Below are 66,311 nucleotides of genomic sequence, written 5' to 3'. Positions count from 1 at the left end.
CTGTAACAAGAGAAGGAAATTTAAAACCCCCAAGCTGAAGTTGTCATGACATGCCTCTTAAAGTCAAAGCTCCAACTTGATAGTTTCGTTTATATATCTGGCTTAGTTCAGCTGCCTGCCACAGAAGTTGGGTTTGTTCCATGTTGATTGCTTAAAGCCCAAATTTGATATGATGAAGACACTCAGCAGTGTCACGGTGAATACAAACTGGTCCAGGCATGATGGTTGAATATATTTAGCAACATAACAGATGCCTAACTGTCTTTCAGTAAGTTAGGTGGTTTAGGTGAGACTTCTGACAACCAGTCAATGTGAAGATTTTATCCTCAAAGGAATTATGGTACCTGAGGGTAAACAGATAAGACACATCAGCATATTGGAAATGATGTTTCAGGGGTGCAAGGTTGAGTACAGCCTGGACAGGTTGCCAGTCCATCACAAGGCTGCTTTTGAGTCTTCTTGCTGTGGGGAAACAGATCTAACCACAGACTCACTGCCTCGCCTTAAATCATTTGATTAAATGAATAATATTTATTTTTTGAATGCACTGATCACCATGATCCAAAACATAGATGTTGAAAATGGCAAAAGGAAATCACTTTTTAATATCTAGCGGGGGCAACAATACATCCACCTCAAGAGAACAGACAACACTGGGTTTGTGAGAAAGAGGTGAGAAGCTAAGACATGAGAAAATGCCTAATGGTTTGTCTGGCATTTTTCATATAAACAATAATATGTGACTGAGTTATGTTCTGATCCTCATGCAGGCTTTTCAAAGGCAATCAGTAGTTCAAATACAAGCAGCAATGCACTCACTAAGTACAGAATAGTCTTGTGTTGCTGCTGCGACTTGTGATTACCTACAGACGTGGATCACAGGAATAACAGCAGTATTATAAGATTGATGTCCTGCTGGAAGTTGAACCTCCACCCCAATCTCAAGTCATTTGCAGCCTCTAACAGGATTCCTACAGGATTCTCCTTTATTTAGCTTAATTCATCATCCCATCAACTCTGACCAACTTGCTTGTCTGTGCTGAAGAAAAGCCTCCCCACAGCATGATGCTTCCACCACTATGTTTTACCATATGGATGATGTGTTCAATGTGATGAGCAGTGTTTGTTTTCCACCACACATAGCAGTTTACATTTTGGCCAGAAAGTTCAGTTTTGGAGTTTGCACTTTCTTCTACACATCCTATAGATTTCTTTCCTCACTGGCTTTCTTCCTGTAAGTCTTCCATAAGGGTCAAAGGTGTGTTTTCCACCTCCCAGTGTTTTTCATGCAGCCCAAAAAATTACAATTTTGGTCTCATCACAGAGTGCCTTTTTATTTTTCTTACATGTTTGCCTAAATACCTTGAGGAAAACAGGTCTACTTTTGTCTGTATAACAAAAGCTTTCTTTTTTACTACTCTCCAAACAATAGCCCCCTTGAACCGCCACCTTAACGTGGTGGAGGGGTTTGGGTGCCCGAATGATCCTAGAGGCTATGTTGTCTGGGGCTTACAGTGCCTTGCGAAAGTATCCCTATCCCCAAATGCTTAGGCTAGGTCAAGGGACGTGGAATGTCATCTCACTGGGGGGGAAGGAGCCTGAGCTTGTGCGGGTGGTCGAGAGATATCAACTAGAACTAGTCGGGCTCACATCCACGCACAGCGTGAGCTCTGGAACCCATCTCCTCGAGAGGGACTGGACCCTCTTCTACTCTGGAGTGGCCCATGGGGAGAGGTGGCGGACTCGGGTGGGTTTGCTCTTTGCCCCCCAGCTCAGCCGTCTCGTGTTGGGGTTTACCCCCGTGGATGAGAGGGTCACATCCCTGCCCCTTCGGGTTGGGGACAGGTCTCTGAATGTCGTTTCGGCTTACGGGCCGGGCGGTAGTACTTGGCCTTCTTGGTGTCCCTGTTGGGGGTGCTGGATAGTGCCCCTCCTGGGAACTCCATTATTCTGTTGGGGACTTCAACGCCCACGTGGGAAACGACAGTGACATCTAGAGAGGCGTGATTGGGAGGTATGGCCTCCCCGATCTGAATACAAGTGGTGTTTTGTTATTGGACTTCTCTGCTAGTCATGGACTGTCCATAATGAACACCATGTTCAAGCATAAGGGTGTCCATCAGTGCACATGGCACCAGGACACCCTAGGCAGGAGATTGATGATCGACTTTGTTGTCGTATCATCAGACCTTCAGCCCCATGTTTTGGACACTCGGGTGAAGAGAGGGGCTGAGCTGTCCACTGATCACCACCTGGTGATGAGTTGGATCTGCTGGAAAAGGAGAAAGCCGGACAGACTTGGCAGGCCCAAGCGCATAGTGAGGATCTGCTGGGAACATCTGGCAGAGCCCTTGGCCTGGAATGTATTCAACTCCCACCTCCGGGAGAGCTTTGACAAGATTTCGGGGGATGTTGGAGAGATAGAGTCCGAGTGGACCATGTTCTCTGCATCTATTGTCGATGCTGCTGCCTGTAGCTGCGGCCGTAAGGTCTGCTGTGTCTGTCGCGGCGGCAATCCCCGAACTCAGTGGTGGACACTGGCAGTAAGGGACGCTGTCAGGCTGAAGAAGAAGTCCTGTTGGCTGTGGTTGGCTTGTGGGACTCCTGAGGCGGTCCTGGGAGGAGTTCAGTGAGGCCATGGAGAAGGACTACCGGTTGGCCTCCAAGCGATTCTGGCAACCTGTCCGCCGCCTCAGGAGGGGGAAGCAGTGCTTCGTCAACACTGTTTACAGTGGTGTGTGGGAGGCTGCTGACCTCGACTGGGGACATTATCAGGCGGTGGAAGAATTACTTCAAGGATCTCCTCAATCCTGCCATCACGCATTCCCTGGTGGAAACAGAGGCTGGGGACTCGGGGTTAAACTTTTTCATCACCCAGGCTGAAGTCACCGAGGTGGTTAAATTAAAAAACTCCGCAGTGGCAGGGCTTCGGGGGTGGATGAGATCCACTCTGAGTACCTCAAGTCTGTGGATGTTGTAGGCTGTCATGGTTGACACACCTCTTCAACATTGCGTGGCGGTCAGGGAAAGTGCCTCTGGACTGGCAGACTGGGGTGGTGTTCCCCCTGCATAAGAAGGGCGACCGGAGAGTGTGTTCCAACTACAGGGGGATCACACTCCTCAGTCTCCCTGATAAGGCCTACGCCAGGGTACTGGAGAGGAGAGTCCGTGCCGATAGTTGAACCTCAGCTTCAGGAGGAGCAGTATGGTTTTCGTCCCGGCTTTGGAACACTGGACCAGCTCTATACCCTCTACAGGGAACTCGAGAGTGCATGGGAGTTTGCCCAACCGGTCCACATGTGTTTTGTTCATAACTTTTATGGACAGGATTTCTAGGCACCGCCAAGGACCGGAGGGGGTCTGGTTTGGGAGCCAGTGGATTTCATCTCTTCTTTTTGCTGATGACTTGGTCCTGCTGGCCCCCTCTAGCCAAGACCTATAGCATGTGCTGAGGCGGTTTGCAGCCGAGTGTGAAGCGGCTGGGATGAAGATCAGCTCCTCCAAGTCCGAGGCCATGGTTCTCAACTGGAAAAGGGTGGCTTGTCCTCTTCAGGTTGGAGGGGAGTTCCTGCCTCAAGTGGAGGAGTTCAAGTATCTCAGGGTCTTGTTCACTAGTGAGGGAAGAATGGAGCGGGAGATCAACAGACGGATCGGTGCGGCTGCCACAGTAATGGAAGGTGTCTGGGGAGTGCGTCTCTGCTGAGTCTGCTGCCCCCACAACCCGGTCTCGGATAAAGTGGAAGGCGACGAGTACGAGTAAAAACAATAGCTATGTAAAATTCTCAAAAGCTTTGGATATTGTTTTATAACATAACCTCTTTAAACTTCTCTTTAGCCTTATCTCTGACCTGTCTGCTGTGTTCCTTGGTTTTAATAATGCTGTTTGTTCACTAACGGTCTCTCACAAACCTCTGAGGCTACCACATAACAGTTGGAGTTGTCCTGAGATTAAATTATACCCAGATTGACTGTATTTACTAATTAGGTGAAATCTAAGGGTATTCAAGCTAGATGGCATGAATATCAATACATGCAACACTTTTCAGATTTGGATTAGAAAAACATATATATATTTTTTCCACTTTACAACTCTGTCTTGGTCTTTTACATAAATGCAAATGAAAGACATTGACGACTTAGGTTGTGGCATGACATACAACATGTAAGATTTTATTTTATTTATATATGTATTTTTACATGTCCTGTGGCACCATTTCAGACATACCATACAGAGAAGTGCCAGGGCAGATTTGCTCTAATTGTGTAATTGACTTAATAAAGTCAAGACTGGATCCGGCATCAAAATAGGCAGACAATTTTGATGTAATAGTAACCTGTGTTTGTGTGACCTTGAAGCATCTGGATTACGTTTGTGTCGGCGCATGTTTGTTTATGTGTGTATAAAAAAGTCTGTGTTGAGTGGATGTATGTAAGCGGGTTTGTAGAAATCGGTAGAAATCATGCAACACACAGCATACAAGAGCAGCAAAGGACAGGTGGACCCAACTTCGGAAGGCCACAGCAGCCCCAGGCAAGACAGACACAAGGCATCACTCCAGGGCAGCCCTAGGTAGATTGTCAGTGAAGCAAAGGGACAGCAGCCCCCAAGCCCCAAGACCTCCCAGCACCAAGCCAGGGAAAGCCCCCCGGAGCCCCCAACATGCAAACTAAATACATCCTATGATTCATTAGCTTACAAAACCATCTTCAGCGATGACTTAAAGATGCTTTCTTTATGACTTTTATCAGATGTGGAGTAATGTTGGCCCTCTCTGCTTTACATTTTACATTAGTTCAGTTAATTGAGGTTTGTGGGAATTTGTTTATGCCCAGCTTGCCTAGGGTTGACCATAGTATTTAAACCAAGTAGACATCTGGACTTTGGGCTATGGCATCACCTTGATTGTGGTCTTGTTTACTCATTCTGTTGTAGATCTTCTGCTGCGTACCTGAATATTGTCCAATTTGATTTGAGTTTAGAATACATGACAATGCTGAGGAGGTTGTCTTTGAATGAATGATCAAAATGTGCCCAGGTCCAGTGGCTGGCAAAACAAACCCATGTCATCACCCCTCCACTACCATGCTTGTTAATATTGTTTTTCTCCAAAAATTGTGGATTTTTATCACAAACGTCTACCTTAGTCTCATCTGTCCAAAGGACATTATTCCAGAAGTCTAGTTGTTCATTCAGATGCCTTGTTGATTGACTGACATCAACAAGAAAAAAGTCAGAGATCAGAATACAAACAATTCTGACAGTGTTTCAGCAGACAAAAAAAATGTATTCAAACTTTAGTAATGCCAAAGGAGATCACCCACTTTCGCTCCATCAGTTGTAAAGATTATTGTCGTCAGTATTGTCTATTCATCATTTTAATCTTGCTAACTATGTTGCTATGTTTCAAACTTTTTAAATAAAGAACGTTAAGGGAAAAACCTATTTTTGACATGTGTTCAGACTAAAAACTGATTGCTGCCTGTAAGTTGCACTTCAGTTAGTTTGGTGTGTTTGCACCTTGAACAAGTTGGAGAAATGAAGCTAAATTGAAATTTCTGCACCATCTTAGCCAGTTTTTCAACATCTCAGAACACACATTTTTGAAAACGTTTTATTTTATTGAAGAATGTAGTGTGAGAAAACAATTATGGAGCATTTTGTATAACTGGGAATACACGATTGTTTTTAAAGTAACTAAATGTTTAACTGAGATTAATCTATACCAAAAATACATGATTGATTACATGACATTCTTTCATATTAATAAAAAAATATTTTTAACCAGTGCATAACAGAACCATAATTACCATAGGGATGAGGCAGTGATTACACTCCATCATTCCTGTCTTTTCGTGTTGCATGTCATTCTGTTATCTAGGTGAATCAGACATACATAAAGAGTTATGATACCATTCAAGCAGAAAAGAGGGAATCTGAATTATTCTGGTGCCTCACCCGTCATCCTCTGTGTGCTTTGCTTAAAATTGGAAATGCCACAAACACAAAGACAAGTGTCAGGAGAATTCCCCTGAAGCATGAAAGGTAAAAAAAAATAACTGCAGAAGATACAAATGAAAAAGAGAAGAGTGGTTAAAATGAGTGGACAGAGCTGTAAATGCTCGGTGTTCTGACAGGATGCTGGATTTGAGTGAACAGGGGCTTTCATTGGTGAGTAGGGGGGCTGCTGGAATGACGCAGGGAGCACAGAATAAAATGATGTTCTATTTATAGCAACGCAGCGACATACAGTATGATATTCTTGCTGAATCTTCTCCTACACCACCTCTGTGCTTACATAGACTCAAATTATGGCGCACAGCTTGTAATTTATTCAGATTAATTAGTGTGCTTTGATAGCTGAGGATGAACTAATCCTCTCAGAGCTGCGGGCAGTCCCACCCAGTTAAGAAAAGGAGAAGGCTGAGGTTATGACTAATCTAAAACACCATAAATTAGCTCTAAAAATCATAAAAATTGGAAATGCCACTGAAAGTAAGCGGTTTTAACACTAATTATTTTGTCCTGTTAAGTAAGTCTATCTAGAAAATGTGACTGGGGAATGTATTCTAGAAAAATGTAAATTTTAGATTGCCCAAATGAAAGGTTACATTCACCACTTCCTAAATGGACATGGTTTAGATGAAGCAAAATGCAAAACAACCACAGAACCAGTTCAATATGAGGATGTGCATAATTTCTTCATTATTGTCTCACCAGGGTGAAACTTGGCAGCTGAAAAAGTGCACACCATCTCCCCCTGGTGTTAAAACCTTTACTGACCACTGGCATGATGGTTAGAAAGCAGTTATTGTTTATTAAGCAGGCAAGGCAATGCAATTTTATTTGTTTAGCTCTATTTACACATACAGAGTGCCTTACAGGAAAGCAATAGAACAGAGATGAGACACACCATCAAATGCATCAGAAACATGAAGGGTCACATAAAAAAGAGAAATACAACTTTATAAATGTAACTTTAAGAAAATTAGATAATAAAGCAATGTTTGACTTTTTATGATTAAGCTGCAGAAAAAATAACGTTTTCAGTCCTGATTTAAATGATCCAACAGTTTTTGCACACCTTAGGTTTTCAGGGAGTTTGTTCCAAAGCTGAGGAGCAATGAAATCTCCAAAGTCATTGCAGATTCAGGATAAGAGTTTGGGTGTGACAAGTGGTAGGGAATGAGTCAGCTTGTCAGCAATATTAAATGTATTGTCACTGATTTAATTGATGATTTCATTAAAATATGACAGCCTTAATCTTTTAACTGCAGATTGTAGCTGTGAAAAATCTATAAATTTCATAATGAGCCTGCAGTTAGTCACAGTTCTCCTCTACCATACAGTAATAAAATGCTGTGTAATATGTGTGTGGCTTATATTCAAATTTATACAGCAATAAAGCTTTCAGGTAAAGTAAATTAGGTGTCTAAAAATCAGTAGCATTTGGACCTTAAATATTGCATAAACGGGCTGTAATACAGAATCTCCATCCAATGGTTTTTGTTTGGTTGATAATCTGCCCCTCAGACAAGCCGTGACAGCCGTTGCCTGCTTTGAACATTTAGGACCTTGACCAGGGGTCTTGCATCTGTCCACCACATGTTGAGAGCCTGAGATGTTCCTGGGACTCTGCAAGCTGGAGTCTTACTCTCAGCATCTTTTTTGTTTTCCATTATATAAGATCCAATTGAGAAAAAGAAAGACATCATGGATATATCTAAACTAAAGCTTACCCTCCTGTGCTGTTGCTTCCTCACATTATTCTTCTTATTATTAAATTTTTATACATGTGTTTTACTTGTACTTGTGTGATTATTTTAAACATATATATTTTTTTCCCAAATTAATTTGGCTGATTACCTTCTGTTTATGCTAGCTCAGTCATGACTTTGGATCAGTAATTCCCAACCCAATCCTCGAGACATCCGGTCCTGCAAGCTTTAGACGCGTCCCTGCTGCTACACAGCCTGGCCTTTTTAGACCTTTGTCACACACTGCTTGCTTTATTTTTTTATTCCTTTGGTTCGTGTGTTGGAGAAAGTAAACATCTTACACACAGAACAGATACTGTCACAGTGTGTTTTTGGTTCTGTGTTTGTTTATGTTTAATCAGATGTTTTGACGTCTTTGAGTTCCCGTTTCTGGTGTTTTATTTCCTAAGTTCTGTTCTGTTGACTGTGTTGTTTTATTGCATTTTTTTTTAGATCTGTTGTTCTCCCCGTGTTCTAGTTCCCTGGGTGTGTTTTACAGTTTGTTTCTTCGTCTAGCTCCTCCATGTCCTCATTTATCTCTGTCTGCTTCACCTGCTCCCTCTGCCTCCACGTCTCACCTGTTCCCTGTTTTCCTGATCACCTGCCCTATTGTTTCATGTTCACCTTCGTCCCTATTTAGGTCCGTCCTCGCGGTGTCGTTATGTCTTTTTGTCATGTCCTTTGGATACTCGCCCTGCTCCAGATCTTGTTGGGTTCTGTTTTGGAGGATATCTGTACCCCCCGCTCCTCGCCTGTAAGTCAGTGAACTCTATAAATAAAGACGAGTTTTTTGATCCCACTCTGCTTCCTCCGTACTTGTCTGCCTCTGGTCCACCACAAAGAAACCATTATGACAGATACAGGAAATTGCTGCAGTATTCAAATTTCAAGCTGAAATTAAGTGTTACACTGGCGTATCTAGAAAAGAGATTAAGTCGTACCCTTTCTTTACAGAGGCTAATGGAAATATTTTGTGCTAATTTCTCAAAAGCTCACACATTTTCTTGAGGTATTTTTTTATATTTATCTCACATGATTTGCTTATATAATGTGAAGATTATAGTATAGTACAGTTTTCTTAAATTGCCTTTCTTCTGAGCTCTTTTGTTAGAGGGTAGCTTTATATTGTGAGCTGAGAGAACTTCATGTTTCTCCTCCCTTTCTTGTGGTTGATTTCTGAGATGGTCGAGAACAATATTCAACTAGTTTAAAACATCACACAAACTGAGTTAAGTGCAGAAAGAACTTTTGTAAATAATTTATATAATACGGTATTTAATATAATATAATTTTCTAACATTCCTCTTATCTGCAGCAAAATAGGCACCTGTTTCACTCAATCCCTTACTTATCCAATAAAGTTTAGTTTTAAAAACAATATAATGTTTACTTCATTCCTCTGTGGTTTCTTATGTTTTCACAAATTGAACATTGAACATTAAAAAAGTATACATTTTAATTATGTTGCATTCATTGACAATAATTCTGACACTAAGCCACAACAAAAAATAGGCAAGTTGGTAAAAAGTGCAACATTTTAAAATTGTGATCACTGTCAAAAATAAATACTTCAAAGATCCAAATAAATGTATACTACAAAGCAAATATCACTTTATGCTGGACATTACAAATAATAGATATAGGAACAATAGGAATATACACTTATAAACATTTGGCTCATCTTCAAGCACTGAAAAACAAAAAACATTTTAATAGCAAGATGTTTTATTATTTTGTAGATGGAAAAACATGAGAGATTACAATGCATCACATCCAACCTTTCATTATTATATCCATCAGCTGTTTTGTTTAAGTTTCAGTTTAACTGCTTATGATTCAACTCATACAAGATCATACATGACAAACTACGACTGTGCACCAATTGATTCAGAATGACAGGAGACAGATTCTGGGAATATGACATGAAGGGATAAATTGTTCAATAAGTTATTCATAATGAGTCTAAAATAACCGTACAGGGTTTGACGTAGCAGTAGAACAGGCACCCGATTTAAAGAGGATGTTCTTCTCGACATAAATGCTGGGGGTTTATCCTCCAACCTCAGAACTTTGCTGAACGTCTTTTGCCCTTCTTTCTTCTTCTGTCAGATAACTGTGAATACAGAGAACTAGTGCTACAAGATCTTTAAAAACAAAATAAAAACATAAAACATAAATAAGCACAGATATACTAAAAGGGAAACTAAAATAAAGAATCCAGGGAGACAAAGAACTCTAATAATAATAACAATAATACCCTAACAAGAAATAGGAAAGCAACCCCGAAAGGAACAAGAAGCAAGGGGACAGAAAACAACAAACACTAGGAGGCAGTAGAAGGAAATAAACAAAACAACCATGACAACAAAACCAAACTAAAGTCAAAACACAAACCACAACAAAGTCCAAAAAGTTGCACCACCACAGAAATAAAAATCCTAGAGAGGATCATTGAAATAAGACTTGTCCATTATTTTTAAATACATTATTTTAGATAATATTATTGTAGTAAAATGTATTTACTACTCTAGAAAATTTTAAGTAGACTTCAAAACTAACACTGTCCACATGTAACAATGTAGTCTACGGGAGGTTTGGAAATTTCTCACTATATATTGTCGTTGAGAAGAGAATGACCTGTTACTGAGCGAAGTAGGTGCGTAAATAAATCCTAGAAGGAATGACTATATACTTTGAATTATGATGGACTTTGGATCATGTCATATCTTTTGTGTCAGAAACATATTGATGAATGAGTTGTTCATGCACTCTTGGAGTAATGTTGGTAGGCCAGCCACTCCTGGGAAAGTTCACCACTGTTTCATGTTTTCCCTATTTCTGGAAAATGCTTTCAATGTAGTTTGCTCCAGTCTCAAAGCCTTACAATGGCTTTGTGATGCTTGCCAGACTTATAGATGTCAAATTTGTTTTATATCTGTTCTTGAATTTCTTTCAATCAGGGTATGATCTTTTGCTTTGTGAAGTGCTTTAGCCTACTTCATGTCGTCAGACAGGTTCTGTTTAAGTTATGTCTTTATTGTGCAGGTCAATTGTAGACTGAATTTTGGATTTTTATTATCTCTAAGCCATAATCATCAAGATTACAAGAAAAAAAGCCTTGAAACATTCACTCTGTCATGTTTTCTAGGTTCTTAGCAGGACCAAAGTGAAGACAGGGTCTAGAGCAGCATGTTGAGTAGAGTGATTTAATGATTAATGAACAGCAAACTTACAGCCAAAACCCAATGAAAAGGCATAGATGCAAATAGATGTGGAGCAGTGAAAAGAACTTGGCAAGGAGAGAACCAGACAGCTTAAGTATAGAGGAGAAAAGAGAAAGCCTGACAAGCAGGTGTGAGTAATCATGAGAGAATAACAACTTTCTGAACTGACAAAAAATATTGAACTTGATGTACCTGCAGGTCTGGATCGGTGATCTGAAACATCAAGATGCGTGAAATGAATTGATCACCGAGATAATAGACACTATTCTTTTCTTTCGGGGTAAAAAACATGACATCATGGTTTTTTCCCAGGATAACACACGATTGCTAAGAAAGACCTTGTCCTGGATCCAACAAATCACTGCTTTCGCTTCTGGAATATGTGGGAGATAGAGGAGAAGGAGGGGTGAGGTTAGTGCATGCTTTGGATTAGACGGATTTTATTGTGCGTCTGTGCTCACTGAGGCGAGCGCAGGAGAACCGTCTGCAAAAGTTTTCCCCACTCAGACATAAAGCACAATGGCCAAATATAAGCCCTGGCTGACGGGATGTTGCATTCTTCTTGCTGTAATTTGCGCCGTCGCTCTTGTGAGTCTTTGCATCGCCACGCTTCTTGATGCGGGCTGCTCCAGCGGCAGCTTCAGACATGCGGCAGTGGCTGCAGACTCGCAACTTTGCTCCGAGATTGGCAAGTAAGTCCCCTTCATTCAAAACAAGTCTGTTTTCTTTTAAGACACAAGCTCATACTAAAAAAAAAAAAATCCTTCAGGATCAGTTCTCTTTTCTTGTTAGTTTAGTTAATTCAGATGTAATTTTTACCTGAATGCAGTTTATACACGTGTTTTTATTCACAGTGACTTGCAGCCGAGTCGTATCAGGCTTTGCCTCCTGTGGTTTAGTTTTAAAGCTAAATTAGGCAGGGGAATAAGCAGTTTAAGAGATTTGATCAGCTCTGTTTGTGGAATAGAGATTATAGCAGCAGAACTATGAGCACACAGGTCCTCTGATTGCTCAGAGCTGTTTCTGAATTATTTAATTCTGTCTCCTAAAGGAAATATACATTGGCTGATGCTGTCCATTGTGTTGAGGAGTGAAAGGTTTTGGCTCTGCTTATTACGTTTTTCTTACTTGTGTTAATGTTGCGCAGCTGTGAGTCAATTAATCAGTGATCAGTTACTTCAGAGGTGGCCAAAAGGTGATATCACTTCAATATATGTGCTGCTCTTCCGGCTTTTGTGCAAAGCGGCAATAACCTTCTCCCCTTCTGACACCATTTTGTGGAAGATTCATTTTCAATTTCAAAGCAGAGACAATAAAAGGTGAAGAGTTCAGTGACAAAAAGATAGACTGAGCGGAAACATCTGTGGAACATTGGCTTAGCCGACTTTCTAAAAAAAAAAATAAACTACCAACTTATTATGAACTAATATTTTATTAGCAATAAGAACAGTGTGTTTGTAGTATAAACATTGTTTTTTGTTATTTTCTAAGTTTCCTAAGGGTACGGGCTCATATCACCATAAGTTTTTATTATTCTATCTCAATTATGTTTTTTTATTTTTTTATTTATGTCAATATAACCAATACACAGCTGGTTGGAAATTGTCATAGCTCCCCCACTAAACTAACCCTCGACCACATGTCAGATTAACTGTGCAGCTTTGTTTGTCTATCTGTAAAACACGTTTATTAGTTACAAACAACTCCAACGTTTTTGAGCTGGCGAGGTGTAAACATTCAGTGCCTTCTCTTTGTCGCTTAGCAGGCAAATCATAATTAGTGCAATTTTCAGTGCCAGGCCAGTTTTCAACTCAGTCTGCCGAGTTGTGCCTATTTTTTTTTCTTACTTGTCTGATGTCAGGTTGTCTAAAGTGGGGAAATCCAACCAAGACAAATGAAATGTAGCTATGTCACATGGTTTTTTATCCCGTCATTCTGGTTTCAAGAAAGGGACAGGCAGGAGGGGTTTTAACTTTGGAAGGTTTGTTGTAAAATAATTGGGACCCCCCCCCCCCAGGGAATTGTTTGTCTGTGAGTGTGCAAATTTGTGCAGATTCTCCGTAACAGACCTCCTACAAGCTTCCCGTAAATCCACGAAATTTACGTATCTTCCAGGAACATGCTTCAGCAGGGCGGCTCAGCAGTAGATGGCGCCATTGCAGCTCTCCTGTGCACATCTGTGGTCAATCCTCAGAGCATGGGAATTGGAGGAGGCTCTATTGTGGTTGTTAGAAATAAAACAGGTGGGTTCTCTTCTGTGGGTCATAAATTTGCTTTCTGTTTGGAGACCTTTTTTTTAGTTACGAGCAGTTATGAACTTTCAAATTACCAGCATCTTTCTCTCTTCCAATATCATGTGACTGGAGGTTATATGGTATCTAAAAACAATCAGTGGCATGTCGTTATGCAATTATGCTATGAGGCTAACGATATTTTGCTTTGTATGTCACAACAGATTTAATTATTTTTCTCTTACAGCTAATAAAAAAGAGACATTTAAGATTAGAATATAACATAAGACCAATAAAAAAACGTTTTTTATGAGAAATGTGGGCTTAGTAAAAATACGTTTCATACCGGCCTAAACTTTTTAATGCCGGAAAGGTAATGTCAGAATTCATATTCTAATTTATTGTATATGACTGTATATATATTGTTTAGGCTACTAGCAATCTTTGTTTACTTTTACTGACATTTAAACATGCTGATCTCTGCCACTTTCATTTTTTTTCTGAAACTAAAAAGTTTGGAAACTATTAGCATAAAAATAAAGAAAAACAGTTATTAACTTGGTGAGTTGTTTCATTTGCTCATTTGTTCTCAGGTAATGTTAAGGTCTACAACTTCAGAGAGACGGTCCCACTGGAAGTCAAAGCCAACCTGTTAAATGACTGTCCCACAGAATTAAGCCTGTCCACAGGTAAGCGTCTGGAAAATAGATCAAATGTCATTATTGACCTTTCTTTAGTCACCTAATTTATTTAATATAGAATAAGTAGAAAATTCTAAGGTTGTTCAGTGAATGCAGCTAAACCCAGAAATGTACATACATATTTACCCAAAGTTCTTAAAAAACCTCACATTTACATATTTTTTGTCATTGTGGCCAAATAGCTCAATCTTTGTCCAGTCTAGAAGTCACGACTTATCCATGCGTGTATGGGCAAATTTTAATCAAGCTTAGACATGTCCATTAGACAGCAGTAGTGTTGTGTTACTTGAGACTACATTTTCAAATTATTGGTCTTGTCTTGGGTCTCAAAATTTTTACTCTGTCTTCTCTCTGTCATAGACATGCTGTACACAAGATTTTCTCTCAAGACAACACATGGCCAAAGCTCCCTTTTTAATCGAATTAGTGTCAAACTCCTGGCTGCATTCAAAAACAACCCAAAAAGTTTTGTACGTTGAACATTTTAATGCCACCTGTGCCCCTACATGCAGAGAATGAGAAAATAAGAGGGAGAAAAAATTTTCTGTGTAAAAATATGAATATTTTCTTGTCTGTTCAAAATGCAGAAATAAAGAGCGCCAAGTGAGCCAAATCCTCCACCTGTCACCTCCAACTTGTCTGCTGCTGGTGCTAAGTCAGTTATTGTGGCTTTTTAACGTGTTACCAGCTAAACAAATGTATTTGACAAGTTTGGGTTCACCCCAAATGTTGTGGCAGTGCAACTAACTGAAAGGTTTTTCAATTAGTTGTAAAAGCAAATTTTTTATGTTTTCAGCAAGAACCTCGTTCTTATAACAGCTTTGGTCTTGCCATGGTTTAATCTTAGACTTGGTCTTATCTCCCTCTACGCTTTGATCTTGTCACGGAGTGACATTTTTGGACTTTGTTTGTGACTTTGTGTTTGTTTACCTTTTGCTTAGATGTTTCTATTTTGGTTTTTGTATCATGTTTTCTTTTCTCCCTCTTCCGCCTCCTAGTGTTTACTTCTTAAGTTCTTTTATGGTTGTTTTTCTTATTACTTTGTATGGTTTATTATTATTATTATTATAATTATTATAGTTCTTGGTCTTCCCTGGATTCTCTAGATTTATTTCTCTTTAGTATCTTTGGGTTTAATTGTGTTTTATTATTTGTTCCTTTGCACTCTTCTTGTTTACTACTTTATTTTCTGTTTCCTTTCCAGTTAATTCAGTCAGTGTGGTTAGGTTTGTTTACTTTTGTATTCAGGTTTTCTTTATGGGTTCTTTGTTTGTTCTCAGGTTGTTATTGTTGTTCCTATGTTCCCTCTAGTTTCTCTGTTTACTTTAGTCATGATTATTCTAGTTTTCTTATTCCCCATTTGATTTTTTATCTTTGTCTATAGGTTTGCTTGGTCTGTGTTTCTGTTTATTGTTTATTAGTTACTTTCCCCATCCTCAGCCTTTGTATTTGTTTCACCTGTTCCTTCTGCTTCCCTGCCTCCTTGTCACACCTGTTCCCTGTTTTCTCTGATAACCTGCCCTTTGTTATCCCTCCGTATATTAGTTGGTTTTGTGTCATTGTTTGTTGCTGGTTCCTTGTGTTCGTCACACCTCGTTCTCGTCCATGATTATGCTTTGTTTGTTGCATTACCTTGCCTTGGGAATCTTTTGCCACGCCTTGCCTTGGGAAACCTGCAGTGATTTTTTGTAAGCTTTGTATCTAGGTTCTGGTTCGTTTCCTGCAGTGTTTTTGCTACGTTTTTTGACCTTGTAAATAAATCTTTGAATTACAAAGATGATCCTGCCGAGCTCTTGTCTGCACTTTGGTCCGATCCAAAACCACATCGTGACAGATCTTGTCTCAATCTTGGTATGCTCTGGTCTTGGTCTTCACTCTGTCTCTGGTTATGTGGTCTTGACAGCAACACTTAGGGAGTAGGAGCGTCTTTGTATGTCACCACATCATTCAGTCCATATTGATGCTAATCTGGCTTCACTGTGGATTTATAATCCCACATCTTTTATTTAATGATGGAGTCTATTTATGGTGGTACCTGGGTTTTTCTTGAACTTCCTTACCAGACTAAGCTAAACGGTTGAGACCTGGACACAATTGAGTGTTCCAGTAAGATAATGTTTGCAAACATACAAAACTGGTTTTACAATTAACTAACATTAAGCTTCTGAAAGGGGGCTGACTTCAACAGCATTGAAACCTTCTGCATAAAAACAATGTCCGTGGCAGCACACCAATCAATTTAAATTGGTTCTACAAATTCTAAATTTAAGAAAAGTGTCTAAATATCCAGCCAGAATTATGTCAAAATCTTTTTTGGGGCTACAAAAAGTATGCCAATGAGGCGCAACTTACTAAGAGAAATTTAGGCAAATATTAGAGCAGGTGCGTGGATATACAGGGGTTGGACAATGAAACTGAAACACCTGGTTTTAGACCACAATAATTTATTAGTATGGTGTAAGGCCTACTTTTGCGGCCAATACAGCGTCAATTTGTCTTGGGAATGACATATACAAGTCCTGTACAGTGGTCAGAGGGATTTTAAGCCATTCTTCTTGCAGGATAGTGGCCAGGTCACTACGTGATACTGGTGGAGAAAAACGTTTCCTGACTCGCTCCTCCAAAACACCCCAAAGTGTCTCAATAATATTTAGATCTGGTGACTGTGCAGGCCATGGGAGATGTTCAACTTCACTTTCATGTTCATCAAACCAATCTTTCACCAGTCTTGCTGTGTGTATTGGTGCATTGTCATCCTGATACACGGCACCGCCTTCAAGATACAATGTTTGAACCATTGGATGCACATGGTCCTCAAGAATGGTTCGGTAGTCCTTGGCAGTGACGCGCCCATCTAGCACAAGTATGGGGCCAAGGGAATGCCATGATATGGCAGCCCAAACCATCACTGATCCACCCCCATGCTTCACTCTGGGCATGCAACAGTCTGGGTGGTACGCTTCTTTGGGGCTTCTCCACACCGTAACTCTCCCAGATGTGGGGAAAACAGTAAAGGTGGACTCATCAGAGAATAATACATGTTTCACATTGTCCACAGCCCAAGATTTGCACTCCTTGCACCGTTGAAACCGACGTTCAGCATTGGCATGAGTTACCAATGTTTGGCTATAGCAGCCCGGCCGTGTATATTGACCCTGTGGAGCTCCTGACGGACAGTTCTGGCGGAAACAGGAGAGTTGAGGTGCACATTTAATTCTGCCATTATTTGGACAGCCATGGTTTTATGTTTTTTGGATACAATCCGGGTTAGAACCCGAACATCCCTTTCAGACAGCTTCCTCTTGCGTCCACCGTTAATCCTGTTGGATGTGGTTCGTCCTTCTTGGTGGTATGCTGACATTACCCTGGATACCGTGGCTCTTGATACATCACAAAGACTTGCTGTCTTGGTCACAGACGCGCCAGCAAGACGTGCACCAACAATTTGTCCTCTTTTGAACTCTGGTATGTCACCCATAATGTTGTGTGCATTTCAATATTTTGAGCAAAACTGTGCTCTTACCCTGCTAATTGAACCTTCACACTCATGTGCAATCAATGAAGACTGGCTACCAGGCTGGTCCAATTTAGCCATGAAACCTCCCACACTAAAATGACAGGTGTTTCAGTTTCATTATCCAACCCCTGTAGTTGAGCCTGTATTTATTATCGTGACCCTGTATGGAGCGAAAAGCCACAATAAACTTCAATATTGTACCCAGTTATTGTATTATTATTAGTACTATTATTATTATGACCAGAACTATTTACATTTATAAGAAACCTTAAACTATAACTTTAATCAGAAATCAAACTAAAAGTGTTACTTCTTCATCAACCCTCTCTTGTCAAAGAGTTACTGTTCTTATTCCTGTTTTAGTGAGGTTGGATGTTGATACATTTTTTAGCATCTTAAAAAGTTTTGTCTGATTATATTTTTCCACCTCAACATTGCAGGTAGTCAGTGGATTGGTGTTCCCGGAGAGCTGCGGGGCTACGAGGCCCTCCACAGACAGTATGGGAGGCTGTCCTGGGCTAAGTTGTTTGAGCCAACCATTAAGCTGGCCAGGGAAGGGATCCCCATGCCACCATACCTGGCATACATTATGAGCTCCATCTTTGTAAAACAGCATGTGGAAAAGTCATCACTGTGGTAAATTTCCAAACATGCATCTCAGAGACTGAGAGCTTATGAAGTCTCCTGAAATGATAATTTTTTAGCACAGATAAGACTTACAGAATTGACATGAAAATTAGACGATAGCGAACCAAACTGACTCATTGTGGAGATTTCATTTAGGAAAAATCTCCTTTAAATCCCCAATTTAACAAATTTTATAAAAAGCTTTATGTAACTAGCGTTAATATTGACTGTGAATTTTTTTCTTTACACGTTGCATAATGGTTAAGCCCTGTTGTCACGTTGTTTCCTGACTGTGAAAATGATCGTTTTATTCTAATAACACAGCAGCGGACACTGTTGGAGGTAGAAAATATGCCTCACCCTCCTTCATAAATCCCAATCTTCTGACAAGGACACTGTCTTATAGCTAAATATTTTTTGATAAAAGATCAACTTAAGTTAAATGTATTGATTTCCTGTTAAGAAAGAAGTTCAGGTTTGTAGAGCAGTTACTCAGTGAAGTCCTGACTGCACAATTTTGTGTATTGTAGCAACAATAGTATAGGGGCCAATGTTTTCGAAGATTGTTTTCCAATGTTTCTCAGACGTTGCTCTAAGATTATAAAGGTCGTGTCTGTTGAGAGTTTGTTGGGACTAATGACAAAGGTCAGATCAGTAGTCGCTTTCTTCCTTACAAAAAAGTGCAGTTATAAATGATAAAATCGGTGCTTCCATCTATCTTCTGCAGCTTATCAGAAGCAAAGAGAGACATACAGCACTGTGAAAATGTATTTGCCCCTCTTGCACATTTGTCTTATTTACATGTTTCAGATCATCAGACAAAGATGAGTAAATCTAAAATATTCTTTCAACCAATAAATGCCTGAATTTATATTCAATTGTATAAAAACATATTTGTGCATTTGCCGTCAGAGTCTTAATCAATTAGAGATTGTTCATTTGAATATTGCACATACAATTAGTGCAAATTTTAGGTATAATGCTAATTAGTGACATTAGGCAGATGATATATAAAATACTTTTTCTGACCCTGTTTGTAGTGTTCATGGACAAGTTCTCACGGTTGTGGAGAGGACATGCGACTTTTAGGATATTTAGGGACTTCCATTTTGTTTGTTTTTTTGCTAAATACCCCAAGTAAAATGACATGAGAAAAAGGTTGGCAGCCTTACGTTTAAAAGTTATGAAAATGTGGTTAAAAGTGAAAAGTAAAGTAATATTTATGTGGAGACCTCTAAATATGTCCATATGTGATTGGCAAGTTTTTATTTAGGGTACTTGAAGGTATGACATCTTGAGCTGCATTTTCATTGTATTTTTTGGGATTATGAAGAATAAGATAAGAATGAGCTGACCTGAAATGGCTTTAATAAAGCTGTCCATGGGTGTTAGAAGGAAATGTGTAAGAGGTTTTGCCACAAAATGACCAAATGCAGGCTTGCAAGTTAAAGATTTTTCAAGGCAAGAAATGTTGATTCTTCTGAGTAGTAAAATAAAAACTTGGATATTGTAAACTCAAAGAAGATAATGAAACATAAAGTAATACTTAAAAACACAGAGAGGGATCACTAGGCTCACAGGGTAATAAATGTTAATGCCAGAAACTCCGTGAAACTCCTGAAGGCTCACATTTATTTCACGTGGAGAAAGTTGTGATAAAGCATTTTATTTTCCTTGTTCATCACATTTCTCCAGTTTGAGTATGCAGGTCTTGCTAAGTTTCTCTGAGAGCTCTTGTCTGGTTTCGTCTCACAGTCCTAAAACATGTATATTTTGGTTCAGTGCTAGTTTTAAATCATTCCTCAGTGTGGGTGAATGTGGTTAGGTGTTCATTTTCTTTCTGAGAGGTGCCTTAAATTAAAATGCCTTTCAGAGTGTACCCCACCTTTTTACAAAGTTGGTATTAGCCCTTCATGAATCTGAGCAAGACAAAACCTTTATTGACTATTAACAAATTTGTGTCTATTCTGCACATTTTTTTAATATTAAGTCAGGTCAGATTTTGTTGTTTAGCAAGTCTTTTCAGCTTCTTTTGCCTAATGTTTGCTTTTATGTTTTTATCCAGTGAAGTCCTCTGCAATAAGAACAAAACAGTCCTAAGCAAAGACGACACCCTGCAGTTTTCTAAACTTGCAGAAACCCTGGAAACAATTGCAGAGCAAGGGGTAGAAGCCTTTTACACCGGCAGGATTGGACTTGACTTAATCCAAGACATAAAAGATGCAGGTTGGTGCAGGAATGGTCTGGGCAAGCTGACAATTAACAGAAAAATAAAAAGCTGTTTCATGTAAAGAAGGTGGACAGAAGCACATAGAGAGTTTTTTTGTCTTTAGGTGGAACATTAACAATGGATGATCTGAGGTCTTACAAAGCGCTGGTTGGCAGTCCATGGACGGTTTCTCTGGGAACTCATCAGATGCACATTGCTCCACCACCTGCTGGGGGAGCGCTGCTAGCTTTCATTCTCAGAATTATGCAAGGTTTCACATCTTTTGTTGTAGCTCAGATGGGATTCTTTGAATGCACTTGTTTGGATAAAGTTATTAAAAACCTGTTCTCTTGTTTCAAAGGGTTCTCGCTGAGTTCAGACTCTCTGGTTGGTAAAAAGAAGATTCAGATGTACCATCATTACATAGAGGCAGCTAAATTTGCAAATGGACAAAAGTGGAACATTGCAGATCCTGTCTTCAGTAACAGCAAGGTTGGAAACTGGAAACTTTATCACCAATTGTTTTGACTTTCAAGCTTACAGTTTGACATCTTTTCAGCATAGGTCTGTGTAACTTGTTGGCATACACCTAACAATTAAACCACACACTGAAATATCTGCACAAGACCAAAGCATGCCTCCTTTAGCAACCTATTGATGTTGCATTAAAGAAAAAAAAATTTAATTCATCAGTATTTTTTCATTCTACAAAGTGACAACACTGTGAAAGATGTAAATAAAAACTAAATGCAACAACCTTGTTACTTGAACTAAGACTAAGAATTTGACTATTTAAACAGTTAATTACTGGTATTGAAAGAAAGGAACAAAAATCTGACACTGATACAGAAATTACTGAAAATTGTCCTAAGGTTGCTAAAGAGGCACTGCCATGAAGACATTTTCTGAGACAGACCTGGAGTGATTAGGACAATGTTATTTCTGTTCCCTGGACACATGAAGGGGTGCAGCAGGACATGCATAAGCCACAACAGAATGAGCTGACTGAGCAGCCAACGCCTGCGCGACACAGATTGGTACACGGTGTCATATTTTGCCATTTTGGCTACATGAGAAAAGAGGAGCATTTTGCTTGTTTTTAGCACAGAGTGGTTTTATGTTTCGAGACTTGATATTTAAATTCATAATTTTTATAGGCTAATGCTAATGCAAACAAAAAGCATCGGGTCTTACGTAGCAGTGGTATGTACAGCATGCTGTTCTTTATGACTACAGCGTCTAACAAGAATGGGATGAGAATCATTATTGTCCTTCGCCATTTGTTATAATAACACAAAATGAAGCCATTGTAAAGAAATTTGGATGCTATGGCTACTAGCCCGAGTTGCTTTTTCCCTCTAATGCTCCAATTTGTCCCTTTCCACTTAATGTTTGTTTCAGGGATAATAAAACAGATTGTTAAAGCCTGCAAGTATGCTTGCAGCATGTTTTTGTGCGTTACATGGATTTGTGTTGCATCTCCGAACTAAAATTGGATGGTTTTATCTGAGTGGTCTGCATTTATTCACACAATTCTTTAATGTTCCCACCACAAGTATTGTACAACAGTAAAGTGTTTTTGGCATATTCTCCACAACATAAAAACAAAAAACATGTTTTTTTTTTTTTTTATGAATCCAAAATAAAAAAATAAAAAACAACCCCTCCTCTTTGCTAGCAACTCAGGTTTTGTCCATATATGATAAGGTTGAGCATTTTCATATTCGAGTTCAAATTGTGATTAAACATATGATTTTGTCATACTTATCTTCGTGTGAACTGAACAAAATCTTAGATATGTGTACATTTTCTTACTGTTTACTTTTGTTTGTCTGTGGAAAAACCAGGTGGGAGAAATTTTTTAAATGTCTTATTTAATGAAACATTGAAATATAATGCTCAAAAGTTTTTATTTGCAAAAATTGGTAAAAAGAGAAGGACCACTTAGTGTTAGCAAGGTATAATAAGGTTTAAAAAATTATGGATTTCAAAACACTATATTTGTCTAGTTAATTATATACAAGAGAAAGTGTTGGAGAATTCTCGTGCTATATGGAGCATAAAGAAACACAGCACTGCCCTTTCTTCACTTATTGCTATTTACTACTGGCTGAAAGAAGGCTTCAACAAAAAGATTTTTCTCGCTTACAAGTACAACACCTTTATAAGATTAAAAATATCTTTGGTAGCAAAAAAATACAGCCATGTCTTAAAAACTAAAGAAGCATGACTGCTAACTCTTAAGGCAACACTTCGAATTGACTGTTTTGAAGTACAATTGACAAACTGCAAGCATCACTTCAGTTAGACAACCATCTGCAGGCTGGCTGTCTAACAGAAATAGCAAAAAGCTTGACTAAAGCTTTTTGCTATTAGTCATTTATTTAAACTGTTTTACACAGTTTAAATAAACTGTGTAAAACAGTTTATTTAAACTGTTTTACACATTACAGAATATTTTAGACACTTTTAACCCCTTTATTGACACGTCTCTTTTATAAGTTTAGTATCATGTAACCCGAAAAACAGAAAATAAGAACAAAAGAATGTTTGTAATCTTGTTGCAGCAAGTGTTTAATTTTTTCTTTTTTATCTTCCTCTTTCAGATTGCTGATCACTTGATTCAACCTTCTTTTACTGATTATACCAGGAGGAAGATATCAAGTCGCACCCATAATAACTCCTATTACTTTAACATCAAGCCTCCGTTTGATCATTTTGGAACAACTCATGTTTCTGTCCTGGATGAGGACGGACTTGCAGTCTCAGCCACCAGCACCATAAACCAGCTGTGAGCAGAAGACCTCTTTAAAAAAAAGATTCGTATATCTACTGAAAGTGTCTGTACAAAGTCCATCCATCACTTTATTCTGCTGTGTGGTTCTGCAGGTTTGGAGGAGCAGTTTACTCTCCGCGAACGGGAATCATCCTCAATAACGAGCTTGCCGACTTTTGTGGAAGAGTAGCTTTAATAAGGCCAGGTAAACAAACAAACTAACCATAAAAAGCCTAATAATGGACAAATGAGTTCCATCTCATGTTCATAAATTCTGAGCTACCATCTATCACATGCAGGTGAAAGGCCGCCCTCCTCAATGACTCCTGTTATACTAGAGAAAAGATCTGGAGGGATCCTTGTGATGGGCGGATCAGGAGGAAGTCTGATCACCACCTCAGTGGCCTTGGTAAATCACTGCTTTACCTCAAGGTTGTTGCTTAGTTTGTGTGCATCTTTGTGCTTAAATAAGTACATTTTTCTCTTACAGTCCCTAATAAACCACCTGTGGCTGGGGATGAGCTTAAAAGAGTCTATTGCTGCTCCTATAATCTTTGTCGACTCAAATAACGCTGTGAATTTTGAACCAGGATTTGATGAGGTGATGTATTTTCATCATGACCATAAATTTGTGACAATGAAGTTTGCTAGACTGAGATTTAAAAATAACATTTCTTTACACGGTGCTCCACATTTATTTGCATTCATTTTAAATATGTGAAAAAAACGTCCTTTTTCCCAGAGTATCAAATTGATCTGACACAGAAGCCCATGTCTGTCCATTGGCCACTAGGCCAGACGAGGACCCATATTTATTTTGCCAGTATCCAAAGTGAGGAAGATGGTAAGAGATGTAAGAAGCTTTAAAGCTCATTGTTACAGAGCTGCAGCGAAAAGTGACACCTTGATGGTCACCAAATCTCCACACCTGCTTGGGAGGCATGCAAGAAAAATAGCCTTTTCTGTCATACCATCAGAAATGTAAACACGCCAAGTTTGCTAATCTCTACTGGGACTTTAGGGGAAGGTTGGACTTCTTGTGTTTGGCGTGAAATAAAGTATGAGAAATACCTCATGCCCACTGTTTGTACGGTGGATGATCTGAGATTCTATGTGCCAGTTTCTCTTCTAGAGGACCTCAAACTCTTTTTTTACAGAGTTTGGCATCATCAACTCTTTGAAATGTAGATTTTAAATAAAAAAATCTGGTGGTCTCTGCCAGAGAAACAGAAAATCGGCCATCACTGGATCTTTCAGGAGAATAATTGACTGAAATATATGTCAAAATCAATACAGAAATGGCTTACCAGACTCAGCCCCTAGACCTAAAAGCTACAGAAGATCTGTGGCATGAGCTGAAGATAAGGGACCATAGAAACAAGGATGAGCCAGAGATTGTGCAAAGAGGAATGGTCCAAAATCCAGCTCTCTGCAAACTTCAACTTTGTGAAATGTTAAGGAGAAGGCTAAGTTCTGTCTTACTGGCAAAAACACTGGTGATTTTGTTCAAAGCAATTATTTAGGATCCTGTGAAAAAAAAATACTTTTAAAAAAAAATAACAATAATTTCAGTGTGAGATGCTACAGTAATAAGTTATTTTTTCCAAGGCTTGTTAAGCATCTTTCCCTGGGGTGCCAATAAGTGATTTAGAAAAAGTAATCCAGTAGTATTAATTTTCTTGCGATCAATCTGGGGTCTTATTGTATTACTTATACTTTTTATTTTTATTGTGTTGTCTTAGGTTGTGAAAGATGGCCTTAGAGCTCTTGGACACCAAGCTGGGAATTGGAAATTCTTTTTAAACGTGGTCAATGCCTTGGAAAAGGAGAATGGTTGCATAGAGGCTGTGTCGGACAGCAGGAAGAAGGGAATGTCAGCTGGATATTGATCATCAAGATCATGTGTAGCTTTGCAGAAACATATTTTCTTGGAATAACTGAACCTTTGGGCCATTGAAATTGTGCAGCTCTGAAAAACCGAATGTGAATGATTTTTTTCTTAACTGTGTGCATTTTGGAAAGAAACTTCAATTGTTTTGTGACAGGCACACTGTCAATAGTGTATTATCACACTATATAAAAGTAAATTAAAAAAAATGATGGAGTTAAGTGTTGTCACCCACTGCCATCAGTATATTTCAGATGTTTTCTGACCTACAGGGGTTGGACAATGAAACTCAAACACCGGGTTTTAGACCACAATAATTTATTAGTATGGTGTAGGGCCTCCTTTTGCGGCCAATACAGCGTCAATTCATCTTGGGCATGACATATACAAGTCCTGCATAGTGGTCAGAGGGATTTTAAGCCATTCTTCTTGCAGGATAGTGGCCAGGTCATTACGATACTGGTAGAGGAAAACGTTTCCTGACTCGCTCCTCCAAAACACCCCAAAGTGGCTCAATAATATTTAGATCTGGTGACTGTGCAGGCCATGGGAGATGTTCAACTTCACTTTCATGTTCATCAAACCAATCTTTCACCAGTCTTGCTGTGTGTATTGGTGCATTGTCATCCTGATACATGGCACCGCCTTCAGGATACAATGTTTGAACCATTGGATGCACATGGTCCTCAAGAATGATTCGGTAGTCCTTGGCCCATCTAGCACAAGTATTAGGCCAAGGGATTGCATGATATGGCAGCCCAAACCATCACTGATCTACCCCCATGCTTCACTCTGGGCATGCAACAGTCTGGGTGGTACGCTTCTTTGGGGCTTCTCCCGGATGTGGGGAAAACAGTAAAGGTGGACTCATCAGAGAACAATACATGTTTCACATTGTCTACAGCCCAAGATTTGCGCTCCTTGCACCATTGAAACCGACGTTTGGCATTGGTATGAGTGACCAAAGGTTTGGCTATAGCTGCCCGGTCGTGTATATTGACCCTGTGGAGCTCCCGACGGACAGTGCTGGTGGAAACAGGAGAGTTGAGGTGCACATTTAATTCTGCCGTGATTTGGGCAGCCGTGGTTTTATGTTTTTTGGATACAATCCGGGTTAGCACCCGAACATCCCTTTCAGACAGCTTCCTCTTGCGTCCACAGTTAATCCTGTTGGATGTGGTTCGTCCTTCTTGGTGGTATGCTGACATTACCCTGGATACCGTGACTCTTGATACATCACAAAGTCTTGCTGTCTTGATCACAGATGCGCCAGCAAGACGTGCACCAACAATTTGTCCTCTTTTGAACTCTGGTATGTCACCCATAATGTTGTGTGCATTTCAATATTTTAAGCAAAACTGTGCTCTTACCCTGCTAATTGAACCTTCACACTCTGCTCTTACTGATGCACTGTTCAATCAATGAAGACTGGCTACCAGGCTGGTCCAATTTAGCCATGAAACCTCCCACACTAAAATTACAGGTGTTTCAGTTTCATTGTCCAACCCCTGTACATGTTTGCTTGTGCAGCTACAGTACTGTGCAGAATTTTGGCAACCTGTCCAGTTTTTTTTATATTTTGCTTTTAAAAAGACAAACTTCATTGTAATCTTTTAAAATAATTTTTGATCAATAGTTCTCCAATCTGGAGTTTTGGGCCAGATTAATGCTCCTTTTCCACGTATTTACTGTCTTTTCAGGTCAAATGTCAGGTCTACAATTTAATCTGGAGTTGTTTATGTCTGAAAGTTACATCTTTCAGAAAAAGGGCAGTAACTTGACCTAGTACCCGGGAGATACATCATCGTTCAGCGGCTCATCCTTCTCCAAAGGCCAATAAATACTCTGCAAGAGCAGAGAAGTTTATTTTACCCATGGCTGCAAGAACAAAAACAAAATTCCTCATGGCCAGGACGTTTCATGCTTCACAAGAATTGAAGTGAATAACCCCTAAGATATCTTCATAGTTTTCTACCACTGCAAAATTTTTTATGAAACCTTTCTTTAACCAGACAAAAGACTTAATGAAATCATGACCTAGCATGCCACCATTGAATGTCTTAGACACCAAGAAAAAGGTTCTCCCCAGAATAGCTGTCAAGAACAAGCTGCAAGAACAGAATTATTTTGTTTTGTGCACCCTGGGTGAGAGAATACTCTCTGTTTGTATGGAGAAGGCTTAGGCGTTAATTATATTTTCATGGATTCAACTAAGCAAACAGCACCATATCTCTGTTGCAGGTTGCTTGTAACAAAGTGCCTAAAGAAACCGATTTAAAATAGCTTATTTTTTTCAGTTGTATGTTCCATGAAACAAAACAGACTCACCCTTGTTTTGCAAAACAGCAACAAGATTCCTATAAAAAAGGACAGACAACTGGTCCGAAAATGAGTGTAGAAGAAGTCGAAGTCCAAGGAAAAACACTGAAAGATCTTCGCAAAGCCTGAATCAAGACCACTCTAAAAGATCAGATGAATTTCTGTTACAATTAAAGGAAAACGTAGAAGAAATGAAGGATGGTTTAAGAGTTTTGCACAGTACTGCATTTGTATTTAGAGATGAAAAGAAACTGATATGCTGTTTTCTAAAGAGCACTGTTACCTTTGTTCACATCAGTTGGGTATAAAGGTTTCTGGAAGACTGATTTTGCAGACAGTCTCCATCTATCACTGCACTGACCAATGTATACTGCATGACTGACTGTTAAGTGTAGCAAAATAGCTAAATGTTTTATTTCTCTACTGAACTAGGAGATCTTTTTGTTGGGTCTCACAACTATATATGAGCCTTTTTAACAGGAAATCCCATGACACAAGACATTTTTACTGTGACCTTTATGTGAGAGAGCCTTACGATTCCAATTAATGCTTTTCATTCAATGAAGTAAAAAAAAAAAAAATCTGTTTTTACTGAAGCATTTTTATTCTGTTTTTTGTGGAAGTATTTTTCTAGACTTTTGTTTATGTCTGTTTATTTTCTTTTTTTTTTACAATAAAAACTTTCACTTTATGTTTAATGTTTCCAAAAGCTGATAGTAACACATTCTGATAAATAAAACAGGTTTAGGTTAGGTGGTCAAAATGTTTGTGGTTATGGGAGAAAATATCAAACTTGGGTATATTTAATCACTGAAGCTTTTCAGGAAAAGCTCTGATTTTTACAATATATCCTAGTTTATACAACTTTCTGTCCATGCTGTGTGTACAAAATTGTTTTTCATAGTTTTGCTATACATCTCTGGCAGCTTGTGACATATTGATGAGTGATAGCTATTCATCTGGAACTTTGAATCTAAATCCCTACCAGTGCCACTATAGAAAGCTTCTGAAGACACTAGATAACTGGCAAAATGGTTGCCTATTGGGGGGAAACATTAACAGCTATTTAAACGGTCCCACAGCCTCTGAAGTATTGGCAAAATGAATTGTTACTTTTCTGATTTAGCTGCTTTGACTTTTTTATAATGGCATGAAAAACATGAAAAACCTCATAAACAATCTCACAACCTTCAGAGAAAGAGGTCCAGCAGTCCAGTTCTCGAGGACCGTGTTCTGCTACTTTCAATTGTGTTGCTGGTCCAACACATCTGAATGAAATGGCTGAGTAGTCTTTTCTACTACTATCTAAATATTTTATTCACTTGTGCTAAAGCAAATACACATTTAAAGGTTGCAGGACACTAATCCCCCCAAGGGGAGAAAATCGAGACTCTGTAGGATCTCAACTCCTCTCCTCCTGGTTGGTTCTGACAGCTCGTTATCAGCAGCTACAACTCATCTCCTGATGAGCTCACGGGGCTTCTTAAGGCAGCTGCTGGTACAGGCCTTTGCTGGAACTTAACCTCTGTTATGTGGACTGCCTGTCTGCCTACCTGCCCGGCTACCTACCTACCTGCCTGTCTACCTGTCGACCTGCCTATCTGCCTATCTACCTACCTGCCTGCCTGCACCTGGTAATATTCCCTCCTAAGGACCGCACTGTAAATATACTCACCATCAGCACTCTCTCCTTGGATTCCTGGATTCCGGCCTCCTCCCCTGGTTCCTGGACTACTCCAACTTAGTTTCCTAGGCAAGCCTACCCTAGAAATAAACCTCACTTACCGTCTATATCCTGTGTGTTGAGTCTGTTTTCATCCTCTGGTTTGTTCTACTTTGACTACCTAAGTGATTCATGATAGACTCCTGCTTTAAAGCAATTCTGATTCTGATAGCAGGGGAGACTTTTAAATCATCACTTTTCCAACTATCTGTAGCAGATAACTGTGCTCCAGTACTAACAGCAGTTGGTACAAAACAGAAAAAACAAGGACAGATTTAATTTTAGTAGGAATTTTTACTTCTGTCCCTAATAGCAAAGCTACTGCTAACAGCATTTGTGATACTTTTAGGATTTCCAAAACTAGATTCTCACACAATCATGGTACAAATATTGCAATCAGGATGCTGTCCATCTTTAAATTCAGGAGTTTCATATATTTTGCACATACAGTATCTTAGGTATCTAATTACTCAAAGTTTAGCTGTATCTTAATGACATGGTGGAAAATGTAGTAGCTCTGTAGTTGTGCACATTTGAAGTCATATTAAAATAATTTTAAAACCCTTTAGTGCACATATATTTATATTATATTGTAGATATGTTTATACTGTTTAATTTGTACTGTATTGCACCGACTACGCCAAAACAAATTCCTTGTATGTCCAAAAACGTACTTGGCAATAAAGCTTTTCTGATTCTGATTCTGATTCTGATTCTGATTGACAGAGGGTGTAGTTTCCTTTTACCATGATTCCATAGTCACAAAACTGAATTGTGGCTCAAAAAACTAATAAATGAACATTTTAATAAAGCATTTTTTAGTCTTTTGTCTACATGTTAAAGGATTTAGGTCAATCTCAAGGATTCAACGTGTTTTACAGACTTTGAGGCAACCCTGGAAAATTATCAGCAATAACACCTCATGTTTTCGAATTTGGTTTATATGAGAGCAGAAGAGCGATTTAAAAAAATTTTGTAATGAAATATATTCTCAGTAGAGGAACTTATGAATTAGTAATGATTTCTTAACTGGATTCTGCTCGGCTCCCCTTCAGGGCTCTCAGTGTGAGTTATGAGAACATGCAAATTTCACTGTGTGAAGTATCACTGTCTTTGTTGAATGACAAATGAGTTCATCTTGATAAGCTTTGGGTTTTATAGCTCTTGTGCCATTATATTAACCTCATTGTGTAAGCCATAAGAAGAAACTATAGCTTTAAAATCTGCAGACATCTCTTCACTTAAACCAGAGGAAGTTAAACGATCAGCTGATGACTCTGCATACTTTTACCCCCAAAGCCATTTTGATGAAGGAAATTATTTAAACAATAGCTCTTTGATGCTTTTGTACATATGTCTTTCCACATGTGTTGCTATTTTCTTCTGTTTGGATGTACTCCAAAGCAATGACTCAAGTTAAAATCTCACACGTGGATACTGCAGAATTTTTCTATGCCTGCAGGGTTAATAATTTGGCCTATTTGAGTTGCACAACTCTGTTCATCATAACTGCAGTGGATATTTCGGACTATGCTTAATTGGGCCATTGAGGAAAATTGCAGTGTGCTATGACAAGGTCACTGATGACCTCTGTGTAAATAAATAAAAAATTACCACAATGTAGCTGGAGGGCTTATTTGCAGCCAGTATCGCATTTATGTTTCAATCTCTAGTACCTGCAACGTGATTAACTTCTGAAAAAAGAAATATAGAAGCCTATATCTGAGTCAAAAAATAATTACCTTATAAATAAATAAATTAATTAATTAATTAATCAATTAATTAATTAATTAATTGATTAATTAATTCATCTTTTAGTGCTGAGTATATTCTTAGCCTGACCATTTTTAAACAATCTAACCTTTAATTCAACCTGGAAAGACTACATAATGGAGAAAGAACAAGATGACGGTTAAAGAGTTTATTAATGAAAGATTATTTCTTTGGTGCTCTGACCCCTGAGGAAGACGTAAATGCTGAGGATGAAGTGAGTTTGAATTAACATTTTAGGATTATGATTAGGTACGTCTTCCCCCCTTGGGATCCGATCCTGGTGGTGGCGTAGGCCTTGGTATGGAAGGAGGTGGGAGCCTATGGTAGAGAAGGGGTGGAGGAGGGTCGAAGCTCAGCAGAAGAGCGGTGTTTTCCATGCAGAAGGGCTTTAAAAGTGATGCCCTGGGAGATGATTGGCCGAGGAGAAGTGCGGACCTGCCGTTGATTGGAGCAGCCAGAGAGGAGTGATTGGACGTGGCGGGGTGGTGAGTCTTCCATGTTGAATTTTCGTTTAAACTCCATTTTGCATACATTTATTTATCTGAGGGTAGGCTGGGGGCTCCTAATAAGCAAATATAACTGAATCATTTATTAACTTTTTATTATGTCTTGAAACTTCTATGTAGTTTTAGATAGTCCACGTCTTCCTGGTGCATAAATATGAAACAGAAGTCAATTTCTTCTAGCCTCTCTCCAAAATGGGAAAAATTTAGATGTGTGTTGATCTTAATAATTAAGGAAATTGCTACAAGAAATTTACACCTTGCGCACCTATCTAGTCAGAGCAATATTTAAAATGTCTAAAACAACTCGAACTGTAACCTATAACAAACAAGGCTAGGCAAGGATCCTCATTTTTCTTCCCACAATGCACTCTGTGGAAGATGGAAACATCTGGCTTTCATTTCAGTGTTGCTGGAAGACACAATCCCAGCAAAATAATGCTCTGATATTACCTCACATGTTGACAGAATGTAATGCCATCGTTTTATTCTTGCAGCACCGCTTTTGGAGTTCTTGCAGCTTGTTCTTCACATGTTATATGGGCAGAATGTTTTCTTGTGTTGTGTCTGACAGCTATTATATACTATTATATAGTGCTGCTATGTGAAGATTTCCTGAGAAGTCTGCACTTGAGTTCCTGTGAAGTATGAAATATCCTGGCCAGAGAGAAGTTTGTTCATTATCTTCCAGCTTTGGCAGAAAGTTTCTCTCTAATTCTGGAACATGCAGTGGCCATAAGAAAGCCTTCCTCAGACATGTCAAAAAACTCTCCCACATGAGTTTTGCAGCTCTCACACACCATGTGTATCTCAAACTACTACAGAATCAATGCGATTGCCACTCAAGTACTGAAGCAGACAGAATAATGACATTATTATACTGCGCCATGCAGGTGCTTTATTCGCCTCTGCATTCTCAATGCTTGAAACTGGAAGTGAAAGAAGGGGTGACCTACTTTCTAATTTATTCATATAATCAATATCTGACAACTTGGGAGGACTCAGAGAGCATTAAAATCTAAATCTCAGACAGTATTTTAAGCCTAAAATTGGAAAATAAGAACAAGTGACAATGATATCATCCCACATGTAACAGACCCTGTTTTGACTCAGCAGAACACTGTGAATTCAACAATTCGGATTCCAAGAAATATGCATATTATTTAGAACAGGATCAAAAGCAATATACATAGTTGAAAAAGGTGTCAGAATGTGATGTTCCAAAAAAATCCCCTTAATTTCTTATCATGTTTAGACCCATCTAACGTGTATCAACAGTGTGACAGCGACTTTATGGAGGTAAAAATAATTCATAGCCTACTGTCAGATAACTGCAGCAAATCTTTCAGGGTTAGATTTTGCAACTGCAATTACATCTGTTTTTATTTTAAGGCATATTGCACTTAGGGGATTATTCAGATGAAGTTCAGGTAGAGTTTCTCAGTTGTGAGGAATTTACTGTATAATGTCTGGGAAAAGATTTCTGAGAAAAGCTTTTGCTTGCTGAGACATTAAAAAAATTAAAGCAGCAACATGAAATACCCTTACTTATCCCACAAATACAGAGATTGGACAGAAGTCGGTATCTTTTTAAAGAATGCTTACTGAATACCTCAACTTATTAAAAAATTATCTATGTTTTCCACAATTACATCATATCTGACCCACTCAGATTCATATAATATGGCTTAAGAAATATCTTTTAAAAATTAAACTACTCATATGTTTACAATTTGTCCATCACTGCTGCTGATATTATACAGATGGTAATGCAAGTCATTTATACTCATCCATAAGGATGATGGATTGTCAGTCACAACTCTTTTAAGGTAGAATAAAAATGTCTACTTTGAACTGGAAAAACTCAGCAGTTCTGTTTTTGTCTGCTCTTCCTGTGGGACTCAAAGGCATTCGGAGGCCAGCCAAGAAATATATTACCTCCAGCAGATCCTGGATGTGCCCCAAATCTTCCCAGTGGAACTAGTTCAAATCACCGCTGAGAAATGTACATGGGAATGTCTCCCAAAGTCTTTGAATGTGTTGCAACAGAAAGCTGAGTAGTGTTCACTCCTCGTGTGAGCTGACCTTGATCCATACAAAAAAAGAGATCCAGGCCTATAAACAGGAACAACGTTTCTTCAATTAAAAACCAAAAATAATTTTGTGAAAGTCAGAGGCTTTGGCATGGAATCAGGTGAAAAAAGTATCCAAATACATGATATCAGTGACTCCATAATGTTGTCTACAGCAGCAGTTTTCAGCTAGTTTATTGTTTCAATATATGTTAAATTATTGTACAGCCAAGTTTGCTTTTTTCTCCATAGGTTTTGTTTTCTACATGTGGAAGGTTTGTGAATACTCATAAACATCCTTGTCTGTATGATCATCTTTTAATAATCTCTGTCATCTAGAGATATTTGCTTAAATACTTTTTCGTGGTGACTTTGATGTGCTCAGTTTAAATAGTCTGGAGCTTAAATGGACTGCTCAGACAGAAGATGTACAGGATTAAAAAGTTTTGCAAGATTCTGTTAAATTATTATCAGTAAAAGTTTCTCTACCTCTTGTAGACAAATCTCATTTTCAAGTTAGTTTGTTAAAAAGTGAAAGAACCCTTTAGAGCAGTGAAAAGCTAACAGCTAGTCAGATGGGGGAAGATGCTGACAATCCGAAACAAATTAAATGTGAAAATGTTTATATTAGTGGGATACAGTGCTTTACTTGTGGAAATTAATCATCTAAACTTTCCAGCTATTAAACAAACTAACTACTAAACAAACAGCTGTGTCTCAGTTATTTGGGGGTTTTTTGCAATAGAAAAGCTACCATGCAGAATTACACGCCACTCTTGCCAAACTTTGAACATCAATCTGCTCAAAGGTTGGCAAGAGTGGAGTAACGTTTCGGATTTCACTATAGGCTATCATTTGTACAACATAAGCATGTAACAATATGATAATTAGGATCATGACTATAATGTGGAAATTCATCCCAGTTATCAATATTATCACAAATGTGTTCAAATATGTAAAAAAAAAATGCAAAAAGTGTTAAGAGTGAAACAAGCAGCCAACCTGTACATTTAACAACATCACTATTATTATTATCAGCAGTAGCAGTTGTTGCAGTAATTTATTTGACAACTGCTCATTATTAAAAAAATCCCAGTTGTATCATAACGTTGCCATTAACGATAGACAATTCTATCATAGTAATAACTAAAACCAATAACCATTTCCTCCTTAGTGCAATAGCTGTGAAGATGCTACGTTCCTGTGCTTATCCTGGTAAACATTTCACATCTGAGACAATAGCAACAGTGAGTGTTTAGATGGTTAATATCCACTAAAACATTGTAGCATTTCAACCCATATATGTCAACAATATCCATTTCAGTTAATTTAAAATCAGCTGAAGTTTTTCATCTCTAATGATTTTCCTCTCTTTACAAACTCAAGGCTATCTGACGTTTTCACTACATGTAGGGGAACTCTCACCAACAATAACTTACCAGAACCACCTTTAAAAAAACACTATCCATTTCATGTACAAGTTAATAAGAAAAGAAAACTTTTGACCTCCATGTCACATACTATAACTATGACATTAGATGCATGAGAAGAAAATGTTAACCTGTGAACGGGCATGCTATGAGCTCCTTAAACTACAGTGTTCTTGCAAAATAGCTTTAAAATTTGACAAGAAAATAAACATGATAGGAGCACTTTCTAATACTTCACAATTCCGGCAATAAAAGTCAAGATTGTAGAGACCAGCTGCAAATATGATGAGATGAGGTCACTGTAGGTCGCTGCACTTTGAGTCATTATTTTTTTCCCTGGAACCGTTTGTCCCTGAGGGGTTACAGTCTAAGACCTTTGTTGCTACTTCTTTTATAATTCAACAACCATAAACAGCTAAATAGCAGCTCAGTTGTGCTAATGATTTTAAAAGGAACTCCATAAACACGAGAGAAATGTGTACTTTTAAAAAGACATCTTTAAACACAGTTTTATCAATAGATTAATGTCTGCTTTACAGATTGTTATATTACATTTATTACATTTGATTAAAACAAAGCTGTAAAGCTACAGTTTCAGATATAGCTAACAAATAAATTAATGACAATAAATTAAGTTTGGTCTGTAAATTCAGAAGAGATTAGAATTAACAGAGGTACTATTTTTTTTTAAAGTTTATATACATTGTTCAGTGTACACAAAATCTGCTGTCTCAGACTGTTGATTGTGGTTGTTTTACCCACTGAGTCCTAATCTATCAAAAGTGTCAATCTGCCAAAAGTGTCAAACTTCAGGCAGCTACTGACACTTTATAATTGGAGAAAGATTTATATCCTCAGTACCCGGCAGCTTCCGCCCATTTACGACTGTCCGACTTAGCGTACAGCCTGTTTTCATGACGCATCACAACCTGCACCACGGCTCCTATTGTTGTGGGGCTGAGGTACTCTGTCTCATGGTTCTTCTTTGTCAAACCATCAACGACTTCCTGTGAGCCAAAACAAAAAACTGAATTAATATATATATAAATATATATACATATACACACTAAATGGTACATGGTTTTCAAAAATACTGTATGTGGGCCACACAGGACATAGAACACGGATCATCTAATGAACTTTATTGCAGCTTCAGTAAATAAACATGGCTTGTAAAAATAATTATTAAATTACGTAAAACGTTTAATTAATTTGCTAGCACAAAGCAGCTCACAAAAAGCACGTATTTATTTAAACCTTTACTAATTTATTCAAACCATTATTTCTTGTTATACAAACAAATGACTTCAAAGTTTGAGCTTATTTTGATTTTTTTTTAGTTCATATAGTTGCACATATAGGCTCAGATATATGAACTCATTCAGCAAAATATGTTTAAAAAGAGCTTCTAAAGGCTCTAGAATATTTTTTAACTTAGTAAAGTCAACGCCTATTAACCTGTTGTTAGTGACCAGGACTACAGCTGGAAACTTTTCGTTGTCAGTATAAAATGAAATTAATAAAATTTTTGATCAAACCTCAACTCAACAGGAAAGTCATTGAAACACATAATAGGAACTGAGATGGTGTAAACATCTTATAGAGTTATTTCTGATCAACTATAGATTTCAGACCAACAATTCAGTTTTATACAAGTTAGTTGCATGTGTCACCACTTTGCCATAAACTGAAAGAAAACCCAGTCATCATGTGATAAAGATTTAATTAGTGAGGATTTTCAGAGAAGACCCGGGAACCACACAGGCTCAAGCCTGCAATGAACTGGAAACTTCTAGAACACTGCTGTCAATGTCCACTGTGTAGCAAATTTTACATTGTCATTGATTTAAAGGGACAGAGCAAGTGGCCTCAATGACAAAAATCTGTTTGGAGAAGTCAAGGCTTGCCTTTAAAACCAATACTCTGACAACTGCCAAGCATGGTGGTGGCAGCATTATGTTGTGGTGCAGATTAATAAAAACAAGTTTGAATAATGAAGGATGGCTACATTTAAATTCTAAAATGTCACCTAAACCTAAACAATAATCCCAGACACACATCAGAACTCATTTTTTGGATAGATTAAAAAGGCTAATACTGAGCTTCTGAAATGGCCTTACCAAAATCCCAAACTCAACCTGATGTTGGAGGACTGTGCTTGAAAGCCAGATCAGTAGTAGGACACCAACCCCTTAACATTGACCTACATAATCCTGTCAAGAAAAGTGGTCAAATATGTAGGCATTTATATGCTGGATGCTTGTGCGTGGCTTCAGTCAATGGCAGGTTTTAATATTGGCAACACAGGCCATTGCCGACGGTGGATTCATTATAAGGTGGTCGCAGCTGCAACAGATTTTGTATTTCATATTGCTTATTTGTAACTGTAGTCAGTGGGTAGTTTGTGTCCCCCTGTGTTGAGTGGGCACATCCTGTTTGCAGGGGGTGCAGATTACCTGGTGGGGGCTGTATACTTAAATCTTGATTTTAGAAACTATTCCACAGGAATGGTGTGTAAACATCATGATGATTGTATGTTAACCTCGCAACAGAGCTACATTCTTTCAGTTAGAGAGGACATTCGAAACAGAGCTGCAAAACCTCCTCACTTTGTCACACAACAGTACATTAATCCCTGAAAGGTAAAATTAATGAACTGGTGGCTGAAGTACTTAAAAGCGTTTAGTGTTTTTATAGCTTTGGGTGTAGGATCGTCTCCTTGCACAGCACACTCCTCGAATATTAGCTGCATAAATCAGAGCTCCGTTGTATTTCTGACACTAACTTTATCAAATTCAGATTCCACCACTGTGACGTTGGGACTCAGCTGGTTGTGGATCCTTCGTTCTTCGACGGCTTTGTCAACATCAAAGTTGAAGAAGAGTGCATTGAGAATGACCTTTAAAACAGCAAACATGTCCAACATTGTAAAACACTAGAAACATAAATATCTTCACGTTTTATATGCTCAGGTGTTTTACCTGAGCTACAGCAGTTGTGATTTTTGTTCCTCCGGAACCTCCGACTACCATCCTGATATTGTTGTTTTTGTCAAAAATGATTGCTGGACACATAGCAGAAATTGGCCTTTTCCCTGTTAAGAGAATGTGAGCATTTATTAAGCTGACAGATGAATAAAAACAAGGCTTGTTTCCTGTTATTTCTATTGTGTCTGAGCCAAAATAAATGTAACTTTATACAAATGAAATAATGTCGAACAGTTTTTTTCTCAAATTGCCTGACCTATTAACAAATCTGCTGAAACTGACCTAATTTGCACTGAGTAGCCACACTTTAAAACCAGCAAGATATTTGTCTTTACATTACTTTTTTAGTATTCTGAGATCCCCCTTGTTTTTTTTACTAGTGCTGGAAAGGGTTCTGGAGATGCAAGGATTATCTTGAATGTTCTGGAAAGGAGCAATAACAATCTGCACCCAATTCTCTTCTGTGGTTTTCTCATGTCAAGGGCTTCTACATGTTAACTACCCCCCCCCCCCCCCCCCCCCACCCCCCCCCCCCCACCCCCACCCCCCCCCGTGAAAAATTTCTGGGGGTGCATCTAATTTCATTAAACACATTTTTGCCTCAAACCTCAAAGAGTTCCCCTGTCTTTGCAAAAGAAAATCATCCCAACAGAATGATGCTGCCACCACCATGTTTTATCGCAGGGTGGTGAAGATGTGCAGTGTTATTGTGTTGCCACGCATAACATTTTGCATGTAGGCCCAATGGTTCAATTATACTATTTTATGACCAAATCACATATTTCCAAATGTTTGGTGTTTCCCTTACATGCCAGATTGGAAGCAAGACATCTCTTAACACACTAACAATGACTTTCTTCTTGCCATTCTTCCACAAAAGTCAGATTTGTTGAGGGAAAGAGAAACACTGCCATGTCAGCAGATTCTTCCACCTGAGCTGTGGATCTCTGCTGCTCCTCCAGAGTTACTATGGACCTCTAGGGTGCTCTGCCTGGCAGTACGTAAGACCCTCTTAGCATACTTTGCAGCCTCTGATTGTGTGCCACTGGTCTTTGCATGAAAAGTGCAGGTATAAGTTTACCTGGCCTGATGAAATTGTTCGGGGAAGGAGGAACTCCAAAAGAATTTGTGATGTATGGCGAGCTGAAGTCATCCATCTCATTGTTTAGAATAATTCCTGTGGATCTTGAGATGACTTTGGAGCCCAAACTGTAGGAAGACAATTACCTATCAGATGTCCAAGCATAATAGCTAAAATAGTCACAAAATAATTGGGAGGTCTTACTAATTGTTTATGGTACTGGTGGCAGCCACAGCACTTCCATCCTCCGATACAACTGATAGGTGGGATGTCCCGTAGTCTTCAGGCAAGTAAAACTGTGGCTCATAATAGCCCATGGGATGTGTGGTATCATCCGTAATCTTTTCCCGGAGGGCATTGGCGTAAGAAGAGGAGGTCATGTTCTGGATGAGCTTTTGGAATAAAGATATTTAACTTGATTAAGTTCATAGCTGTGCTAAACCAAAAAAGTACAGTAACACAGAGCTAAATTATTAGTACTTTTCAGCCTCTAATTTTAACTGTCACAGCATTTTGTTAGCAGATCTGGTGTTTCAAAGCCCAAAAAAGCATATATTCATTGTCTACACTCCTTTATCTATGTGGGTTGTGAGGGCTGGTTCCTGTCTGCAGTTGTCATTGGGTTAGAGATGGGATGGACACTGGACAGGCCACCAGTCTATCAGAGGAAGAACCAGACACATACAGGACAAACAACTATGCACACACACTCATTGCTAAGGGCATGAGTGAAACAAATTAACAAGTTAACCTACCATAAATGTTTTTGGACTGTGGGGGGAAGGCAGAGTACCCAGGGAGAACCCATGCATGCAAAGGAAGAACATGCAAACTCCACGTAGAAAGATCACAGACCTGGATTCAAATCCAGGCCCTTCATGCTGTAAGGAAACTAGGCTAATAACTGCTCCATTGCAAAGCCCAGCCCCAGACACTGACATATTAATGGGAAAACACACCCTCCATTTCTGCTACCTGTATGACCCCCTCTCTTTTCCAATGTTTATGGTCAATCTGACAGAGAGAGGTATCCCAATCGTTGTGGTTTTTAGTATAACAATGGCCATCAGTGGGCTCTAGATGGATAAACTGTCTACTTTTAAGGCTAGGCTTAAAACTTTCCTTTTTTATAAAGCTTATAGTTAGAGTGGCTTAGGTTATCCTGAGCTATCTCTGTAGTCATGCTGCTATAGGCTTAGGCCGCTGGAGGACATAATGACCACTTTCACCCTTTTCGCTACATTCTCACACTACTCTCTAATTCTGCAATATTTGATGTTATTTCAGCTTTTAACCTTGTTCTCTCTATTCTCTTCCTAGAAGCTACACCTGGCCTGACTCTGTGTCTACCTGTGACACCTTTCTGGAGAGGTGCATCGTCCAAGCTTCTGCTGGCAAGAACTTAATGCTCACCTTCTACCGATGATCCACATGTCTCTGTCTTTTAGTGTTTAACCCTTTCTCTCTCCTAGACATGGAAATTGACTGAGCTTAACTGTGACTAACTCTATGTGCTCTCTTTCAGACTCTAACCTTGAAAACTGGCTCAGAGTTTATCTGTTCTTTCTTTCTAGGTGAAACGACTAAAGGAGCTACATCCATTAACATTTACTTTTCCTTCCCATAGAAAGTACTCCTGGATCAGTGCTTCTTTGTTCTCTTTGTGTCTCTGCTCTGTTCTCTCTAACCCCCAGTCGGTCGTGGCAGATGGCCGCTCACACTGAGCCTGGTTCTGCTGGAGGTTTCTTCCTGTTAAAAGGGAGTGTTTCCTCTCCACTGTCGCTACATGCATGCTCAGTATGAAGGATTGCTGCAAAGTCAACGTGACTGTCCACTGTCTCTACATGCTCATCCGGGAGGAGTGAATGCTGCAAGTCACTGACTGGATGCAATCTGCTGGGTTTCCTTAGACAGAAAAACTTTTTATCCAATTTGAATAAATAACCGAATCTGACTGCACTGTTCAATGATTAGGATTAATTGGAATGTTTGTACCTGACTTTGTGAAGTGCCTTGAGACGACATGTGTTGTGAATTGGCACTATATAAATAAACTGAATTAAATTGAATTGAAAACAAGAAAAGAAACACTCTTCATCAAAGTATAAAGAAAAGGTCTCTAGGAACATTAAATGTGCCACTGGAGCTACCAAAATTAATTTTAGGACCAACCTGGCTTCCCAGAAGATAACAAATTGAATTCAAATTGAATTCAAAAATATTTTATTCATCCCAAAGGGAAATTAAATGTTGTAGCTCATATTATGCAGGTTTCTTCAAAGAGCTGTTGTAGATGCTGTTAGACATGGGCAGGAAGGATCTCCTGTAAAGGTTTGTCTTACAGCAGATCTGAAGAAGCTTCTGACTGAAGACACTCATAATGTTCTTAATTTCTTCATAACTTTGGAAATAATATTTTATTGTGCAATATTTTAATTACAGATAAAACCATGCCTTCATGTGTAATGTGACTTGATTTATTGATATACAATGGCAGGGGGTTGGCATAGTAGGTAGTTAGCAGTGCTTTGAAAGCTTCTTTAGCTTAGAACTAAACATGAGATTAACTGCAATATTTAAGCTTCTGTATTTTTAACTTCTCAATTTTATGCTAATTTAACACACTACTGGTTCTTTTTTATTTTGCATAACTTTTTAAGCAGTGGTTGTCAAACAATTTTAGTCTCTGATCCTAAAGTCAAAGTGACCAAGACTTCCACTGTTTTATTGTTTAAACGTTGGTAATTAGTTGAGATCTGACAGTCTACATAAGTCACAGTTGGGTACATACCTTAGTTTTGAGCTCTCAGCACGGGTTCCATACAATTGACAAAATAAACTAACATCAAATTCTTGATTTTTGTCATGAAATAAAGGACATTGCGTTGTATATGTTAATTTTAGCCTTGTATTTCTTGTTGCTTTGACATTTAGTTGTGTTTGGTTTAACTATTGTTAACCTAATCCTCCTGTCCTCAAGCTTACGGCTAAAACCTTATGTCTTTAGTCCTAAGTATATTTGCAACCTGCTATCTGCCGTTTTATGGTCATTTTGGAATAATGATTTCCTTCTCTCTGAGTGGACTTTCAGTCACTGTTGGCAGAGGACTAATTTCACTTTGGATAATAACAAACAATTACTGGCTTTGCCCTGCATCTTCACAAGGTCCTTTGCTTTTTTATAATTGCTTCAGCAGAAGACAAATGGACATCTTCTATTAATCCTTGAGGTTGTTTCACCTTTCATCCAGAAGGTTTCTTTAGATCTTAGCATGGTTGGAAGTAACAGCCTAATAGTAATAGACTAATATAATTGTAGTCAACTAATAGTGCCATTGAGGTCACTAAAGGGGCCATTGAAGGCACACAAGTCACTGGCTACACCATCCATTCAGTTCAGTCTTTGGGTCGACGCTCCAAAACAGATCCCTAATAATGCCATGTGAGTTGTACTGTCACCTGTCCCGAGGTGTTAACGAGTCAAGTCTGCAAAGTAGGTGTTAGAAAGATGAAATCTGATGCTTAGTGTTTTATTTCCCAGAAGGTTTGGTAAAGCTCAAATTTAAGCTTTTTTCCACTGTGTAAGTCATGGCATATTCCCACCAAAACTAGCATAATTCCAGTGAACTCTTCAAAGTCAATTAACTTACATCTTCAATGTTAACAAACTTTGGATCCCCAAGTAAACTTCTTTTTGCATAAGCAAAACGATAGGCCTCCACAATGCGATGGAAGGTTAGGATCTTTTTCTCTTTGGTCGTAACACTGTCAGCGCTGAAGTTGTACCCTGCAAACAAGCACAACTTCTATTAGCACTTGATTAAAATGAAGGCTTTTACCATCTGTTTCATCCTTTTAGCTTCAAATAGACAAATAAATAATTGACTTGTCATTGAATGTGTATTCATTTAATCCCACATGTAAGTCTGAGGTGAAAGCCCCAGAAGGAAGGGAAGGACTTATTGGTCTTAGCTTCGGGAGAGAAGCAGGAGTGATGGCAACTCAGCAGGGCGAGAGCATTTTATTTTACAGTGATTAAAATCTGACTCAAGCTTGAGCAAATAAGCTGTGTCCAATTAGAAGTAAATTTGTGGGATTACTGTTAGGGTGTCTGGAGCAGTGGGGTACAGTGCGTAGGCGCCAGTCAAAGGAAAGGGAGAGGGTTTTGATGATTAATTATTTTAGAGGAAGGTTTCTCTAATCCTCTGTGGCAGATACTGTCACTGCTCTGACACAAAGCTGAGACAGCGTGACGGTGTCTTCACAGTCCAGCAGTTTGAATTTTATGGTCCAGCCAACAACAAGCTAAATCAGACAGATGACGTATTCAGAAAGAATAAAAGAAGAAGAAAAAAACACTAGCAGTGATTTGATTAAAAGAATCTTCATATCATATTGGTAACATTACAATTACCATTCAACACCAAGTTTTTATTCTACCTCTAAGACCATAAAAGGGAGAATCTGCATTTTTACAAGTTCCCAGTTACATAACCCATCCTATTTCTGGTTAAATTAAGTCAAAATATCCCTTTAAGAGAGGATTTCCTGTACATAAGCCCTACATGTTATTCAGAGGTGACTCCTTTCTATGAGAATGACTGGAAGGCAGCTCACACTGAAACATTCTCTCCCACTCAGGATGTTTTTGGACGGTGCATCAATGCTTACCATTCAGGATGTTTAATATCAGCGATACCACAGGGCCGCTAGCAGGGGCATTGGGAACAACCATAGAGTACTCCCCCATATTCACCCTTAAAGGGTTTTCATCCAAGATAGGCACATAATCCTTCAGATCTTCCTTTGTGATGATGCCACCTAAACATGGATTGACAAAGACTGTGAATGCATTTCAGAGCAAAGAAAGGTAAATAAATTCTCCTTATCCTGCAAATGTGAGGTGCAGAGAAGCTCACAGAGCAAAAATTAAATAACATACTGACTTGTAATCTGTACATACAAATCTGGACAGAATTTGAAACATTTTAAGCATAAAGCAAAACCTTAAGAGTTGTTGCAGAAATGTATTTGCAAACAAGTTCTAAGGAGAACATTTCCAAAGCAAAGACAGAATTCCTCTTTCTAGCTATTGACTTCCAGGATGGATATATGCATGTTGCTTGAAATCTCCTATGAAGTCACTTTTTTGTTTACATTCATGAAATAGGCTAATTACAAGCTTTTTGTAAGACCTTCTACACAATTTCTCACTCAGCCACAAACCTGAGTATATTTTATTTGTTTTTTTTACATGAAGGAACATAAGAAAGTAGTAGACAACTTTGAAGTGAAACAGTCTTCACTGGTGGCAGCATCATACTGTGGGGATTCATCTCTTCAGCATGGAAGAGAAGCTGATTAGTTGAAAGAAAGGTGGATGAATCAAAATACAGGAAAATCCTGGAAGATAAAACCTGATAGAAGCTGCAAAAGACCTGAGCCTTAGGGTCTTCAATGTCCAGCAAGGAAATGAACCTAAACTAAGCAAGAGGTTCAATGGAATGAATCCCACAAATCATATTGATGTGTTAAAATGGCCTACTTAAAGTTCAAGTCTACTTCCAATTGAGAATTTTGGGTAAAAATTGAAAATTGATGTTCACAGATGTTTTAAATAAATAAATAAATGAGATTTAAAAAGTCTTTAGATGTGCAAAGCAGGTAGAGACATAGTCTAATGAGTTAAAGCTGTTTCAGTGGGACTTAATATTAATACATTACACACAGTTTATATTTTATTAGAAAAAAACATGTATAATTTTACACAGTTATAAACTAGTTTGTATTGGCCTGTCACATAAAATACAAATAAAATACATTAAAGTTTGTGATTGCAATATGGCCATGTTATCAGTCTATTAGTTTTTTAGAGGTAGTGGTTACTTCATATGCCATCTATTCAATCTGCTGGTGTTTGAGCTGATTTGCAAAGAAGAATATAAAACCAGGTGGAGACATGCCTCAAAACACAGCTTTAAATTCCAAAAGTTTGAAAATCAATTTATATTTTCCTTCCACTATAAAACTATACTATTACTTTGTCTACCAACCAGCCTGTCACGTAAAATCCTAATAAAGTACATTGAAGGTTGTAACAAAAGAAAACGCTAGATAGTTAAAGTGGAAATAAGTACTCTTACAAGTTATTGTATGTAGGAACAATATGAAACAGAAACAACTGAATAGAAAACAAATGATACCTGCAGCCTGAATATCTTTCACAAGATCCTCAGCCAGTTGCCCTACATAGAACTCCTCTGCCCCTTTCTCGGCTATTGTCCTATATGTTTCTGCTAGTTTGGTGAATTTAATGGTCTCATTTTCTTTTAACACATCACCGGCTTTCCCACAAAACACCTCACTGAAGGAGGACAAGAAAGATCATGTGAGACAGAGAAGGCCATCTATGAAACAGAGAGTTAATTAAAGGTGATTCCTCTCACCAGAGGCCTGTGTCGTTCAGGATAACTTCCTTGTTACTTTCAATAGCTCTCGCCAGCGCCTTGCCCAGTGGAAATCCTTTTTCAGCAAGTTCAATGCTTGGCTGAAACAAGTCTTTCCAGGGCAGTTTGCCGTGCCGGCTGTGGGCCATCCCGTAGCCTCGAATCTCTCCAGGAACGGCAATGGACAACCCTCCTAAAATCCAAGAAAAGTTGAAAAGTGAACAGAAGCTTATTTATTTAGGGGAACTTTTCGTCTTTTTATCTTTTTGTATTTCTATTGATCAGAAGAAATGTCCTATCTGAAAAATTTTCAATAATTTTCAAATTTTTTGAGATGCACCTGTATTACATTTTAAAGGCTCTTTAAACATTTTAAACAAGGAATGTGGAGGGAACTGTACCTTTTTACCTCCACTTATTTCCTTGGCCTCATTTTACTGGTAAAACATTACCTTTCCGGGATAATTCTGTGCTGTTCCCAAACATGTTCTCTGTTGCATTGTGTGGCGCGGTCTCCCTTGAATTAATCACCTCAACTTTCCCTGTATAGACGTCACATAAAGACAAATGATTTGCATGGGTTTTTGGGGTTTGTGGAGATGCAGAGATTTGAGAATCTTTTAGTGTGTTGTACCAGTTTTTGCATCATAGATAGTGAAGAAAAGACCTCCTCCTATGCCCATACTGTGAGCATTCATTAATCCAACACATAATAACGCAGCTATTGAAGCATCCACTGCCGATCCCCCTTTCTGGAGTATATCCCTATGGTAAAAGGGATTAAAAGGCACATGGGGACAGCTTTTTACTCTGTATAGGTAGTCACAAATATGAGTCCATGAAGTTTTCATACTTCTGCTGTGGAGACATGCTCTTACCTGCCAACCTCTGAACAGGTGGTAGCATCTGCTGCCACAGCTGCCTTCCAGTAGCCGCTTCTTTTCGTCACACCAAAGAAAACACCCAGAAATGTGGCAAGACATGCTAACAGCAGCACTGCAAGGGCTACTATTATAATTTTCTTGGCCATTTTGAATATTCAGGAACTAAACAATTTGATATTTGGCAAAGGGAAAAAAAACAGTTGTAAATGTAAAAATTATAGACCTGGTGCCTTTGTGAAAGGAGAACAAGAGACAAATCAAGAATCAAGTCAAATAAATTAGTCACAATTCGTTTGTGTTTTGGTTTTCTTTTGTGTTTGTTTCCTGATTTTGCTGGGTTTGCTATTGCCATCAGGGTCTTACTTACCATATTCATTTCATTTATCTGTGTTTATTATTGTTGTCGGGGTCTTACCAAATCATTTATATACTATTGTGTCTAGCTTAGCTCCTTGTGTTATCAGTTTTTTTCATCTCCTTCTCTTAGTCTGTCTGTTTGCTCTCCTCCACAGCTGCTCAGTATTCTCTCCTGATTATGCTCACCAGGTCTCAGTGTCATTCTCCACCCTCTCCTCATTATTTAAGCTCCTTGATTTTCTTTGTTTACTGCTGCTTCCTTCCTCTCTCCATGCCTGTAAGTTTCTGTCATTTTTAATCATTAAAGCATTCTGATCACCATGCTGCTTCCAAGTTCTTGTCTGTGTTTTGGTCGTACAGCAAACCCACAATACAGGACAATTATTGCTAATGTGACAAAAATAACTGTGTTTAGTTAGGTGTGGAGCTTAAAACAGAGATGTGTTATTGGTAAAAGCTGAGAAATTACATAAATCATATGCCATGGCAGTTATGTTTGGTTTATCATCTGTTTGACTAATATTGGTACTTCTCAAACTGAGTTTGTTGTTAATCCATATATTGAGAATAATATTTTGTGTTTGTGGTGAGGTTGATATGATATTCCAGACATTTACAGATTTTTAAAAATGGAACAAGGAAAACCAACAATTGGAGTCTAACATTATTCTGACTGGAGTTTTCTTTGTGTATTTCCCCATCCCTATCATTTTATAGAGAGCTATCATATTATAGAGTCAAATAATTGGTTGTTATGTTATATAGAACAACATAAATTCAAATTCAATCAGGGCACTAATAAAAAACAGAAAGTCCTAATCATTATGGCAGGTATATCTTGATAACAGTATATTGAGAACAAGTGCGGGAGTGGCCAGATTTTTCTCCAGCTGTATAGATTATAGTGTATACACACTCTCCCCCCCTTACGTGTTGCTGCAGACTGCTGGTCAACTGACTAAAAGAAGACTGCCACACTCTTATAAATACAAATGCAAATTCAGCTGTTCAAGAATATTTCCAGGGGCAGTAAAAAAAACACCCACAGTGATTGTTGGAAAACTAAAGGAGCATCTTTAACGGTTTAAAGGCTGATTTATAAAGTTTTACAGTTGACAAGCCAGGAGTAGCGCATCTGTTAAGCTACCCTCTCTGAGCTCCCTACATAAGCAGATGGCTCACATAAATAATAAGCTAATATTAGCTTGTTATATTTGTGTTACTATATGAAGCGCAGAATTGCAAAAAAGCTAATAATATTCTGCACATAAAGCCTGTGAAAAGTACTACTAAATTCAGCAGAATCTCATTCTCTACTTTTGCTTAAATCTTAGGGTCAGAATATAAATAATGCAAAACAGATGCCATGGATAACCTTATAACTGTAACAATAATTAGGCTTAACTGTTTTAGCTACTGCAGGATTTATTATTGTTGCATTTATATTCAAGCATCCTGTGAATTAACTCTTAGAATATTCCCAATTTTAGGTAAATAAGAAGTGTTTTTGAACATATGAAGTTGGCTGAGTCAGTCATGACTCTGCAGATTATTTTCTGAGATCTGCAGTCACTGTACCGCACGTGCTGTACTTTCCAAAGCCCAAACAAACAAATGACAGCAGAAAAAAAGTGTGGAGTTTTAAGTTTATCCTCCTAAGTGTCAAGTGTCAAGCTGATTCTTTGCTCTGTCACAGAAGTACAACAAGATTATGTAACAGGGGAGTGAACAAGTGTTGCATGTTACTCTACGCAGGTCAATTAAAGAAAAAATTTTTCACATCTGATAAGATTGATACTATGAGAAAAACTCCCTTAAATTTTATTTTGACTTTAGTTCCTAGTCTTAGATATTAACTAAACAATATACAAATTGAATGATTCATTTACACTTTAAAGACAAAAGTAATGTGTCTTACCCTGATTCCTGTCAAGGACCCAGTTGCAGGCAGTTCCTGTGTACCAGCCTCTTATAGGTGATGTCTTTATATTGCAGGGTCATTAAACTTTAACCAATCCCACAATGAACCATTTAACCTGAGTCATCAATGGTGGCAAAACACGGACTGAACAAGCCTGCTCAACAAGTTGAAACAACTGGAAATGACCGAAACTTAAAGCTATTTCTCTCAGTCTTCACAAAACTATGTCAAAAGACTGAATTCTTGCTTTCCCTGAAACTGACGGGGAAACACAACCTGCAGGGCGAAAGGTTCTTTTTTATCTACAACGATGCTTAAACAGATGTGCGAAAATGATTAACTAGCAGAATTTATTTTGTTGATGATCCATTTTAAATGGATGATGTATGACTAGTAGTATATTACTTTACAATGAGATAAAGAAGGACAATGCGACAACTCTGTTAGGAGTAAAAAGCAAAATGAAACACTGATTTCTTTATTTCAAGGTTCAGCAAACCTTTGATGTTTAGGCTTTAAAGAATGCCCTCTAACTGTGAAAATGAAAGCCTTCAGGAATGCGAGGGAGAGGATCACATCTCCCAAGTGAGGAGGGAAAAACACTAAGAAACTGCAATAGAACTGTTTGAAAAAGGGCATAACTACACAAAAAAAGTCTCCCATTAATTATCAGCCATGCCAGTAGGTTTGGTAAGCATCGGGGACTACTACTAGTTTTAAAATTACATTGTTGGATCTTAAGAAGGGTCTAAGTAGAGCTTCACGTTAAAAGAAGAAATGGGAGCAAGAGACAATATTGAGTAGGCAATTTATTGACAACTGCATTCAAACTCAAACATGCTTTTGTCAGCTGATCAAAAGTTTAAGAACACAGCCTTTAAAAGCCAATGTCTGAGCAAAAATTTGGATTCCAAGTAATTTTCTGTCAAGTAGTCACACTGTCAGAACCTGATGGCAAAGGCAAAAATGTTCACTGTCTTATAACGTCACAACGTGCCATCGCTGCTGAGGTTGGGTGCAGAAAGACAGTCATTTTAAATTTCGTAAAAGATCTTTAGGGTTATGGAACAAAAAAGTCTAGTAGTAGACGCAAAAATATTCCTCGTGGTTGAGCCGCAAGATTGAATTTTTACCTTGAGGGTCCTGATGGCTTCCAATGTTAATGGGATGTCAAAAAGATCCCACCTGAGATGTTTTCTGCGTGACACAGTGGGAGGGCACCATCATTTCAGTTGTTGTTTTCAATAAATAGCCTGCTCAATTTTTTTCTCTCTCCTGCTCCCACTTCTTCTTTTAGCATTGTGAAGCTTCTTAAGATCCAATAGTGTAAAAAGTAAGTTTTTGCATTTTTTAAGATTTTGGTCGTGTGTGTATGACTGTGAGGTTTGACAAGTACTTGCCATGAACTCTTTTCTGTCCTATCTTGTAATGAATGACTTATAGGACTCTCAACAATTAATGTCTAAACTGGCTGATCCTACCCAGTTTAAACTTTAAGCTCACACATCACGTGAAGCTACACCTGCTTTGAGACAAAACGTCAAAAAAGGTGATCAATTTGAGGATGGATTGCCGGAAGGGGCTGAAGGAGGAATGGTTCAAATAATATCTGAAAGTATGTATCAGTTCTATAAATAATTATTTTTGTGCTTTTCTGGTTGACAGGACTGGTTCTTTAAGAGTGAGCAGTATTGCCACTGTATTATGCTGTTGCAGTCAAACAGATCATAACGTTTATATGTAATTTTATCTTTAACAACCCTTTGAGTTTCACATGTGCCTAAACTAATATGAGCAACAGTGATGCAGTATCTAACGATTATGGAGCAAATGAAATTAGTTCTATTGTAAACAAGCTATCGACTGTGTGGTGTAAGCAGATTAGTTTGCAAGTCAATAGCAGAGACAACATTTGATATGTTTTAAACATTATTCAAACATATTTTTAGCAAGTTGGTTCAAAGAGTTTAAGGTAAAAAATGGATACAATGGAGCAAACTCACATTACTGGACCATAAGTGTTATCACTAACATATTGAAATAACGTTTGTCTTAACTTTAAAAACACAACATAGAACAAACACACTAGTCTCAAGGCTTCAAGGCCTGTTTGCATTAGCTTCACCAGATAGACTTTTACCACCATAAACAAAACACCATGAAATAAAAAAGTTTGTTTTATCCTAAACTAATTTCCTCTGCCCAGACAACACCTCTTATGTGAACAGTTCTGATGAACAAGAATGAGGAAGGCCCAAAGAGTATTGAATTGAGTAGCGGTCTCGCCGCTTGGTTGCATGGTGAATGGGGAACAAAGAAGCCGTGGGAGCTGCTCTCAATGGAACCAATAGAAGCTTCTATCCAGATTGTATGCTTCAGATGTGCAGAGCACAACACCAGATCTTAGTCGACTTTGGATCCAAGGATTCTTCGAAGTAGTAGAGTCTTTCTCGCCAGCAAGTTTCAAAAATATTCAGGTTTTGTGTTCCAATGCTGCCCCAGACGACAGGATAGAAAAAGAGTTGTGGCTTGGAGAAATGTTTTGTTAGTGGCTCCATAACGTCACAGGAGTTCCTTACTGGGCTGACCAAAGGTGCAGTTAGGAATTCAGAGTTTCTACCAGTGTCACGGTTCTGTCACGGTTTACTTGGAATTGGACCCAGAATGCAGACGAGCAGGCAGCGTGATGGTAGGTGAAAAAGATTTAATAACGAAAACTCACTCACTACAGGAGGCAGGAACAAAACAAACGGGCAGGCAAGACAGGCATGGCATGATCAAAAAATAAGACATGAGCATGAGACTGAAAGATGTTTCCGCGAAGACTAACAGAACAGGCGTGAAAACCAGGTGGAGTAAGGAGACAGATTAACTTGAAGCAGGTGAACTGAATAAACTTAATTAACAGAACAAAACATGACTGGAGCAAAACAGAGACTCTTGAACACAAACTAGAAAAACATGAAGCAAAAGCATAGCCAGATCCGAAAACCAAACTTGACAAAACATGTACAAGACCACAAAACAAAAGCATGACCAGGAAAATAAACAGAAACATGATTCAAAACTTGGAACAGTGAAAAACATAAGGAAAAACCCCGAAACCAAAAACCAAACAACCCTACATCATGACAACCAGTCTCTTTGTTTGTGTACAGCTCAGCCCATGTTTCATCCCATGGCTAGGGCACGACAATTTTTAAACATTTTTTGGTTGTAATATACAGGGGTTGGACAATGAAACTGAAACACCTGGTTTTAGACCACAATAATTTATTAGTATGGTGTAGGGCCTCCATTTGTGGCCAATACAGCGTCAATTCGTCTTGGGAATGACATATACAAGTCCTGCACAGTGGTCAGAGGGATTTTAAGCCATTCTTCTTGCAGGATAGTGGCCAGGTCACTAACGTCATACTGGTGGAGGAAAACGTTTCCTGACTCGCTCCTCCAAAACACCCCAAAGTAGCTCAATAATATTTAGATCTGGTGACTGTGCAGGCCATGGGAGATGTTCAACTTCACTTTCATGTTCATCAAACCAATCTTTCACCAGTCTTGCTGTGTGTATTGGTGCATTGTCATCCTGAAACACGGCACCGCCTTCAGGATACAATGTTTGAACCATTGGATGCACATGGTCCTCAAGAATGGTTCGGTAGTCCTTGGCAGTGACGCGCCCATCTAGCACAGGTATTGGGCCAAGGGAATGCCATGATATGGCAGCCCAAACCATCATTGATCCACCCCCATGCTTCACTCTGGGCATGCAACAGTCTGGGTGGTACGCTTCTTTGGGGCTTCTCCACACCGTAACTCTCCTGGATGTGGGGAAAACAGTAAAGGTGGACTCATCAGAGAACAATACATGTTTCACATTGTCCACAGCCCAAGATTTGCGCTCCTTGCACCGTTGAAACCGACGTTTGGCATTGGCATGAGTGACCAAAGGTTTGGCTATAGCAGCCCGGCCGTGTATATTGACCCTGTGGAGCTCCCGACAGACAGTTCTGGTGGAAACAGGAGAGTTGAGGTGCACATTTAATTCTGCTGTGATTTGGGCAGCCATGGTTTTGTTTTTTGGATACAATCCGGGTTAGCACCCGAACATCCCTTTCAGACAGCTTCCTCTTGCGTCCACAGTTAATCCTGTTGGTTGTGGTTCGTCCTTCTTGGTGGTATGCTGACATTACCCTGGATACCGTGGCTCTTGATACATCACAAAGACTTGCTGTCTTGGTCACAGATGCGCCAGCAAGACGTGCACCAACAATCTATCCTCTTTTGAACTCTGGTATGTCACCCATAATGTTGTGTGCAATTCACTATTTTGAGCAAGACTGTGCTCTTACCCTGCTAATTGAACCTTCACACTCTGCTCTTACTGGTGCAATGTGCAATCAATGAAGACTGGCTACCAGGCTGGTCCAATTTAGCCATGAAACCTCCCACACTAAAATAACAGGTTTCAGTTTCATTGTCCAACCCCTGTAGTTGCAGAACCATTACTAATAAACATCCATTTGTCAACTGTGCTCACTTGTCCTTGCAAAGTCACGTTTGCGTTTGTGGGGGCAGTCGTTGGTCGTAAGGTGGGGTACACCTAGACCGGTCGTCGGTCCATCTCAGGACATTGTAAAACATCAAGTTCTTCTTAGTTATGTGTGACACAACTCTGTTTTCCTATGTTACACAACTCAGAGCAGGAGGTTAAAGAAATGTGCCCAACCTGTTAATTTGTTTTGGTGGTAATATTACACTTTTATGACAAGCCATAAACATAAACTGTCCTTACCTTGAAAAAAACACTTTTTCATGCCTGAAAAGAAGAGAGTCACTGTAGTAAAAACAAAAATAGTATGTCATTGTAAAATCAGAATTACATTAAAATAAAGTCTAAATGTGTGGTCATTAATGACTAACAAGCTAAATGGGGTGGATGCAATATGCACTAATATACAATGTTGTATACTCTTTACCTACATAAAGACTCACTATGTTTGCTCAAAAAGTGAAGTTTAATGCATATTTTCAGCATTAAATAGTGAAAAAATAAACATTAAGAAGAAAAAAGCAAATGCTTAATTGACTTTCATCAAACATATCAAACACCAGCCTGTTTCCCAAGAATGCCAAAAACTGGATATTTGCCCAAAACTGATGAAAGACAAGACTGAAACTAGTTAGGGAGGCTCTGAGAGGGCAATAGCAACACTGAAGGAGCTGCAAGAATTCCTTATTGGTACTGGTACTGTTTCACATGTGAGAACAATCGCAAATATTCTCCATTTGTCTGGACTTGGAACTAAGAAGCATTTTCTTTCAAAGGAAACATATAGGCCTCACTAAAACCCCCAAATCTTGCAGGGAAATGTGTTGTGTTTTGATAAAACCAAACCTTAGCTTTTAGGCCCTTATACCAAATGGTACTTTTAGCACAACGACAGAAAAGAAAACAAAACAAAATCTGTAATTGTAATTGAGTCATTTTTTTTTCTTTTCTCTCCCACTTTAGAACCATGCCAAAACTCAAGAGCAGTGTCCGCTGCAGGACAAATAGGATAAAAGTAGTGCGGAAAACCATTGGTGGTGGTGTTACATTTTCTTATCTGTCATCAAATCCCAGCTCAAGTCATACAGACTCACCTGTGTCCACACCAATCACACCTCTCACAGAAAACCCAAATAATACCGTTTCTAACTCTTTTGATGAAGAGACAGCCTACTGTCAGGCTAAAAGAAAAGAACTAAATTCGTGGGATTTACTGAAATATGAGCTAATACAAGTGTCATAAATCCTCAGCAACTTCCTCTAACATCTGCAGTATTTGCAAAGAACCTGATGAATATCGCTGTTTGGAATGCAACAGTACCAGTATATTTTGTAAGACATGCATTGAGAAAATACATCAAAATTCTCTGCACCTTCCAGAGAAATGGAATGCAAGTAATTTTTTATGGGTTTTATTTATAAAACATTTGACCTATTTAATAAGTTCTTAATTACTCTTAAAAGTATTATTCCCTTTGTCTCTTTAGAAAACCTACTATGAGGCAGCTTGGCAGCAGTTAGTTCTGCATTTATCAGGGGATCACAGTACCCATGGAGTGTACTCCAGGGATATCAACATTTTTGTGAATACGGGTTTGTTCTTTTAAGAAATATTTCTTAAGAAGCTATTTTTACTAAACTTTAATGTTTCTGAGTTAAACTTAGTTGTTCTTTTAATGACTATATTTACTTCATTCCACCTGAAGTCTTGTTTAGGATGTATTTTTTATTGTTGCAAGATATTTGGGATTACTAGTTATCATTTTTTTTATATTGAAATTGATAAGGATAGAAAAGCGTATGAATTATATGTCAGAGGGCAAGCTCAGGTTTGGAGACAAGGTAAGAGTGGGAGGGCTGAGAAGGCTGAGGTGGATGGACATGTATAGAGAAGGGATAGATGTACTTGACAAAGGATTATTAAGATGTAGTTGCTAGGCAGGCGATAAAGCCAAAGCCCATGTTAAACATTCATGGATGTAGTGAAGGAGGAAATGCCGAGGGTTGGTGTGATAGAGGAGTATATCATAGACAGGTTAAAATGGAGTCAGATTATCTGCTGTGGTGTCCATTAAAGAGAGCAGTAAAAATAAGAACTCTATGGAGAGCATGGAGTTATTTTACAGCCTAGCAAAATAAAGCAAACATATAACTCACAAAATAGTGCGGAATTAAATACAAGTTGCAGAAATACCTACATTGATGTTCTTTTATTTTCTCCTTTGTTTAGTACAACTATGCAACTGAAGAGTTGCTTTTTGTGCATGTGAACCCGAGGCTTGCACCTTGTTAAAGTATGGGCTTTGGCCTGCCACACCAGAGAAGCCTCAAACAGCCTTTTCAGTAGCTCTTCTTGAGCTGTTTCATAATTTCTCTTTAGAGTGCCAGGTCTCTGTTGAGGGATTTTGCAACACATTACGGTGGAAGAACAATCTGTCTCTCGTGGAGGTAATGTAAAAACTGTCACTATCGACATTTTCAATATAGTAGATGGTTAATCTATTAGTAGTACATCAAAAAATGAGGACTGTAATATGTTTAGGTAAATTTTAAAAAAATTTGAATGTCATCATTTCAGAAACTGAAATTCATATATTAAATAGATTCATTACACTTAAGTACAAACAGTACTTTCATCTGAGAAGAGAACTTTGGACCACTGAGCAGCACTCCAGTTCTTTTTCTTCGTAAGATGCTTGAAGCCAATGTGTAGGATTCGTCTGTCTGTAGTGACTCTTGATGTGCTGACTCCAGTCCACTCCTTGTAAAGATCCCCCAAATTCCTAAATGGATTTATCTTGACAATCCTCTCAAGGCTGTGGTACATTTTTTGAAACACTGAATTATGGATTTTTACCACAACAACAAGAAATAAAGTCTAGCAATATTTCACTTTATGTGTAACAAATCCATATAGTATGACATTCACTTTCTAAAATAGGTGACAGCTAACATTGAACTTGTATCATGATGAGATGTAACTGTAAATTAAATAAATGGTCATGAAATTAATTATCCACTGATTCCCAATGTAAAATATATTGTGTTTTAATACAATCCTAAATATTCAAGCATATTCTCCCGGGATTTGTTTTAAAGTAAAGATGTTTAGTAAGAAAACTGAATATTTCACCTGTAGATGCTGAGTATTAAAGATATTCAGATAAATAGGGTAGTTTGGAGAAACCAAGTACATGTTACAATGATGGAACCTATTTTCACATAGGATTATTTATTTATGCTCTACAGAGCCCTGGTGGGAGAATCAATTTCCCAGTTTCGTCACTACGACTCCCGACGAAGAAGCTTAGCCGGTCTATGTGACTTATTTTATGATGGGACAGCATGCCCAGCAGGTCCAAAGGTTGGACACAATGATAGAAATTGCATTTCATATTTCTTAGAAAGGATTTATATTAAAGTCTCACGCAAGGCTCATGTTTTATATCCTTTCAGGTGTCATCTAAATTCTTTTATTCTTATTTCCGAATTTACTTATAAATCAGAAACTCATCAATCGTTGTTGCTGTTCATGTTTTAGGCTGATGGCACAATGATTGTGACTACGGATGCTAACTTTGGCCTTGTAAGAAAAAGGAGCTCCGGAAGAAGTGTGACAGAGCCCTTGAAAGGTAACAGCATGTTTGTGATGGATGAGGATGTAGAGGAATATCTCCTGTCACATTCTGATTGCTCCAAACCAACTGAAGTGAGTAAATACTGTTATGTTTTTTCTTGTCATTCCTTTATCATTAGTCCTTATTACCTCTTAATTACGTTGCGGATAGATAACAAAGTTATTTCTACATTTGCAGATGGTAAGTGTTGGGATTTAGGATCTGAGTATGGGCGTCTTAGAGGTTTACGGTATGTTGTTATACTTATAATGGCTTGAATAAGTACCTCTGTTTTCTTAACTAATTAGGACTGTAGCAACGTCAAAGCTGGAAATTTACTTCGGTTGCAAAACCAACAAAAAAAACTAGATGTGACTGGTGTATTTGGAGCCTCATGCCGCCATGAAATACCATTAATGTTTTTGAACATGACTCATGGAGAAAGGTGCGTTAATTTAATTTAATTTTTTTAAGAAGCTTGTGTTCATTAATCTGTGCAGAAATGGTAAAAAATCTAAATGCTTTCCAGAAATGCTGGATTCTGTGTTATCCATTTGTCTTATGTATTTATCAGACTTTTCTTTTGAAACAGGCTTGCATATCCAACGTTCATCATATGTGAGCTGGAGAAAAGATATAAGGACAAAAACATTAATCTGCATTTCATATATGACATTGCATGTGTACTTTTTGCACATATGCATGTGAGTGTCTTCCTTTCTAATTTAATAAACATTTATTTTTTTGATAATAACACACTGCAATGTGTTGATCAGAAAATCGGAGAAGGAATTCCTCAAGGTATTTCAATGGCTGTACCAGCATTTCATGTTTATGGACATAAACCGCAGTGTCAGGTATTTTTATATATATATATATATATATATATATATATATATATATATATATATATATTTAGCTTTTAGCCAATTTGTAGCAAACATTTCATCTTAGATGCCCGCACATGTGCAAATTATTCAATCCATACTTTGTGTGCACAGTGTAGAACAATGTAGAACAATGTACTGTGACAGTTTCTGTTATTCACAGATCATGTACAGCACACGAAGGCTTCCTGGATTTGGGCTAACAGATGGTGAAGGCATGGAGAGGTTATGGTCGTTTTTGAGAAGATTTTCATGAGTGACTAAAGAGATGACTCCTTTCCATCGGCTTGACCTTCTGACTGATGCCTTACTCTATTATGGAAGAAGAAAATCAACAGATCTAGGCTGATATATTTCTGTATTTGCTGATTAAACAGAATTGATCAATTTGGATTCAAACTGAAACTGGTCACTACTTACAGACGTGCAGCTCATTCAGAGATGGGACAAAGCAGAGAAGGTCTGGAGTCTTGCTGAGGAGGAGATTTCTGCAGTTTTGAAAGAGGCACCAAGTAACTTTGCTTTTTATAGAATGTTTGTTGTCGCAACAGTAGCCTCTTTGACTAATTCAATTTTTTATTTTATCTTGTCTTTTTCTAGGTGTGTATTTCAGAACGTGACATACAACAGTAGATGGAAACAGAGATTGAAGTTGCCCAACCTGCACGTTTGAAAACAAGACCCACAGATATGCTGATGTACTTGATTCTTTCATTTTGCAGAAACTGTATTAAAGTAGTTGACAGCGGCAGCTTCCATAGGTATGTTTTATGTATGTGTAAGTTTGAAGCTGTTTTATTAATATTACAAAGCTGTATCAAGCTGGAAGCTCCATGACCATTCTCACATTTCTTTTTATGTAATGCAATGTCTTGTCTGGAATATGTATCGTTCCCTTTTCTTTAGACACTGTTCCGAGATGGAAAAGGAATTATGTCATGAAGTTGACTAAATTCATCTTTTTTTTAAAGTTTCTACAGTACCCTTACACAGTGAACATTTACTTGTTTTACTATTGAAAAGTCCTTCCACCAGAGGTAAAATTGCACTTTAATCACAAAAGGTTTCAGTTGTGCACAATTCTGCAGACTATATCACTCTAAACCCTTGCTTTTAGTTTTCCATGTGCATTTGTTTTTCTAGATCTCTGAACCAGAAGTACCCAACTGGAGATGAAACACAGTAAGTTAGCTTAATGTTTATTGTTCTAAAAAAGACAAAGAGTACTGTCATTTGAAAAGCAAGTCGGGGTTGTTTTATTTTTGTGTTTATTGTGTTCAGGCTGGAGAGTGATCTTCAAGCAATTGAGAGACACTATGGAATAAAACAAAAATGGTGTGAGATTTTCCAGTCAACATTGAGAGACCTTGACCAGGAAGTCAGAGGTCACTTGATTTTACAAGCACAAAATGAAGCCAGGGAGAGGGTCACTCTTCTCAACCTGAAAAGAAAATATCCTGGTACAGTTACATGTTTTTTTCCTCTTTTTTTTTTGGCTTTTATTTGTACATTATAATACTGTGCCTTTGATATTGTCAGATTTAAACAACCTAAAATACTTATAATCATCACAAAAAGAAGAGAAAGACAAATAATTAGTTACTTTACTCGCTGCGAGGAGAACGGACAGAGATGTGCTTTCAGTTACAAATCTCCTACCGCTCTGAAAACCATCTGTCCGTACCTCTCTTTTATTATCTGTGGGGGCTCCCTAGTTACAATAAACATTGCTTTCTAAAGGATGGGGAAAAAAGCTGCAACGTATATAGGTCATAAACACCATTATCTTGTAACAACACACTTCCACAGTCTCCCCATCTTAAGATCAGTGTCTCTTCTGTTAAGCACAATCAGCCACCATCTTTATGACACCCTCATCTGTGACTGCTTCCTTCTCAGCTCCACCTTTGATCCTTGCCTGCAGACAAACTCATCACATCCTTACTCACACAAACATCATGAAAGGTTATAAAGATTAAATTGTGAAGTTAATAGAAAAGGAAAAAATATAAGATAAATCTATATACAATTATTCCAACAGATATTTAATTTGACATATTGCCTCCCTTGTTGCAAAGGGTTTTTATGCACTATGACAAATATGTAATCACTATAACAAATTGATATAGAACATTGTGCGTTAGAACATTCTGTAGGTAAACTTGTCATGGCACAAAACACAAATTTCCTTTGCAAAATTACACAGCTTAGTTGTCGTGTTTAAATTTAGTGAAAGAACAGGTAGCTATTATCATTAATTGAAATAGCGTTCACCTAATTAGCCCATCTATCAATTGTTGTAGGCCTTTAATAATCCGAGACATAGATCACATATAAGTATTGCATGTCTGCATCATGTGTTGATGGTATTTATTTTTGGTGTTTATTTTTTAGCCATTTTCTATTTTTATTCCTTGGTTCCAGATGGACAGGGAATTACTATTAGGCTGTCCAAGCAGGTAAACGCCTGCAACAGGAGACTGAAGAAGAATTTTACAGGGTACAATGGTCTGCAGTGGCCACCACAAACCACCAAGTTCCCATCACATTTAGAATTTCCAGATGTGCGTGATGTCTCCTTGCCCCTGTACTCATTCATTGATGAACCAGTAAGTATAATTTAAATGCTAGTTGTCAGTAAATTTATTAGTACTAATTATCCTGTTATTGGTACTACTTTGTTTTAACAAGGTGCCAAAACCTTTCTTTTTACTTTTCAGACAGGAGATAAAAGTAACGTTCCCAGGGCCCTGAAAAAGCGAGCCGTTGATGTTTTGCATTTGAAGACCAGAGCCGCTGAAGAAAAGCTTCTGCTTCAGAGAGAGATGGACACTCTGACTCATCACCTCCATCAGCAACATGAACATTTGCATTCAGCAATAAATGACACTATGGACCCTGGTTCCAAAGCTGTTCTTCTTCACAGTATTATCCTGTTGGAAAGGAAACTGTACAATGCCATGATAATGTTCAAAAATCATATTACAGTTGTTGCTCCTCCTCCAAATGTGTACCTGCCAGAGTTTACCTCTTTCCCAATCAGTTATTTCAGCTGATATGCATATTTTACTATGTGACGACAGCAGTCATGACAAAGAGGATGAAGCTGACGAGAATGATGTCGATGATGATGATGATGATGAAGTTGATGACTGTGATTAGTTTTGTAAAACAATAGCAAGCATCGTGATCTCGTCATAATGTGTTTAGAAAGCGCATTCTCCAGTCATTAATATCGATTTGACTCGCAGTCCATGGAGTTTGTGTATTTCTTTATTGTATTTAATTCCAGTGTTAAAAAAATGAATTTGATGTTAATTGTTAACAATGGGATTTGCTGTTGAAAAAATAATTTTGTTAAAGTCAAACACGACTCTTAATAAACCGTAACTGTAGAAAATAAATGTATCATTTTGATAGAGGTTTATTTTTAATCAATAAAGATGTATGGTGTAGTTTTGATGTTTTTATTGGGCTTGTGTTGTGTATAATTGGTAGATTGAATTGGAAATATAAATCTCATAAAACACTGATTAATATAGATCAGGGATGGGCAGTGTGTCCCTGCTCCAACACACCTAAATCAAATGATGAGCAGGACTATGGAGAACTTGACTGCATACTGAAGAGGTTATTTTGAGTCAGGTGTGTTGGAGCAGGGTCTCTTCTAAACTTTTCAGGACACCAGCCCTCAATGGCTGGAATTGCCTATTCCTGACATAGATACTGTATATCTAGATCCTGAAGATAACATGGGTTTAGTATATTAGAACAATGTACATTAAATATTGAAAACTATTTACCCCCTTATGGTGCGTTCACACCGAACGCGGAGTTCACGCGGAATGTCAAGCGGGCAAAAGCACACAAATGATGCGAAATATTCGCAGAATCCGCGTTCGGTGTGAATGCACCTTTACAGATTTATTCTGCTTTCTGCCCCACCTAAGTGCTTCAGATAATAAATGTGGGGGTTTTTTTTCAGGCAAAGATAACCTGAGTAAACATAAAAAGCTACTTTAGAATTATAATTTCATTCAATAAATAAAAGGTTATGAAAACCAAACTGACTGTGAAAAACAAATTATCCCTTAAACCTTATTACTGGTTTGTCCAATCTTGTGAGTACCAGCTTCCATCAAGTGTTTATGAAAGCTGGTAATTAGTCTATTGTGCAGAAATTAAGACCCACTCTGGTTTTCAGATTTGTTTTAATACAGACACAATGGTTTTACAACATGAACAGTCTGTTTAAGGTAATGTCAAAGCATCTCAATCAGATTTAAGTCCATACTTTGACTAGAGCACTTTTAAAAACTTGAGAAACACAAAGAAAGACACACTCGCCATCTTGCCCAGTCTCTCTTTTACATTGTTGAATTGTGAACTCTGGCCTTAACTGAGGCAGTGAGGTGTTTAGAGCTTTAGATATTGTTGAGGTAGAATAATGCTATCACTGATATTCTTGGGGCCTCAACCTCTCCCAGTCCAGGTGTCGTGAGAAAGAACAGATGAAGAGCAGGAAATTAAGATTAATGCAAGTTTAATTTGGAAGATCATAAGTTCAATGATTTCTAATGCAAAACGAATATACAAAATAACACAAAGAAAGAGAATTACATAAAGAAAAGAAAATTACATAAGGGCCCTTATGGAGAGAGATTGCAGATTTCAGCAAAGCATGGCTGTCTTTACCCAGATATCTCTGTCATTACAAGTTCCAGTACATCTTTATACTGTTGACTTCAAGGCTTACTGACGGTGCCTTCCGTCTGGTGATGTAAATCAGGCAAGCTCCCTTGTGGCATCTATACCACGGCCAAAAGTTGACATTTATTGCTTTGTTGTCCCTACAGCCAGTTTTTACTGCTTGCAGCTGTTGAGAACTTCCTAACCTCTGTTTCACCCTTGTGCCATCCTGACCCCAGCTGTGATCTGTGATCCCTCCTCAAGGCTCACTCATGTTAAATCTCAGTTTAATGTTCCCACATGCAAACTAAACTAATAGCATGAAAGTACATGATTTTAATTCTCAACAATATTTTTCTGGGTTGTTTTCAAAATTCTATTTAAAACTACTTTATTAATCCCAAATGAAAATGAAATGTTGTTGTAGCCCATATCATGCAGGTTGCTTCAAAGAGCCGTTGTAGATGCTGATGGCTGTGGGTAGGAAGGATCTCCTGTAGCGTCTGTCTTACAGCAGATCTGAAGAAGCCTCTGACTGAAGACACTCTGTTGTTGTAGGACGGTCTTAAGAAGAGGATGCTCAGGGTTCTCCATAATGTTCTTCATTTTATGAAGAATCCTTCTTTCCACAATAATCATAATAATCATCTTTATTGGTCATTGCACATGTACATTACAACAAAATGTGTCCTCTGCATTTAACTCATCCCTTACAGGGAGCAGTGGGCTGCCATTGTGCAGCGCCTGGGGAGCATTCTGGGGCTAAGGGCGTTGCTCAGGGACCCAGATTGGTAATCTGTGGGATACAAACCTGGCCCCTTGTGTCCCCTCTGGAACACAAACCTCCTGTTCTAACCACTAGGCCACACAATGATATCCAGAGGTTCCAGAGGAGTCACCAGAACAGAGCCAGCCTTTTTTATCAGCTTGTTGAGCTTTTTTAAGTCCCTGGCTCTGATGCTGCTTCCCCAGCAGATGATGGTAGAAGAGATCACACTATCCACAACAGACTTATAGAAGATATGCAGCATCTTGCTGCAAACACTGAAGGTCCTAAGCTTCCTCAAGAAGTACAGTCTGCTCTGTCCCTTCTTGTAGATGGCTTCACAGTTGCATCTCCACTCCAGTCTGTTGTCCAGGTGAACACCAAAGTATTTGTACTCCTCTGCCACCTCCACTTCTCCCATGATGGAAATAGTTTTTGACTTATTCCTGTTTCTCTTAAAATCTACAATCATCTCCTTTGTTTTAGTCACGTTCAAAATAAGATAATTGTTTCCACACCATGCTACAAAGCGGTCCACCATCTTCCTGTACTCAGCTTCTTGTCCATCTCTGATCCACCCCACGACTGCAGAATCATCCGAGTATTTATGCAGATGACAGGAGTCTGTCTTATACTGGAAGTCTGAGGTGTACTGAGTGAAAAGGAATGTTGAGAGTACAGTCCCCTGTGGTGCTCCTGTGCTGCTGATTACCTGGTTAGACTCATAACCCTTCAGTCTCACAAACTGTGGTCTGTTTGTCAGGTAGTCTTTGATCCAGGAGATTGTTGAGGCCTCCACCTGAGTCTTCTGGAGTTTCTGACAAAGCAAATCAGGTTGAATTGTGTTAAATGTTCTGGAGAAATCAAAGAACATGATCCTCACAGTGCTGCTGGCTTTGTCCAGATGACAGTGGGTTTGTTGAAGCAGGTGTATGATGGCATCTTCAACTCCAACTCCACAGTGATAAGCCAAATGAAGGGGGTCCTGATAGTTTGTTGTTTTCTTACTCCGATGGGCCAACAGGAGTCTCTCTAGGAGGATGCTGAGCTTGTTTCTGAACTGAACCTATTGAAGAATGTGTCTAGTTCATTGCCTCTGTCCAGATATCCATCGATCGTCCTTCTGCTTGAAACCTGTGTTATAAAATCTTCTTCGTCTCTGACCATACATCTCTGTGTTGTAACCTTGAATCATTGATTTCCTCTTGGAATAATGTTAGTAGATTGGCCACTCCTGGGAAGGTTCACCACCATTCCATGCTTTCTCCATGTGTGGAAAATGCTCCTCGTTGTGGATTTCTGAAGTCTTTCACCACAGATTATATCATATGCAAACATCTATCCACATAGCACTCTCCTCATAATAATAATAATACATGTCCTATATTATCGTCATATATTTTTCTTCCACCCCTAAATGTTTCATGTAATACCACAGTTCCTCTCAAGGCACCTTGTCACATGCTTTTTCAAGGAGCACCAAGGCACAATGTTGTTCATTACGACCTTCTCTCCACATCCACAGGAGTTCCAAGGAAAAAATTGCATGAAGTTTAATTAAATGAGGGAATTTATTGTAGATTTCTAATTCTGATATGGCATGATACAAGACACAAAACACAAATACAGTAATATTGTTAGGTAATGGGCCATAGAAACAAACTACTGAATGCCTAATCCCGCATTTTACAGTCACAGAAATTCAAGGTCACGGTCAACGCCGGAATTTTAAAATGGAATGCGGCCCATCTAGGTAGCCAGGTCCAAAGACGAATTGAACGCAGCAGTTCGCATGCATAGAAGCGTCGATTACAAAGACCATTGAAATGATGTAGCCAGAGCTGGGAAAACTTTGGTTCAATCAAGTTAAATGCATTTATTCATTAATCTTTATGAAAATCAAATTTCTCACTAAATGTACCAATAAAATGCATTATAATTATGATACCATCTTGAATCGTAGAAACTGGAACCTCCGAAGTTACTGGTATGGCTAGTCACATGACTGCGTTTTCAACTATTATATTTTATCTCCTTAAAATCAACCCCAAGTAGAATTTATGTTAAAGAAAGGTCTGACTCCTTTCTTTGCAGACGGGCATTTGGAAGTGTGCCCAATTCAAGAGGGAAAAGAAAATAATAAGACAAATAATAAACCTACAGTTAAAGATTTTATACTCAAATATACATATGTTCAAACTCAGTCTTTTAATAAACTTATTTCAATAGAAAAATAATAATACATTTTCATCCATTTATGGTACAAATTACCACATCTTTACCCATAACAGTATGGAGGGTGTACACTATTGTACAGCCAACATCTCCAGGCATTCACATGCTCTGTACATTTGAAAAGTCATTTTGAATATGTTTCAGCATGTCGATTTTAAACTATGTGAGAACATATTTAGGAACATACCAACCGACATTACATTTTCTAAAACAAATACATTAACAGGATGCTTGAGTATTCACAATCAAAAGTGTACATTAGGACTTGTGATGCTGGCAGTGAACACACAACTTCTTCTTGAAACCACATGCCAAGTGTGACCACAGCTGGCATGTCCTGCACTGACGCCACTCGCGCCGTTTCTTCATGGCATTCTTTTTTTTGTCGTTGAAGTGAGTATGGCAGATGCAACAAAAGTTAACAGCATCTAAAATACACATCAAAAAGAGGTTATTGAATCAGAAAATTAAGCTTGATATACATGAAATATGTATAATACACAAATATATTTGAAGATATACCACTTGCTGCCGTTAGCACTGCGTCATTTCCCAACACTTCCACAGGCTCTGCAGCACTCTGCACACCTAAAGAATAGTTTATGGGTTTGTTGTGGAATTTTCTTATCAAAGTGGAGAGAAGTTGACTCACAAGAAGACAAAAATCCGGACTTTGTCTTTATAAGTTTTATTCAAAGGCATTCAGCGTTTGAATGACTCTGTCACCGAGCAAGTCAGTTAAGCAGAGCCCCGATCAACATTTACACACAGTATTTATACCAGAACATGACAGTGTTATCTCAACTTCAAAGAGTCTGTGTTTTATGACCCAAACCCTTCTTGAGTTCAAAGGTGACAAGGTTATCTAGGAACAGACCTAACTGCCCTTCCTGATATCGTCCTAAAAGATGGGTCTTAACCATGAAACTTCTGATAATGGCTTTTACAGCTTCCTCCTCTAACACAGATGTTCTGAGGAGTAAGATAAAAAAGTTCATACACTGTGGAATGCTTACTGCAAGAATTTCCATCACAGGTTATCGACACTATAATCTAAAATTATATCTGAAAGGAGCATACATTAAAGTATATGTCAATGAATATATGACAGCACATGTATTTGTGAAGATTCAGAATAGAC

At 38.4% G+C, this 66,311-nt stretch overlaps 3 protein-coding genes and 2 long non-coding RNA genes across 9 annotated transcripts; 3 read left to right on the top strand and 2 right to left on the bottom strand.

The window, feature by feature from the left end:
- Positions 1-11,124: 11,124 nt before the first annotated feature.
- Positions 11,125-25,302, top strand: LOC124872250 (glutathione hydrolase 5 proenzyme-like). Its single transcript, XM_047372023.1, has 12 exons — positions 11,125-11,671; positions 13,095-13,222; positions 13,804-13,899; positions 17,869-18,064; positions 20,121-20,281; positions 20,389-20,535; positions 20,626-20,756; positions 22,871-23,055; positions 23,154-23,245; positions 23,340-23,449; positions 23,531-23,641; positions 24,783-25,302. Exons 1-12 carry the CDS (start codon positions 11,499-11,501, stop codon positions 24,927-24,929), a joined length of 1,677 nt encoding a protein of 558 aa, XP_047227979.1. The 5' UTR covers positions 11,125-11,498; the 3' UTR covers positions 24,930-25,302.
- An 8,180-nt stretch (positions 25,303-33,482) lies between these two features.
- ggt1b (gamma-glutamyltransferase 1b) lies at positions 33,483-48,573 on the bottom strand. Its single transcript, XM_047373535.1, has 13 exons — positions 48,422-48,573; positions 46,141-46,308; positions 45,897-46,027; positions 45,715-45,804; positions 45,263-45,455; positions 45,020-45,180; positions 43,488-43,637; positions 42,467-42,603; positions 39,021-39,208; positions 38,817-38,944; positions 37,730-37,842; positions 37,534-37,647; positions 33,483-35,755 (listed from the first exon to the last, which is right to left on the bottom strand). The coding sequence occupies exons 2-13, from the start codon at positions 46,290-46,292 to the stop codon at positions 35,603-35,605; spliced, it is 1,710 nt and encodes a 569-aa protein (XP_047229491.1). The 5' UTR covers positions 46,293-46,308; positions 48,422-48,573; the 3' UTR covers positions 33,483-35,602.
- A 1,362-nt stretch (positions 48,574-49,935) lies between these two features.
- LOC124872909 lies at positions 49,936-57,438 on the top strand. 3 transcript variants are annotated; one of them, XR_007039391.1, is made up of 4 exons: positions 49,936-50,039; positions 56,226-56,340; positions 56,518-56,685; positions 56,792-57,438. It is a non-coding gene; the product is annotated as an uncharacterized LOC124872909 (long non-coding RNA). The 3 variants fall into 3 exon arrangements; XR_007039392.1 differs by having other exon boundaries at positions 56,518-57,038; positions 57,186-57,438; XR_007039390.1 differs by having other exon boundaries at positions 56,518-57,438.
- A 136-nt stretch (positions 57,439-57,574) lies between these two features.
- Positions 57,575-60,935, top strand: LOC124872908. 3 transcript variants are annotated; one of them, XR_007039389.1, is made up of 7 exons: positions 57,575-57,992; positions 58,081-58,178; positions 58,452-58,517; positions 58,624-58,662; positions 58,762-58,940; positions 59,905-60,089; positions 60,201-60,935. XR_007039389.1 is itself a non-coding variant. In XM_047373341.1 (4 exons), the coding sequence occupies exons 1-4, from the start codon at positions 58,604-58,606 to the stop codon at positions 60,534-60,536; spliced, it is 759 nt and encodes a 252-aa protein (XP_047229297.1). In that variant the 5' UTR covers positions 58,523-58,603; the 3' UTR covers positions 60,537-60,935. The 3 variants fall into 3 exon arrangements, 1 of the variants encoding a protein (XP_047229297.1); XR_007039388.1 differs by having other exon boundaries at positions 58,081-58,241; XM_047373341.1 differs by lacking the exons at positions 57,575-57,992; positions 58,081-58,178; positions 58,452-58,517 and having other exon boundaries at positions 58,523-58,662.
- Positions 60,936-65,124: 4,189 nt separating this feature from the next.
- On the bottom strand, positions 65,125-65,879 carry LOC124873108. Its single transcript, XR_007039443.1, has 2 exons — positions 65,693-65,879; positions 65,125-65,598 (listed from the first exon to the last, which is right to left on the bottom strand). It is a non-coding gene; the product is annotated as an uncharacterized LOC124873108 (long non-coding RNA).
- Positions 65,880-66,311: the final 432 nt, after the last annotated feature.

The sequence above is a fragment of the Girardinichthys multiradiatus genome, chromosome 8, assembly GCF_021462225.1.
Source record: "Girardinichthys multiradiatus isolate DD_20200921_A chromosome 8, DD_fGirMul_XY1, whole genome shotgun sequence".
NCBI classification, from domain to species: Eukaryota; Metazoa; Chordata; class Actinopteri; order Cyprinodontiformes; family Goodeidae; genus Girardinichthys; species Girardinichthys multiradiatus.
Note: the sequence above shows the minus strand (reverse complement) of the source record. Positions and strands in the feature narration are given on the sequence as shown.

Coding starts and splice junctions, on each gene's coding strand:
- LOC124872250 (XM_047372023.1), top strand. CDS start 11,499: ATGGCCAAATATAAGCCCTGGCTGACGGGATGTTGCATTCTTCTTGCT. Junction 23,450..23,530: donor TCACCACCTCAGTGGCCTTG/GTAAATCACTGC, acceptor TTTCTCTTACAG/TCCCTAATAAACCACCTGTG. Junction 23,642..24,782: donor TTGAACCAGGATTTGATGAG/GTGATGTATTTT, acceptor GTGTTGTCTTAG/GTTGTGAAAGATGGCCTTAG.
- ggt1b (XM_047373535.1), bottom strand. CDS start 46,292: ATGGCCAAGAAAATTATAATAGTAGCCCTTGCAGTGCTGCTGTTAGCA. Junction 45,805..45,896: donor TATCTATGATGCAAAAACTG/GTACAACACACT, acceptor ACGTCTATACAG/GGAAAGTTGAGGTGATTAAT. Junction 42,604..43,487: donor GATATTAAACATCCTGAATG/GTAAGCATTGAT, acceptor GCTTGTTTGCAG/GGTACAACTTCAGCGCTGAC.
- LOC124872908 (XM_047373341.1), top strand. CDS start 58,604: ATGTGCATTTGTTTTTCTAGATCTCTGAACCAGAAGTACCCAACTGGA. Junction 58,941..59,904: donor CCTGAAAAGAAAATATCCTG/GTACAGTTACAT, acceptor CCTTGGTTCCAG/ATGGACAGGGAATTACTATT. Junction 60,090..60,200: donor ACTCATTCATTGATGAACCA/GTAAGTATAATT, acceptor TTTACTTTTCAG/ACAGGAGATAAAAGTAACGT.